The sequence below is a fragment of the Euprymna scolopes genome, chromosome 43 (assembly GCF_053919585.1).
Source record: "Euprymna scolopes isolate OS-2025 chromosome 43, ASM5391958v1, whole genome shotgun sequence".
NCBI lineage: Eukaryota > Metazoa > Mollusca > Cephalopoda > Sepiida > Sepiolidae > Euprymna > Euprymna scolopes.
In genome coordinates, this window is record NC_136524.1 from 61,667,569 (window position 1) to 61,739,657 (window position 72,089).

General features: G+C 36.0%; 1 protein-coding gene across 4 annotated transcripts; it reads left to right on the plus strand.

Moving 5' to 3' along the window:
• The first annotated feature begins 33,200 nt into the window (after positions 1–33,200).
• LOC145268364 (CCR4-NOT transcription complex subunit 7-like) lies at positions 33,201–59,466 on the plus strand. 4 transcript variants are annotated; one of them, XM_080123904.1, is made up of 7 exons: positions 33,201–33,304; positions 42,619–42,829; positions 44,570–44,763; positions 53,859–54,020; positions 55,680–55,857; positions 57,037–57,114; positions 58,250–59,466. In XM_080123904.1, exons 2-7 carry the CDS (start codon positions 42,713–42,715, stop codon positions 58,430–58,432), a joined length of 912 nt encoding a protein of 303 aa, XP_079980030.1. In that variant the 5' UTR covers positions 33,201–33,304; positions 42,619–42,712; the 3' UTR covers positions 58,433–59,466. The 4 variants fall into 4 exon arrangements, with proteins under 4 accessions (XP_079980030.1, XP_079980033.1, XP_079980032.1 ...); XM_080123907.1 differs by having other exon boundaries at positions 33,220–33,304; positions 42,665–42,829; positions 58,250–59,006; XM_080123906.1 differs by lacking the exon at positions 33,201–33,304 and adding an exon at positions 33,307–33,790.
• The last annotated feature ends 12,623 nt before the right edge of the window (positions 59,467–72,089 follow it).

Genomic DNA, 72,089 nt, shown 5'->3' on the forward strand with positions numbered 1-72,089 from the left:
GTGTGTGGCATATATATAATCCATTTGTCACAAGCATGTTAGCGTGTGTGTGGCATATATATAATACATGTGTCACAAGCATGTTAGCGTGTGTGTGGCATATATATAATCCATTTGTCACAAGCATGTTAGCGTGTGTGTGGATATATATAATACATTTGTCACAAGCATGTTAGCGTGTGTGTGGCATATATATAATACATTTGTCACAAGCATGTTAGCGTTTGTGATGCATATATATAATACATTTGTCACAAGCATGTTAGCGTGTGTGTGGCATATATGTAATACATTTGTCACAAGCATGTTAGCGTGTGTGTGGCGTATATAATACATTTGTCACAAGCATGTTAGCGTGTGTGTGGCGTATATATAATACATTTGTCACAAGCATGTTAGTGTGTGTGTGGCATATATATAATACATTTGTCACAAGCATGTTAGCGTGTGTGTGGATATATATAATACATTTGTCACAAGCATGTTAGCGTGTGTGTGGCGTATATATAATCCATTTGTCAAAAGCATGTTAGCGTGTGTGTGGATATATATAATACATTTGTCACAAGCATGGTAGCGTGTGTGTGGCATATATATAATACATTTGTCACAAGCATGTTAGCGTGTGTGTGGCATATATATAATACATTTGTCACAAGCATGTTAGCGTGTGCGTGGATATATATAATCCATTTGTCACAAGCATGTTAGCGTGTGTGTGGCATATATATAATACATTTGTCACAAGCATGTTAGCGTGTGTGTGGATATATATAATACATTTGTCACAAGCATGTTAGCGTGTGTGTGGCATATATATAATACATTTGTCACAAGCATGTTAGCGTATGTGTGGATATATATAATACTTTTCTCATAAGCATGTTAGCATGTGTGTGGCATATATATAATACATTTGTCACAAGCATGTTAGCGTGTGTGTGGATATATATAATACATTTGTCACAAGCATGTTAGCGTGTGTGTTGATATATATAATACATTTGTCACAAGCATGTTAGCGTGTGTGTGGCATATATATAATCCATTTGTCACAAGCATGTTAGCGTGTGTGTCGCATATATATAATACATTTGTCACAAGCATGTTAGCGTGTGTGTGGCATATATATAATCCATTTGTCACAAGCATGTTAGCGTGTGTGTTGCATATATATAATCCATTTGCCACAAGCATGTTAGCGTGTGTTTGGATATATATAATACATTTGTCACAAGCATGTTAGCGTGTGTGTGGATATATACAATACATTTGTCACTAGCATGTTAGCGTGTGTGTGGCATATATATAATCCATTTGTCACAAGCATGTTAGCGTGTGTTTGGATATATATAATACATTTGTCACAAGCATGTTAGCGTGTGTGTGGATATATATAATACATTTGTCACAAGCATGTTAGCGTGTGTGTGGCATATATATAATCCATTTGTCACAAGCATGTTAGCGTGTTTGTGGCATATATATAATACATTTGTCACAAGCATGTTAGCGTGTGTGTGGCATATAAATAATACATTTGTCACAAGCATGTTAGCGTGTGTGTGGCATATATATAATACATTTGTCACAAGCATGTTAGCGTGTGTGTGGATATATATAATACATTTGTCACAAGCATGTTAGCGTGTGTGTGGCATATATATAATCCATTTGTCACAAGCATGTTAGCGTGTGTGTGGATATATATAAAAGATTTGTCACAAGCATGTTAGCGTGTGTGTGGCATATATATAATACATTTGTCACAAGCATGTTAGCGTGTGTGTGGATATATATAATACATTTGTCACAAGCATGTTAGCGTATGTGTGGATATATATAATACATTTGTCACAAGCATGTTAGCGTGTGTGTGGATATATATAATACATTTGTCACAAGCATGTTAGCGTGTGTGTGGATATATATAATACATTTGTCACAAGCATGTTAGCGTGTGTGTTGCATATATATAATACATTTGTCACAAGCATGTTAGCGTGTGTGTGGATATATATAATACATTTGTCATAAGCATGTTAGCGTGTGTGTGGATATATATAATACATTTGTCACAAGCATGTTAGCGTGTGTGTGGCATATATATAATACATTTGTCACAAGCATGTTAGCGTATGTGTGGATATATATAATACATTTGTCACAAGCATGTTAGCGTGTGTGTGGCATATATATAATACATTTGTCACAAGCATGTTAGCGTGTGTGTGGATATATATAATACATTTGTCACAAGCATGTTAGCGTATGTGTGGATATATATAATACTTTTCTCACAAGCATGTTAGCGGGTGTGTGGCATATATATAATACATTTGTCACAAGCATGTTAGCGTGTGTGTGGCATATATATTATCCATTTGTCACAAGCATGTTAGCGTGTGTGTGGATATATATAATACATTTGTCACAAGCATGTTAGCGTGTGTGTGGCATATATATAATACATTTGTCACAAGCATGTTAACGTGTGTGTGGCATATATATAATACATTTGTCACAAGCATGTTAACGTGTGGGTGGCATATATATAATACATTTGTCACAAGCATGTTAGCGTGTGTGTGGCATATATATAATACATTTGTCACAAGCATGTTAGCGTGTGTGTGGATATATATAATACATTTGTCACAAGCATGTTAGCGTGTGTGTGGCATACATATAATCCATTTGTCACAAGCATGTTAGCGTGTGTGTGGATATATGTAATCCATTTGTCACAAGCATGTTAGCGTGTGTGTGGCATATATATAATACATTTGTCACAAGCATGTTAGCGTGTGTGTGGCATATATATAATACATTTGTCACAAGCATGTTAGCGTGTGTGTGGATATATATAATACATTTGTCACAAGCATGTTAGCGTGTGTGTGGCATATATATAATCCATTTGTCACAAGCATGTTAGCGTGTGTTTGGATATATATAATACATTTGTCACAAGCATGTTAGCGTGTGTGTGGCATATATATAATCCATTTGTCACAAGCATGTTAGCGTGTGTGTGGCATATATATAATACATTTGTCACAAGCATGTTAGCGTGTGTGTGGATATATATAATACATTTGTCACAAGCATGTTAGCGTGTGTGTGGCATATATATAATCCATTTGTCACAAGCATGTTAGCGTGTGTGTGGCATATATATAATACATTTGTCACAAGCATGTTAGCGTGTGTGTGGTATATATATAATACATTTGTCACAAGCATGTTAGCGTGTGTGTGGCATATATATAATACATTTGTCACAAGCATGTTAGCGTGTGTGTGGATATATATAATACATTTGTCACAAGCATGTTATCGTGTGTGTGGCATATATATAATACATTTGTCACAAGCATGTTAGCGTGTGTGTGGCATATATATAATACATTTGTCACAAGCATGTTAGCGTGTGTGTGGCATATATATAATACATTTGTCACAAGCATTTTAGCGTGTGTTTGGATATATATAATACATTTGTCACAAGCATGTTAGCGTGTGTGTGGCATATATATAATCCATTTGTCACAAGCATGTTAGCGTGTGTTTGGATATATATAATACATTTGTCACAAGCATGTTAGCGTGTGTGTGGCATATATATAATCCATTTGTCACAAGCATGTTAGCGTGTGTGTGGCATATATATAATACATTTGTCACAAGCATGTTAGCGTGTGTGTGGCATATAAATATTACATTTGTCACAAGCATGTTAGCGTGTGTGTGGCATATATATAATACATTTGTCACAAGCATGTTAGCGTGTGTGGCATATATATAATCCATTTGTCACAAGCATGTTAGCGTGTGTGTGGATATATATAATACATTTGTCACAAGCATGTAAGCGTGTGTGTGGCATATATATAATACATTTGTCACAAGCATGTTAGCGTGTGTGATGCATATATATAATACATTTGTCACAAGCATGTTAGCGTGTGTGTGTCATATATATAATACATTTGTCACAAGCATGTTAGCGTGTGTGTGGCATATATATAATACATGTGTCACAAGCATGTTAGCGTGTGTGTGGCATATATATAATCCATTTGTCACAAGCATGTTAGCGTGTGTGTGGATATATATAATACATTTGTCACAAGCATGTAAGCGTGTGTGTGGCATATATATAATACATTTGTCACAAGCATGTTAGCGTTTGTGATGCATATATATAATACATGTGTCACAAGCATGTTAGCGTGTGTGTGGCATATATATAATCCATTTGTCACAAGCATGTTAGCGTGTGTGTGGATATATATAATACATTTGTCACAAGCATGTTAGCGTGTGTGTGGCATATATATAATACATTTGTCACAAGAATGTTAGCGTGTGTGATGCATATATATAATACATTTGTCACAAGCATGTTAGCGTGTGTGTGGCATATATATAATACATTTGTCACAAGCATGTTAGCGTGTGTGTGGCATATATATAATACATTTGTCACAAGCATGTTAGCGTGTGTGTGGCATATATATAATCCATTTGTCACAAGCATGTTAGCGTGTGTGTGGATATATATAATACATTTGTCACAAGCATGTTAGCGTGTGTGTGGCATATATATAATACATTTGTCACAAGCATGTTAGCGTTTGTGATGCATATATATAATACATTTGTCACAAGCATGTTAGCGTGTGTGTGGCATATATGTAATACATTTGTCACAAGCATGTTAGCGTGTGTGTGGCGTATATAATACATTTGTCACAAGCATGTTAGCGTGTGTGTGGCGTATATATAATACATTTGTCACAAGCATGTAAGTGTGTGTGTGGCATATATATAATACATTTGTCACAAGCATGTTAGCGTGTGTGTGGATATATATAATACATTTGTCACAAGCATGTTAGCGTGTGTGTGGCGTATATATAATCCATTTGTCACAAGCATGTTAGCGTGTGTGTGGATATATATAATACATTTGTCACAAGCATGGTAGCATGTGTGTGGCATATATATAATACATTTGTCACAAGCATTTTAGTGTGTGTGTGGCATATATATAATACATTTGTCACAAGCATGTTAGCGTGTGTGTGGATATATATAATACATTTGTCACAAGCATGTTAGCGTGTGTGTGGCATATATATAATCCATTTGTCACAAGCATGTTAGCGTGTGTGTGGATATATATAATACATTTGTCACAAGCATGTTAGCGTGTGTGTGGCATATATATAATACATTTGTCACAAGCATGTTAGCGTATGTGTGGATATATATAATACTTTTCTCATAAGCATGTTAGCATGTGTGTGGCATATATATAATACATTTGTCACAAGCATGTTAGCGTGTGTGTGGATATATATAATACATTTGTCACAAGCATGTTAGCGTGTGTGTTGATATATATAATACATTTGTCACAAGCATGTTAGCGTGTGTGTGGCATATATATAATCCATTTGTCACAAGCATGTTAGCGTGTGTGTTGCATATATATAATACATTTGTCACAAGCATGTTAGCGTGTGTGTGGCATATATATAATCCATTTGTCACAAGCATGTTAGCGTGTGTGTTGCATATATATAATCCATTTGTCACAAGCATGTTAGCGTGTGTGTGGCATATATATAATCCATTTGCCACAAGCATGTTAGCGTGTGTTTGGATATATATAATACATTTGTCACAGGCATGTTAGCGTGTGTGTGGATATATACAATACATTTGTCACAAGCATGTTAGCGTTTGTGTGGCATATATATAATCCATTTGTCACAAGCATGTTAGCGTGTGTTTGGATATATATAATACATTTGTCACAAGCATGTTAGCGTGTGTGTGGATATATATAATACATTTGTCACAAGCATGTTAGCGTGTGTGTGGCATATATATAATCCATTTGTCACAAGCATGTTAGCGTGTTTGTGGCATATATATAATACATTTGTCACAAGCATGTTAGCGTGTGTGTGGCATATAAATAATACATTTGTCACAAGCATGTTAGCGTGTGTGTGGCATATATATAATACATTTGTCACAAGCATGTTAGCGTGTGTGTGGATATATATAATACATTTGTCACAAGCATGTTAGCGTGTGTGTGGCATATATATAATCCATTTGTCACAAGCATGTTAGCGTGTGTGTGGATATATATAAAAGATTTGTCACAAGCATGTTAGCGTGTGTGTGGCATATATATAATACATTTGTCACAAGCATGTTAGCGTGTGTGTGGATATATATAATACATTTGTCACAAGCATGTTAGCGTGTGTGTGGCATATATATAATACATTTCTCACAAGCATGTTAGCGTGTGTGTGGCATATATATAATACATTTGTCACAAGCATGTTAGCGTGTGTGTGGATATATATAATACATTTGTCACAAGCATGTTAGCGTGTGTGTGGCATATATATAATACATTTGTCACAAGCATGTTAGCGTGTGTGTGGATATATATAATACATTTGTCACAAGCATGTTAGCGTGTGTGCGGCATATATATATTACATTTGTCACAAGCATGTTAGCTTGTGTGTGGCATATATATAATACATTTGTCACAAGCATGTTAGCGTATGTGTGGATATATATAATACTTTTCTCACAAGCATGTTAGCGTGTGTGTGGCATATATATAATCCATTTGTCACAAGCATGTTAGCGTGTGTGTGGCATATATATAATCCATTTGTCACAAGCATGTTAGCGTGTGTGTGGCATATATATAATCCATTTGTCACAAGCATGTTAGCGTGTGTGTGGCATATATATAATCCATTTGCCACAAGCATGTTAGCGTGTGTTTGGATATATATAATACATTTGTCACAAGCATGTTAGCGTGTGTGTGGATATATATAATACATTTGTCACAAGCATGTTAGCGTGTGTGTGGCATATATATAATCCATTTGTCACAAGCATGTTAGCGTGTGTTTGGATATATATAATACATTTGTCACAAGCATGTTAGCGTGTGTGTGGCATATATATAATCCATTTGTCACAAGCATGTTAGCGTGTTTGTGGCATATATATAATACATTTGTCACAAGCATGTTAGCGTGTGTGTGGCATATAAATAATACATTTGTCACAAGCATGTTAGCGTGTGTGTGGCATATATATAATACATTTGTCACAAGCATGTTAGCGTGTGTGTGGATATATATAATACATTTGTCACAAGCATGTTAGCGTGTGTGTGGTATATATATAATGCATTTGTCACAAGCATGTTAGCGTGTGTGTGGCATATATATAATCCATTTGTCACAAGCATGTTAGCGTGTGTGTGGCATATATATAATCCATTTGTCACAAGCATGTTAGCGTGTGTGTGGCATATATATAATACATTTGTCACAAGCATGTTAGCGTGTGTGTGGCATATATATAATACATTTGTCACAAGCATGTTAGCGTGTGTGTGGCATATATATAATACATTTGTCACAAGCATGTTAGCGTGTGTGTGGCATATATATAATACATTTGTCACAAGCATGTTAGCGTGTCTGTTGCATATATATAATACATTTGTCACAAGCATGTTAGCGTGTGTGTGGATATATATAATACATTTGTCACAAGCATGTTAGCGTGTGTGTGGCATATATATAATACATTTGTCACAAGCATGTTAGCGTGTGTGTGGATATATATAATACATTTGTCACAAGCATGTTAGCGTGTGTGTGGCATATATATAATACATTTGTCACAAGCATGTTAGCGTGTGTGTGGCATATATATAATACATTTGTCACAAGCATGTTAGCGTGTGTGTGGATATATATAATACATTTGTCACAAGCATGTTAGCGTGTGTGTGGATATATATATAATACATTTGTCACAAGCATGTTAGCGTGTGTGTGGCATATATATAATACATTTGTCACAAGCATGTTAGCGTGTGTGTGGATATATATAATACATTTGTCACAAGCATGTTAGCGTGTGTGTGGCATATATATAATACATTTGTCACAAGCATGTTAGCGTATGTGTGGATATATATAATACTTTTCTCACAAGCATGTTAGCGTGTGTGTGGCATATATATAATACATTTGTCACAAGCATGTTAGCGTGTGTGTGGCATATATATAATCCATTTGTCACAAGCATGTTAGCGTGTGTGTGGATATATATAATACATTTGTCACAAGCATGTTAGCGTGTGTGTGGCATATATATAATCCATTTGTCACAAGCATGTTAGCGTGTGTGTGGCATATATATAATACATTTGTCACAAGCATGTTAGCGTGTTTGTGGCATATATATAATACATTTGTCACAAGCATGTTAGCGTGTGTGTGGCATATAAATAATACATTTGTCACAAGCATGTTAGCGTGTGTGTGGCATATATATAATACATTTGTCACAAGCATGTTAGCGTGTGTGTGGATATATATAATACATTTGTCACAAGCATGTTAGGGTGTGTGTGGCATATATATAATGCATTTGTCACAAGCATGTTAGCGTGTGTGTGGCATATATATAATCCATTTGTCACAAGCATGTTAGCGTGTGTGTGGCATATATATAATCCATTTGTCACAAGCATGTTAGCGTGTGTGTGGCATATATATAATACATTTGTCACAAGCATGTTAGCGTGTGTGTGGCATATATATAATACATTTGTCACAAGCATGTTAGCGTGTGTGTGGCATATATATATAACATTTGTCACAAGCATGTTAGCGTGTGTGTGGCATATATATAATACATTTGTCACAAGCATGTAAGCGTGTCTGTTGCATATATATAATACATTTGTCACAAGCATGTTAGCGTGTGTGTGGATATATATAATACATTTGTCACAAGCATGTTAGCGTGGGTTTGGCATATATATAATACATTTGTCACAAGCATGTTAGCGTGTGTGTGGATATATATAATACATTTGTCACAAGCATGTTAGCGTGTGTGTGGCATATATATAATACATTTGTCACAAGCATGTTAGCGTGTGTGTGGCATATATATAATACATTTGTCACAAGCATGTTAGCGTGTGTGTGGATATATATAATACATTTGTCACAAGCATGTTAGCGTGTGTGTGGATATATATATAATACATTTGTCACAAGCATGTTAGCGTGTGTGTGGCATATATATAATACATTTGTCACAAGCATGTTAGCGTGTGTGTGGATATATATAATACATTTGTCACAAGCATGTTAGCGTGTGTGTGGCATATATATAATACATTTGTCACAAGCATGTTAGCGTATGTGTGGATATATATAATACTTTTCTCACAAGCATGTTAGCGTGTGTGTGGCATATATATAATACATTTGTCACAAGCATGTTAGCGTGTGTGTGGCATATATATAATCCATTTGTCACAAGCATGTTTGCGTGTGTGTGGATATATATAATACATTTGTCACAAGCATGTTAGCGTGTGTGTGGCATATATATAATCCATTTGTCACAAGCATGTTAGCGTGTGTGTGGCATATATATAATACATTTGTCACAAGCATGTTAGCGTGTGTGTGGCATATATATAATACATTTGTCACAAGCATGTTAGCGTGTGTGTTGCATACATATAATACATTTGTCACAAGCATGTTAGCGTGTGTGTGGCATATATATAATACATTTGTCACAAGCATGTTAGCGTGTGTGTGGCATATATATAATACATTTGTCACAAGCATGTTAGCGTATGTGTGGATATATATAATACTTTTCTCACAAGCATGTTAGCATGTGTGTGGCATATATATAATACATTTGTCACAAGCATGTTAGCGTATGTGTGGCATATATATAATACATTTGTCACAAGCATGTTAGCGTGTGTGTGGCATATATATAATACATTTGTCACAAGCATGTTAGCGGGTGTGTGGATATATATAATACATGTGTCACAAGCATGTTAGCGTGTGTGTGGCATATATATAATCCATTTGTCACAAGCATGTTAGCGTGTGTTTGGATATATATAATACATTTGTCACAAGCATGTTAGCGTGTGTGTGGATATATATAATACATTTGTCACAAGCATGTTAGCGTGTGTGTGGCTTATATATAATCCATTTGTCACAAGCATGTTAGCGTGTGTTTGGATATATATAATATATTTGTCACAAGCATGTTAGCGTGTGTGTGGCATATATATAATCCATTTGTCACAAGCATGTTAGCGTGTTTGTGGCATATATATAATCCATTTGTCACAAGCATGTTAGCGTGTGTGTGGCATATAAATAATACATTTGTCGCAAGCATGTTAGCGTGTGTGTGGCATATATATAATACATTTGTCACAAGCATGTTAGCGTGTGTGTGGCATATATATAATCCATTTGTCACAAGCATGTTAGCGTGTGTGTGGATACATATAATACATTTGTCACAAGCATGTTAGCGTGTGTGTGGCATATATATAATACATTTGTCACAAGCATGTTAGCGTGTGTGTGGCATATATATAATACATTTGTCACAAGCATGTTAGCGTGTGTGTGTGGCATATATATAATACATTTGTCACAAGCATGTTAGCGTGTGTGTGTGGCATATATATAATACATTTGTCACAAGCATGTTAGCGTGTGTGTGGATATGTATAATACATTTGTCACAAGCATGTTACCGTGTGTGTGGCATATATATAATACGTTTGTCACAAGCATGTTAGCATGTGTGTTGATATATATAATACATTTGTCACAAGCATGTTAGCGTGTGTGTGGCATATATATAATCCATTTGTCACAAGCATGTTAGCGTGTGTGTGGATATATATAATACATTTGTCACAAGCATGTTAGCGTGTGTGTGGCATATATATAATACATTTGTCACAAGCATGTTAGCGTGTGTGTGGCATATATATAATACATTTGTCACAAGCATGTTAGCGTGTTTGTGGCATATATATAATACATTTGTCACAAGCATGTTAGCGTGTGTGTGGCATATATATAATACATTTGTCACAAGCATGTTAGCGTGTGTGTGGATATATATAATACATTTGTCACAAGCATGTTAGCGTGTGTGTGGCATATATATAATACGTTTGTCACAAGCATGTTAGCATGTGTGTGGATATATATAATACATTTGTCACAAGCATGTTAGCGTGTGTGTGGATATATATAATGCATTTGTCACAAGCATGTTAGCGTGTGTGTGGCATATATATAATACATTTGTCACAAGCATGTTAGCGTGTGTGTGGCATATATATAATACATTTGTCACAAGCATGTTAGCGTGTGTGTGGATATATATAATACTTTTCTCACAAGCATGTTAGCGTGTGTGTGGCATATATATAATACATTTGTCACAAGCATGTTAGCGTGTGTGTTGCATATATATAATACATTTGTCACAAGCATGTTAGCGTGTGTGTGGATATATATAATACATTTGTCACAAGCATGTTAGCGTGTGTGTGGATATATGTAATACATTTGTCACAAGCATGTTAGCGTGTGTGTGGATATATATATAATACATTTGTCACAAGCATGTTAGCGTGTGTGTGGATATATATAATACATTTGTCACAAGCATGTTAGCGTGTGTGTGGATATATGTAATACATTTGTCACAAGCATGTTAGCGTGTGTGTGGATATATATATAATACATTTGTCACAAGCATGTTAGCGTGTGTGTGGCATATATATAATACATTTGTCACAAGCATGTTAGCGTGTGTGATGATATATATATAATGCATTTGTCACAAGCATGTTAGCGTGTGTGTGGCATATATATAATACATTTGTCACAAGCATGTTAGCGTGTGTGTGGCATATATATAATACATTTGTCACAAGCATGTTAGCGTGTGTGTGGATATATATAATACATTTGTCACAAGCATGTTAGCGTGTGTGTGGATATATATATAATGCATTTGTCACAAGCATGTTAGCGTGTGTGTGGCATATATATAATACATTTGTCACAAGCATGTTAGCGTGTGTGTGGATATATGTAATCCATTTGTCACGAGCATGTTAGCGTGTGTGTGGCATATAAATAATACATTTGTCACAAGCATGTTAGCGTGTGTGTGGCATATATATAATACATTTGTCACAAGCATGTTAGCGTGTGTGTGGCATATATATAATCCATTTGTCACAAGCATGTTAGCGTGTGTGTGGATATATATAATACATTTGTCACAAGCATGTTAGCGTGTGTGTGGCATATATATAATACATTTGTCACAAGCATGTTAGCGTGTGTGTGGCATATATATAATACATTTGTCACAAGCATGTTAACGTGTGTGTGGATATATATAATACATTTGTCACAAGCATGTTAGCGTGTGTGTGGCATATATATAATACATTTGTCACAAGCATGTTAGCGTGTGTGTGGATATATATAATACATTTGTCACAAGCATGTTAGCGTGTGTGTGGATATATATAATACATTTGTCACAAGCATGTTAGCGTGTGTGTGGCATATATATAATACATTTGTCACAAGCATGTTAGCGTATGTGTGGATATATATAATACTTTTCTCACAAGCATGTTAGCGTGTGTGTTGCATATATATAATACATTTGTCACAAGCATGTTAGCGTGTGTGTGGCATATATATAATACATTTGTCACAAGCATGTTAGCGTGTGCGTGGCATATATATAATCCATTTGTCACAAGCATGTTAGCGTGTGTGTGGCATATATATAATACATTTGTCACAAGCATGTTAACGTGTGTGTGGCATATATATAATACATTTGTCACAAGCATGTTAGCGTGTGTGTGGATATATATAATACATTTGTCACAAGCATGTTAGCGTGTGTGTGGCATACATATAATCCATTTGTCACAAGCATGTTAGCGTGTGTGTGGCATATATATAATCCATTTGTCACTAGCATGTTAGCGTTGTGTGTGGATATATGTAATCCATTTGTCACAAGCATGTTAGCGTGTGTGTGGATATATGTAATACATTTGTCACAAGCATGTTAGCGTGTGTGTGGCATATATATAATACATTTGTCACAAGCATGTTAGCGTGTGTGTGGCATATATATAATACATTTGTCACAAGCATGTTAGCGTATGTGTGGATATATATATAATACTTTTCTCACAAGCATGTTAGCGTGTGTGTGGCATATATATAATACATTTGTCACAAGCATGTTAGCGTGTGTGTGGCATATATATAATCCATTTGTCACAAGCATGTTAGCGTGTGTGTGGATATATGTAATCCATTTGTCACAAGCATGTTAGCGTGTGTGTGGATATATGTAATACATTTGTCACAAGCATGTTAGCGTGTGTGTGGCATATATATAATACATTTGTCACAAGCATGTTAGCGTGTGTGTGGATATATATAATCCATTTGTCACAAGCATGTTAGCGTGTGTGTGGCATATATTTAATACATTTGTCACAAGCATGTTAGCGTGTGTGTGGCATATATATAATACATTTGTCACAAGCATGTTAGCGTGTGTATGGCATATATGTTTATATAAATAGCATCTGCTCTGTATGGATCACTGATCCGTATTTTATTAACACAACATCTATAAATCGAAATTACCTGAAACATTCTACATATCGAAGCGCAAAAGGGTAAAATTGTCTGAATTCAATAACCTTCAACCTCTCTTACAAGGACGCATGGCACAGTGGTTAGAGTACTAGGAAAAATCAATTGTAAAAGTGGTATTCTCCTGAAGGTTCAATTCTTAGTGTGAACAAGTGAAAAATACAATTGCGAATTAGTCAGGACCTCCAATCAGTCATGGCTGACGGAACGAGAGCACGCTACCCAGTGAAGTAAATAAATGGGTTCCATTCAAAATTCTGTCTAGATTTTCGAGTTCTCGTAAGTGTCCCTAATGATTCTCGAGTTGGACAAGATACACTTGCAGAAGGTCAGAGGTTATATCTAGTGAAACGTTGTGAAAATGACACTTAAGATGAGAACATCCTCTTCAGTTTTCCTTGAGCTTAGGGAATACCCAAAAAGTCACAGGGAGCAAGTTCTGGATGATAAGGAGGGTGAGGAAGTGTCTTGATACCCATCCTGGTCAAATAATCTGTGACAATGATGAAGCACTCTTGGGACAAACTTTGTGCAAATCTTCTGCATCTTCAATTCTTTGTAAATAATTGTGTGTACAGTTCCCACACTGACATCAAACTGTGCACTTATTGTCTCTATAGACACATGACAGTCCTTATCCATGAAATTCTTTATTTGGACAATCAACTCTGGTGTTCTGACTTCCTTACTCCTTCCACATTTCTCATCAGTCATTACTGACTCCCTACCTCTGTTGAATCTCTTATGCTTCAATTCATGCAAGAGTAATCAGAAGCATTCCATACATTTCTGTGGCATTTTTTTTCCAAGTTTAAAACATAATTTTATTACATATCATTCTTCTAAAGTGTCCTCACTTCCAGATTGCATTTTTGAAATTAACCAGCTGTGACAATCAGGCTTTAGTAGAGTGTATTCCAATTCCTGTTGTAGCTGTTCATTTGAACCTGAAATCATAAAAATTGGTCAGCCATCTTATAAGATGTATAGCAACAACATACTGAATTTTCAAGAGTCTACGACAATTCTAAATGTTTGTACAGAAAAAAAGTCTGGAAATTTATTGAAGGCACCTCGTGTTGTTTGTAAGTAGCAACTCTCACACAAACAAAAGCTGAAATCAGTAGTTTCTATCAAGGAATAACAGACGTAGGATATTTTTCCCCCGAAATTTCATGCATAATATAATAACCCCAAACACAACTTTCTACCTCTTTTTGCAATTTTTCCCTTTTCAGATTTGGTGCATGTACATATCAGCGCAAATCCAACATAACGCATGCACTTTATCACTGACAAAACAGAGCAGGGGCAAGTTAATAAATATCTTTGTCTCCAATGCCTACCCAATCTACACGCACTGCCAAATGCAAATTCATACGACGCCAGCCGAAACAAATAAATAACGTAAACCAACATCTTGTTAATCTTTCCTAGGCATGGTCCCAAATAATAGCCTCTTACGTCCAAGTGGTGATATGCCTTGTCAGGAGTGAACATGATTTAAAAATAAAAAAATAAATAAAATTTAAAAAAATAAATAAATAAAAAGAAAAAAGAAAGGAATAATACATAGACTTTTCAATACTGATAAAGCTCTTGGACTAAACAAAGCCAACTTTTTATGCATCATTTTTTGTTCTGGATGTTTATATTTAAAAACAAAAAAACTGTCGCAGCAGTATATACTAGTGGTTTAAGATTTTGAAAATGTTTGTTTTGTAACATCATTGCTGATTGGTTGCAGCAATCAATTTTCTTTTTGGCTTGCCCAATCAGAGGCCATCTTTCTAGCAAACTGAATATGTGACCGAGTTTATAAAGGGTTAAAACCACGGCAAATGTCTCTCTTTTTTCACGGATCTTGGACTGACAACAACTCACGTGGAACAGACCTGCCCATCCCAAACTCTCTCTTGGGACTCAACAGAACTCACCCAGCCTTCGGGCTTGGTGTTCGACTAAGATGTGAACACAAACAAGCCAATATGGCCATCTCCACACACGGACTGCAATGTGCCGCACACACAAACTTTTTCCTATGCTATATCCTTAGACTGTCTGTAATCATTTGTGATGCACGTTTTTATTACTAACTTCTAGGAGACAAATAATATATCATGGCTACGCACCTCTACTACATAGATAAGCATACATGAACTCTGTTTATTTCAACAGGTCTGTATAATCAACAATGTCTCTACACAGAACACTTTCAACGTTTAACCTGTTTCCTTATTCTTACTAACGAAACTAATCACTCAAACAAGACAGATGATAAGGGGAGGTTCTGTTATGACTTCTCCATTGCCTATGATCTCACTAAAATTGTTCATGAACCCACCCGTGTACCCGATACTACCGGTCAGTATGCAAGCCTTCTAGACCTTTTTCTCACAACTTCTACTGATCTATGTTTATGTTCTGTTCTATCTCCTCTAGAATCTTCTGACCACTCGGTTGTAGCAGTTAAGATAAAAATGAAATGCAATGTCTTCAGACGTACCTCTCCACCGTACAGTATATCAATACTCTACGGCTGACTGGGATAGCTTCCGTATATTTATATCTGATCTACCTCTGCATTCCATGTTTAAAAAGAATGTGTCCTCTATGGTATCAGACCTGATCAAATGGTTAATTGTAGGCATAGACCGATTCATAACATCCAAAAAATTCCAACAAAAACGTAACAGCCAGCCATAGTTCTCCCCAGAATGTGCTGCTGTCATCGCGTACAGAAATCACTTTTTCCATAGCTACCAACGTAATAGATGTACTGAGACTAAAGCTGCTTTCAGGACTGCCAGCAACCACTGTACAAGAGTAATAAAAAATGCAAGAGAGCTATATGCTCAGTCTGTTAAATCCAAAGTAGCTGAGCAGCAGCTTGGTTCTCATCAGTTTTGGCAAATAGCAAACAGGATCTTGAACAGAACCGTGTGTTCTATCCCAACTATCATCAATGGACCTGAGGTCATCTAGTCAGCATCAGACAAGGCTAGACTATTTGCCAAGAACTTTGCAGCTAATTTTAGCCTATGCAACGAAGGCCATTGACTCCCCGTATTTCCTCCTATAACAGACAACACGCTATGCAACATACAAATATCTGTGCGTGAGGTCGCCAAGCTAATCAAGAACCTTGATTCCAGTAAAGCAACTGACCCTGACGGTATTCCAATTATAGTGTTGAAAAAGCTTCAGAACTTACCCCCATACTTACAAAACTGTTTAAGCGTTGTCTTTAAGAGAATTGCTTCCCAACACCCTGGAAAACCTCATCAGTATACCCTGTATTTAAGAATTAAGGTAACAGATCATCTCCCTCTCAGTACAGACCAATAAGTCTCCTGTGTGTCATGAGTAAGTTGCTGGAATCCATATTAAATAAAGAAGTAGTCAACCACCTCAGCAGAAATAACCTTCTTAGTGACATGCAAAATGGTTTCCGTTCTGCTAGATCTACAGCAGATGTGCTAACGGTTATATCGTACAGGATTAGTGAATCTCTTGACAAAGGCTTCCTTTCTAGGGCAATTGCTCTTGACATATCAAAGGTCTTTGATAAGAGTTGGCATAAAGGACTACTCCACACGATTTCCAGCTACAGTATAACTGGAAATTTTTTCTCAATTATTAAATCATTTCTTTCTGATAGGCTCATAAGAGTAGTGGTTGATGGGCAGAAATCAGAAGCCCACAGTATTAATGCTGGTGTCCCTCAAAGGTCCATCCTGGGCCTAACTCTCTTCCTGATCTACATCAATGATCTCCCAAAACATACTTAAATCATTCGTTGACATCTATGCTGATGACACGACCATCTATGGCAACACATCAAAGGCTGTAAATGACAAAGTTCTCTCTGATTCTCTCTCCTCTGATCTTGAGCACGTGGTACAGTGGGGGAAGAGGTGGTTGGTTACTTTTAATGCATCTAAAACCAAGCTTCTATCTTTACATCATCAACGGTTTGATCCCCATCTGGCATCAATTAAAATGGATGGCTCTCGTCTTGGGGAGGCTCCATGTTTTGACAAGCTTCTGGGATTGACCTTTACTCCTGACCTGAAATGGAACACGTACATCAAATCTGTTGCCAAGGTTGCTGGAAAAATGGTGGGATCCTTCTACCGCTCCAGTAGATATCTCACTACTGATGCAATTCTTGATATATATAAAAGCCAAGTACATCAAAGGATGGAATACTGCTGCTATGTCTGGGCAGGAGCTGCTAAAAACAGCCTATCCTGCCTTGACAGAGTACAAAATAGATTTTGTGGCTTAGTAGGGGATGCCCTTTTCTCTTCCCTGCAACCTTTCTCCCACAGAAGGGACGTTGCGAGCCTGTCATTGCTTTATCGTTATTTCCATGGCAAGTGCTCGTCTGAGCTCCAATCTCTGATTCTCCCCTCTCCAATCTTTCACGAAAAACACTTATCTAGCTGAAACCACTGTCAATAATTTTCCCATCCCTCACGAGAAACACCCGTCTCGCTGAAACTACTGTCTATAATTTTCCCCACTCTTTATATGTGCCTAAATCAAAATGTAGATTCCCTGAACAAAGCTTCTTTCTTAGAAGTGCACGCATGTGGAACTCCCTTCCGTTTGCCTGTTTTCCACCTGACTACAACTTGGATGTCTTCAAGTCCAACATAAACAAATTCCCCCTTAAGTAAGATGCTTTATCAGATATCCAATACTAACAATTACTACGATATTTTCCCATTGATTACTGTACACTCAATAACCCTTATCCCCGAGTGGCCTCCGGGCCTTGATAAATGGTGACTACCATGTAAAAAAAAATAAATAAATAAATAAAAACAATAAAGCTGTTTTTAAATGTTAGAATGAAATTTCATGTCTTTCTACATGATATCCAAAAAGTCAGTGAAAAATCTTTGTCCTTTTACCGTTAATGATGTTTTTTTCTCTATTTCAGATATCTTACAGATAATATTTTGGAAATAAATTTTGGGTAAGTATAGCATTGAACAATGCACACACATGAATTCTTTCCTTTTCAATAAGCCTGTCTAATCTTTCATCTACAGTGATGATCATATTTATTGGCACGGTAAAATAAAAGTTAAATTTTGTCTAATAAATTCTAAAAAAGGGATTAAATTAAAGAAAATAACAAAGTATATTATGTATTTTTAACTGGCCTTTCCGATGCAGCAATCGGATTTTAGAAAAAATAAATAACAAAGGAACAACAAACATAATTGCAAAAAAACCCTTGTTCAAAATTATTGGCACGATTTATTTAATAATCAATTATATAGCCTTTGGCCTTGATTACCTTCCTCAGTCGCTTTTCATAGTTTACAACCAAGTTGTTGCACTCTTCAGTAGTAATTTTAGCCCACTCTTCCTGACAATAATCCTCCAATTGAATAAGATTCTTAGGCTTCCTTTGCATTACCCTCAATTTTAATGTTCTCCATAAATTTTCAATTGGATTAAGGTCTGGGCTTTGTGATGGCCACTCCAAAACATTAATATGATTGTCCTCAAGCCATTTCTTAGTCAGTTTAGCCGAATGCTTTGGGTCATTATCTTGCATGAACCACCAACGACGACCAAGTGAGAGCTCTTTAGCAGAGTCTTTCAGGTTTTCATCCAATATTTTAACATAATCTTCCTTTTTTATGCTACCTGTGACCTTAACAAGTCGCCCTGGTCCAGAGGCAGCAAAGGATCCCCAAAACATCAAACTGCCTCCACCGTGCTTCACTGTGGGTATGGTGTTCTTAGGCAGGAAAGCTTCGCCAGATTTTCTGTAAATATAAGACACTTTATTATGGCCAAATAACTCTATTTTCGTTTCGTCAGTCCATAGAACACGTTTCCAGAATGCAACATCTTTATCAATATGACGTTTTGCAAAGGCTAGCCTTGCTTTCAGGTGCATAGGCTTCAATAAGGGAGTTTTTCTCGGACGACAGTCTTTTAAACCAGCTCTCTTCAAAACTCTACCAACTGTATGTCGAGATACATTCACTCCAGAGGTGCTCTGTTCATCAACAATCTCCCCAACACAGATCCTTGGGTTTTGTTTTACTTGTCGAACAATTTTCCGTTCATCTCTTGGGGAAAGAATCCTTTTTCTCCCTCTACCCTCTAAACTCATAACGTGGCCTTGCGATTTGAACTTGTTTATTATGGCTCTAACAGTGGATTTGGGAAGGTTTAGCTTTTTTGAAATCTTATCATAGCCCTCCCCATTGGTATGGCATGCTACAACAAGCTTCCTGACGTCTTCGCTGTGTTTCTTAGTTTTAACCATGGCGATTGAAAATTATAATTTAGTCACTTATAATAGTTTAAATAAATCGCTATCTAAAAATTATCTGAAAAAAATTATTCACTGAATTAGCGTTAAACAAGCATAATATGGCTATAAAAAAGTTCAGAAAGCACGTAAACCAGAAATTGATTGATATTATACTGATACTAAAAGAAAAACAAAGCCGTGCCAATAATTTTGAACAAGGGTTTTTTGCAATTATGTTTGTTGTTCCTTTGTTATTTATTTTTTCTAAAATCCGATTGCTGCATCGGAAAGGCCAGTTAAAAATACATAATATACTTTGTTATTTTCTTTAATTTAATCCCTTTTTTAGAATTTATTAGACAAAATTTAACTTTTATTTTACCGTGCCAATAAATATGATCATCACTGTACGTCTCCACACAGGAACACTTTCCACGGCTAACTTTTTTTTCTATACAAGTCATACTAACGAAGTTAATCAATAAAGCTGTTTTTAAACGTTAGAATGAGACATTCAAAAACGTTCAATCAACAGAACTAACAGGCTAATCCAAAAGTAAGCACTTGAAAACCAAAATATCGAAGGAAGGAAATTCAAGATTGGGCCTACAAAACAATATCAATTTATTTATTTTCGGTATCAGATAAACAATTACATTTCTTTTTTAACATAAATATAGCATATTGCTTTCTTAAAATCACTTTCTCCTCACACAGATAATTAGTTTTCATTTGATCACAGTTCTGTAATGTTATAAGCATAAAAAAGTGCAAGTAGTGTCACATTTCGTTTAATACTAAATAGTTCCTTTTGGATTCTCAAATTATTGGATCTTAAAGGTGGAAGGGAGCAACACTCTTGCCTTGTCTCGCTGAACATAAAATTTAACTGCAGGTAAATCTTTAAAAAAATTGGACTGAAAATTATTTCATAACAACTTATTATTGCATAAGACCACTTTATTTAAGACACTAAGTTATAGCAAACCGCTATATGTGAACCGTTTTGTGAAGTATTGTGTTGGAATTTTGTGGTCGTTAACAAAATTCGACTTTAGTATAATAAAGTGGAAGAAATGGAAAAAGGTAGAAATAAAGGCATACAAGAAAGAGCAACAAATGGTTGTCCTGTTGTGATTCAATTCGGTTTTATTAACATAGAAAGGCTAGCTGCTTTTATGTCCCTAAGCAGAGTTAACAACGTTAACCAAGGTAACACAAATTAAAATAACACACACAATTGAAAATCATAGAAAGGTTGCAAAAAAGTCCTTGAAAAAATGTTGGAAACAACAAAAAGGAGAATTATCTTTTTTTTTCTTTACAAATCCTTTGCAAAGCTAAGACGATAGGGGATGGCTGGGGGGTAAATGAACAAGAAATAAAAAAGTTACATACATTAAAATTCCTTTTTTTTTGTTTAGTCCTTTTTTCTTTCTTTTTTTTTTTTTTTTTGATGAAATCTCTCTCAGGTCTTGTGCAAGAGTTTTCCTTTTCACTTCCTTCTCCGACAGTTTTCTTCTCAACTTCTCTTCCTCAAAATGGTTCTTCGGAATCTTCTAGAATTTTCCTTTCCAAAGGGTATTTAAACGAATGAATTCACCTTCGGTAAGCCTTCTTGCTATTTAATTGAAGGTCCCCTTTCGAAGGATAGTTTTCAAACACTGCTAACTCCACCCTTGGGTAAGGCCTTTAGCCTTTTAATTAAAGGGGAATGATACGTTGAAATTTCAACAAATTTCAACGGAGCACCTAACGTTGCGTCAGGTCAGCGAGGTAGTCGTTCTAGGTACTGATGAAATTGTAGTAACTGGAATTGGAGGAAGGGGACGGGAAATTGGAGGAAGACATACAAGATCCGGATAGCTAATCCTGACAGTGGCAACCTGCTGACCTCATCCCACCTCCACCCAGCTTCATAGTAAAAGAATTAAAAAGGAATAAAAATTCTCAAAATTGTTGCCACATCTGAACTGGTGCATCTACCACAAGTCTCTCCCTCTTGGATAGGGCCCAAAAAAAGTTTTCAATCTAATATATCCCACTTTGTCAACTAAGCTCCAGACCCTGTCCCATTGCCGCAGTGTTCGATCTCTGTGTCTGTTTTACAAATATTTTAACAGAATGTGCTGTGATAAACTCATTGTACTTGTGCCCCCTCGACTTACACATCCCTGACAGACCCGCTTAGCAACAAAATCACACTCCTTGACTGTTGAGGCCCTAAATGTCAGCTTTCGATTCTAAAAGTTTCTTTGAGGTACCTAATAATTTCTTCCCTAGAACAGCTTGACTTTGGAATTCCCTTCCTGCTACTTGCTTCCCTGACTGTACTGATATGCAGAAGTTTAAACGTAACATAAACCAACATCTTGTTAATCTTTCCTAGGCATGGTCCCAAATAATAGCCCCTTACATCCAAGTGGCGATATGCCTTGTTAGGGGTGAACGTGAGTAAAAATAAAAACAGTGTTTGGTTTTTCATATGGCTGTTACAAACAAATTCAGGACGCTAAGGGAGATAATTCCGTTTATAATATGCTAAAAAGGAGAAAACAAGGTAGGTAATACAAATACAAATAATACGGTTTTTTTTGGTTTTTTTATATTTTTTCATTTTTTTTTTTTTTTAATGTTGGGGTCGGGTATTTCTTTTGTCAACAAGATTATGGGTATTTTTTTTTTACTAACCAGACTGCTTTCCTTCATAAATCTGGACTTCCCATGTTAAAAACTGACTATATCTAATTTTTCCCTTGTGTTGAGGAAAGTAAATCAGGAAAATACCAGGCATTACCTCCTTCTTCCTGAAGGTAGACTTATTGTTTGTCATCTGAGAAACCTTCATTTGTAAGCTGGACTGTCTTCTACACAAAAACTGACCTTGTGTCTAACACTACATCCGTGGGTGAGGCAAGTAAATAGGGATTCATTAGCCTTTTTGTTAGGGTTCTCTGGAAGCTAAGTGACAGCAAGTCTCCCCATTTTTCCAGTGCTCTCCACCTCTTCTGATAACATTTGCAAATGAATTTGCATTATCGCAACAGCCGCCCACCATCGATCTCTCGCTAGCAGCAGCCATTGGTCTCCACTGGAATTTGGGTGGCAATAAGCCTCCCCAAGGTCCCAGTTCTCTTCACACTTGTCCAAGGAGATCTGGTCGGTGCTCTCTCCTCAGCCTTTCCATAACCCTTGATCCTTCTCAGCTATTTAACATCATTCTTTTGGGGGAGGGGGGGCAGTGATTGGGTAATGGGAGGGAATGGGATAGGGTGAGTATTATTATTATTATTATTATTCGGTAATGGTAGTAAACTGAATTTTCAAACGCCGGTGTGTGTGTGTGTGTGTGTGTGTGTGTGTGTGTGTGTGTGTGTGTGTGTGTGTGTGTGTGTGTGTGTGTGTGTGTGTGTGTGTGTGTGTGTGTGTGTGTGTGTGTGTGTGTGCATGAGAGCTCATGTGCGTGCATGAGTTAATGTTGTCAAAATAAGACACAAGATGCGAATAGCAATCCGAATAATAATACAAATTGAAAGATTTGTATACGATTAAGGAAAGGATTTTTGTTCAAAAACTTTTTCGTTTGAGAAACTCTTTTTAAAACAAGAAATGAAAAATTTTAAATGGTTTTAAAACAGTTGATATAAAACTGACTTTTGAATGCTTCCATTTGTCTTTGGATTCCTGTGTTGAAGCAAAAGTCGGTGACAAGGGTCACGTAATCTTCCACATTGTCAAGGGTCACTTCCTGTAAAGAAAAGAAAATATACATAAACGTATAAACTAATTTTATATAAATAATAAATTTTATATGGTTCGAATTTCAATGATTTGTATTACAAGTTTGAGCTGGCCTGCTTGCTTTTTTTTTTTTTTTTTTAACACCGCTTTCCACCCGGGCTGCCTACTGTTGTTTTGACCCCCCCACCCCACCCCGCTACTAGTACTTTTTTTTTAGTGAGGGGGTTCCTTACTATGGGCACCTCTGCTAATTTTATATAAAAAATAAATTTTATATGGTTCGAATTTCAATGATTTGTACTGTTTAAAAAATATTTATTTAATTCTTAATTAAATATTTATAATTTTGTGCTGGGGGATCTAAAAGTGGAAGCTTCTAGAAAAGATGTCCATTGTGTGTGTGTGTGTGTGTGTGTGTGTGTGTGTGTGTGTGTGTGTGTGTGTGTGTGTGTGTGTGTGTGTGTGTGTGTGTGTGTGTGTGTGTGCGTGAGAGCTCATGTGCGTGCATGAGTTAATGTTGTCAAAATAAGACACAAGATGCGAATAGCAATCCGAATAATAATACAAATTGAAAGATTTGTATACGATTAAGGAAAGGATTTTTGTTCAAAAACTTTTTCGTTTGAGAAACTCTTTTTAAAACAAGAAATGAAAAATTTTAAATGGTTTTAAAACAGTTGATATAAAACTGACTTTTGAATGCTTCCATTTGTCTTTGGATTCCTGTGTTGAAGCAAAAGTCGGTGCATGTGTGTGTGTGTGTGTGTGTGTGTGTGTGTGTGTGTGTGTGTGTGTGTGTGTGTGTGTGTGTGTGTGTGTGTGCGTGCGTGCATGTGTGTGTGTGTGTGTGTGCGTGCATGCACGCGTGCGCTCATATTAAACTAATGTGCATGTGTGTATGCATGGACACACTGAAAGAATAGATAAGAGTTCCTGGCTTAATAGATGTAGAACAGTTGAGGTACAAGGGTCAGTTCGTAGGGGAAGGCCAAGTAAAACATGACAGAAAGTAATAAAATGGACCTCAGTTTTAAATAAAGACTTGGCCAGAGATAGGTTAGTTTTAAAGTCAATTTCTTACAGCCATTCAATACATGTCAGCATATAAAACTGATGATTTGTGTACAATTGTTATCGCCCTAAATAAAACACTACTATAGCTTTATGTTAAAACTTTTATTGAAAAAAATCAATTCAGATAACTTGATTATGTAGTAAAAATGACATCTATTCAATGTAGCCGCCTTCAGCCTCAATCACCGCCTTGATACGGGTCCGGAACTGGGAGCATGCCTTTTCCACAAGTGCCAGCAGGAGCTTGGCGAATACTCATTGATTGGTGGCAATCTGGCTGGCTTTGGTGTTGTGGGAGGTCATGTTGGTGATGTTCTCAACGTATGACCAAATGAGATAGTCCAGTGGCTTCTGGTCGGGGAGGAGGGGGGACATTGAGAAGAGGATACAAAGTCGTAATACTCCTTCTGAAGCCAAGCCTGAGTCTCTTTTGACTTGTGGGCTGACACCGAGTCCTGCTGCCATACCCAGGGTCTGCCAGTGGCCACTTAATTGCACCAGAGGATCACCACACTCTTCAGCACATCCAGGCACACTTTGGTGTTAACTTTCAAGTCGACTTCGAAGATGTGAGGTGGCATGATGTGGTTCTCACTTGAAAGCACACCAAAGACCATTATTCTTGGCAATCCAGCAATGCATTTTGAGGGTGCTGGCAATGGCCCTGTTGTCATAACTTGGATCGGTAAAGAACATGAGTTGTACAGCGGTGCATCTTCGATCTCGTTCATTGAACATTGTGACACTTTCAAGACATGATAGACGGCTCCTATCGCTCTTGGGATTTGAACACAACTGGCCAACTTGTAGATGGTCTGCAACAAAAAAGGAAAACCAGTTTTCATCGAACGGAAATGGAATCATGTGGTCTTTTCTAGGGCGACACTTTTATCGTTCCACCCTGTAGTTGTTTGAAAACATGAACACGCATCTTGTCAGTCCTTCCATTTAACACACATAACACAAACAACACGACCTGACAGTGGAAGCATTGATAATGATTGAGCACTGTAGCAAACTTTGATTTCTCACATTAATCCTAAGCACTTGCTATTGCTATATTTTATTTTACCATGGAGTCACCACTTGTCAGGGCCTGAAAACCAGTCGAGGATAAGGTTTAATGAATATAAGGTAGTAGCTTAGTAATCATCAATGGTGTAGATTGGGTAGAGTTTGGATTATTTAAGGCGATGACTAAACAAGAACTTGTTTACATTGAACTTGAAGGCTACCATAATGTAATCAGCTTGGAAGCAGGCCAGTGGAACAGTGTTCCATAGGTGAGCAGTTCTGAGAAAGAAACTCACAACATCTCTTCTTTGGGAAAGAAGTTTCAGGTAAGACAAAAGGGCATCACCTACTAGGTTTTGAAGCCGATTTCGAACAAGGTTAAATAGGGTGTGCCGATTGTGATGTCTACGAATGATCTAAAAATGTGATTTGGGAGATCATTGATGAAGATCAAGAAGAGGGTTGGGCCCAGGATGGAACCCTGTGGAATGCTAACATTGATATTATGAGGGTTTTGCCCATCGACTACTACTTTTATAAGCTTATCAGAGAGAAAGGATTTAATAATTGAGAGGACAGCACCAGCTATTCCATACCTGGAGATCTTGTGAAGTAGACCTTTATGTCATACTCTATCAAAAGCCTTTGATATGTCAAGAGCTGTTGCTCTAGAAACGAAGCCTTTGTCAAGCGATTCACTAATCTTGTGTGATAGTACAGTTAGCACATCAGCTGTAGATCTAGCAGAATGGAAACCAAATTGTGTGATGCGACCGATCCAAAGGGTGGTTGGGCTCCCAAGGGAGGGAGCGAAAACTTAAAATTCACTATAAAAAAACGGATAAACATAACTCTTTATTAAATATGGTGCGGCTGGGTGACAGCAAAAATCCCTGCTGAGGAAGAATAACAAAATAATAAATAATTGTTTTATTCAAAGGAAACTTGTAGGGGACAAGTATAGATGGAGATGCACAAATACAGAAAAACAAATGGATATCCATCCTTGGTATTTTAACAATGGATCTTCATTTACTTTGATAATTATTTTTCTTGTTTTACATTTGAAAAGAAATTTTTATTATTTTGCCCCATTTTATTACAATGCTGTGTTTTGAATTTTTCATCTCTGGCAGTCTTTGTATCACCGGGGCATTCTCCGGCTGCTTCTGTAATCATGCCAGAAGATACGAATACAATGTTGTCAGAACTAGAGTCAGATTCTGAATAAGTACACAAAATTTATTTATGAACTGAAGAAAAAAAATTTCATGATTATAAAAATTGCACTTTTTTTCTTTTTTTTTTTTTACATGGGGTCACCGCTTATCAAGGCCCGGAGGCCACTCAGGGATAAGGGTTATTGCGTGTACAGTAATCAATGAGATAGTATTGTAGTAATCATTAGTATTGGAGATTTGATAGAGTGTCTTACTTAGGGGGGCGGTTTGTAAGGAATTTGTTTATGTTGGACTTGAAGACATCCAAGTTGTAACCAGGTGGGAAACAGGCAAACAGAAGAGAGTTCCACAGTCGTGCACTTCTGAGAAAGAAGTTCTGCTCATGGAATCTACGTTTGGATTTAGGCACAGATAAAGAGTGGGGAAAATTATAGACAGTAGTTTCAGCCAGACGGGTGTCTCTCGTGAGGGGGGGAGGAGAGATTGGAGCTCAGACGAGCACTTCCCATGGAAATAACGATAAAACAAGGATAGGCTCGCAACATCTCTTCTGTGGGAGAGAGGCTGCAGGGAAGAGAAAAGGGCATCCCCCACGAAGTCTATTTTGTACTCTGTCAAGGCAGTATAGGCTGTTTTAGCAGCTCCTGCCCAGACATAGCAGCAGTATTCCATCTTTTGATGTACTTGGCTTTTATATATATCAAGAATTGCATCAGTAGTGAGATATCTTCTGGAGCGGTAGAAGGATCCCACCATTTTTCCAGCAACCTTGGCAACAGATTTGATGTACGTGTTCCATTTCAGGTCAGGAGTAAAGGTCAATCCCAGAAGCTTGTCAAAACATGGAGCCTCCCCAAGACGAGAGCCATCCATTTTAATTGATGCCAGATGGGGATCAAACCGTTGATGATGTAAAGATAGAAGCTTGGTTTTAGATGCATTAAAAGTAACCAACCACCTCTTCCCCCACTGTACCACGTGCTCAAGATCAGAGGAGAGAGAATCAGAGAGAACTTTGTCATTTACAGCCTTTCATGTGTTGCCGTAGATGGTCATGTCATCAGCATAGATGTCAACAAATGATTTAAGTATGTGTTTTGGGAGATCATTGATGTAGATCAAGAAGAGAGTTGAGCCCAGGATGGACCTTTGAGGGACTCCAGAATTAATACTGTGGGCTTCTGATTTCAGCCCATCAACCACTACTCTTATGAGCCTATCAGAAAGAAATGATTTAATAATTGAGAAAACATTTCCAGTTATACTGTAGCTGGAAATCGTGTGAAGTAGTCCTTTATTCCAAGAATTCTGGCGAAAGGACAGACCCATCAAATTATCGCCCCATTAGCCTCCTCCCACTTTTTGCCAAAATATTTGAGACCATAATTAACCATGCTCTAGTCCATCATCTTACAGATGCTAAACTACTGACTGACAAACAATATGGATTTAGACAAGCCCGTTCCACAGCAGACATCCTAACTGTGATCTCTGAACGTATATACCATTCACTGGACAAAGCTGGGGAGGGCAGAGCGGTAGCTCTAGATATATCTAAGGCTTTTGACAGGGTATGGCATGAGGGTCTCCCTCAGTAAAATCAGATCATACGGTATCACTGGTAGAATACTTAACATAATTAAATCCTTCTTAGATAAGAGAAAAATCCAGGTTGTCCTCGACGGTCGTACATCTAAACAATATAATATAAATGCGGGGGTGCCCCAGGGTTCTATCCTTGGACCTCTATTCTTCCTGATATTCATAAATGACCTCCCCAACAACATTGCCTCTGAGATGGGTATATATGCTGATGACACTACACTCTATGGCAGGCACGACAGGAAGACGAATGAACACATTTCTAAAGAAATGGCAGAAACACTAGAGGAAGACCTCCAATCTGTAGTGGAATGGGGACAAAAGTGGTTGGTCGCGTTCAATGCTGCCAAGACTAAACTAGTTTCATTCAATAATTACAAGAAACCCTCTCTACCACCCATAGCAATGGCCAACAACTCTTTATCTGAGAGTCCATCTTTCAAACTCCTTGGCCTAACGTTCACAGGAAATATGAGTTGGAACAATTACATTGAAGGCATTGCCAGGGCCGCTGCAAGAAAGGTGGGCTCTCTCTACAGTGCTAGAAAACTACTAACACCCGAAAGTATCCTGTACCTCTATAAGGCCACCATTCGCCCATGTATGGAGTATTGCTGCCACATCTGGGCTGGTGCATCTGCTACTAGTCTCTCGCTCCTTGACAAGGTTCAAAAGAGAGTCGCAAACCTGATAGGCCCTGAACTGGCATCTAAGCTTCAGCCTCTGTCCCATCGACGAAATGTTGCATCCCTCTGCCTTTTCTACAAGTATTTTAGTGGTGAATGCTCTGACGAACTGCAATCACTTGTGCCCCCACGACGTGAGCACCCTCGACAAACCCGACAGGCTGCTAAATCCCACCCCCCACACTGTAGAGATCCCTAGATGTAAAAGATCTTTTTACTCCAATAGTTTCTTCCCCAGAACCGCTAGACTCTGGAATTCCATTCCAGGTCCCTGCTTCCCCAACAGTACTGACGTGCAGAAGTTCAAGTGTAACGTGAACCGACACCTTGCTGCCCAAATCCCTACATAGTACCCCAGTAATTGTTGCCCCTGATAGTAGCCCCCTACACCAAAGTGGCAATTTGCCTTGTTTGGGGTGAAAATGTAATAAAAAAAAAATTTAAAAAAAAAAAACCTTATCAAAGGCCTTTGATATGTCAAGAGCAATTGTCCTAGAAAGGAAGCCTTTGTCGAGAGATTCACTAATCCTATTAGATATAACCGTTAGCAGATCTGCTGTAGATCTAGCAGAACGGAAACCATTTTGCATGTCACTAAGATGGTTATTTCTGCTGAGGTGGTTGACTACTTCTTTATTTAATATGGATTCCAAGAACTTACTTATGACACACAGGAGACTTATTAGTCTGTACTGAGAGGGAGATGACTTTTCACCTGAATTTTTAAATACAGGGCATATTGATGAGGTTTTCCAGGGTGTTGGAAAGCACTTCTCCTTAAGGCAACGCTTAAACAGTTTTGTAAGTATGGGGTAAAGTTCTGGTTGGAGCTTTTTCAGCACTATAACTTGAATACCGTCAGGGCCAGTTGCTTTACTGGAATCAAGGTTCTTGATTAGTTTGGTGAACTCATGCACAGATATTTGTATGTTGCATAGCGTGTTGTCTGTCATAGGAGGAAATACAGGAAGTTGATAGCCTTTGTCGCATAGGGTAGAATTAGCTGCAAAGTTCTTGGCAAATAGTCTGGCCTTGTCTGATGCTGACGAGATGACCTCAGGTCCATTGATGATAGTTGGGATAGAAGCACGCTTCTGTTTAAGATCCTGTTTGCTATTTGCCAGAACTGGTGGGAACCAAGCTGCTGCTCAGCTACTTTGGATTTAACAGACTGAGAATATAGCTCTCTTGCATGTTTTGTTACTCTTTTACAGTGGTTGCTGGCAGTCCTGAAAGCAGCTTTAGTCTCAGTACATCTATTACGTTGGTAGCTATGGAAAAAGTGATTTCTGTGCATGATGACAGCAGCACATTCTGAGGAGAACCATTGGCTGGCTGTTAGATTGTTGTTGGAATTTTTTGGATGGTATGAGTCGGTCTATGCCTACAATTAACCATTCGGTCAGGTCTGATACTATAGAGGACACATCCTTTTTAAACATGGAATGCAGAGGTAGGTCAGATATGAATGTACGGAAGCTATCCCAGTCAACCATAGAGTATCGATATACAGTACGGTGGAGAGGTACGTCTGAAGGCTTATTGCATTTCATTTTTATCTTAATTGATACAACAGAGTGGTCAGCGGATCCCAGAGGAGGTAGAATGGAACATGAACATAGATCAGGGGAAATTGTGAGGAAAAGTTCTAGAAGGCTTGCATATTGACTGGGTGTATCGGGCACACGGGCGGGTTCATGAACAATCTGAGTGAGGTCATAGGCAATGGCAAAATCATGACAAAACCCCTCCTTGTCATCTGTTTTATTTGAGTGGGTCAGCCATTCCACATTATGGACATTGAAGTCACCGCAAATGTGAATGTTAGCCGAAGGATGAGCAGACAGGACGTGGTCAATTTTCTCAGATATGCTCTTAAAGATAGTAACCACACTGTTGTGGGGGCGATAGAGGGCAAATATAAATGCAGTGGTGTAAGCTAGTGCAACCCGAAAGCACATATAAGGTAAATTAGGGTCTTCTCTGGAGATATCCCTACCACATGGAAAGCCATCTTTGATGTAGGCACATATTCCATGCCCATGGCGATCTTGGGGGTCAGATTTTGATGTTAAGTTGGAGTATCTTTTAATTGTTGTAAATGTTGTAATTAGTTGAGTGTTTTTGTGAAAGTTTAGCAAGGGGAAACTATAGTTCAGTCAAGCACTTGCCATGAAAATAATGATAAAGCAAAGATAGGATCGCAACGTCTCTTCTGTGGGAAAGAGGTTGCAGGAAAGAGAAAAGGGCATCACCTACTAGGTTTTGAAGCCGGTTTTGAATTCTATCAAGGCTGGATAGAGCATGCCAAGCAACTCCTGCTCAGACGTGACAAGAGTACTCCATTTTAGGGTGTAACTGGCTCATACAGATAGAGGATGGCATTGGTAGTGAGATATCTACTGGAGTGTTGGAGTGATCAAACCATTTTTCCAGTGATCTTGGCAAAAGATTTGATGTATGTGTTCCATTTCAATGAAGATAGATACCTACACACCCATGCATGCACAGAAAAACTATAGATAATAGTGGCAGTAGATTTCGACTTACATATGAACACAAAGAAATATCACCTCCCAATTAAAGATTTTCCTGCTTAAACAAATCAGGGTTCTTATTTAGAATGACACCCATTAAAAAAAAATACAGAAAAATCATGGAACAAAGATGTCATATTCTAAAAATCAATTAAAATTATCAGTTAGTTTTTTTTAACGAAGAAAATCTAATTTTATGATGAAGCAAGAAGTAAGATTTTTATTGGCCATGTTGAATAAATAGCAGGGAGATAACTCAATTCGAACTAGCGGCATCAAAACTAGCCTTTTAATGGAGTATTAAAATCACTAAAATTGAAAAAAAATTTCTTAGTTAAAACAAAAACAAACTACTTGATCAATTTACATGATTTTTGGAATATGATGCCTTTGTGTCATGATGAATTCATACATTATAAAAAATTTTTTGTATTCTTTTTTAAATATTTATAATTCTAAAAAAGCACCCAAATAAAAAACAGTTGGCGGTCTACTCTTAGAATAGTTTGAGAGCATCTAACTAATCCTATGATTTTATTAGATTTATTTGTTTTGTGGGAGACAGGTTAAAGTTAGGGTTTTGGGAGACAGGTATTTTCCCTCGGTCCCCAAAGTCAGCTGTAGACGATTGTTAAGATGGCTTATTCCCTGCTGACTAAGGAAGTGGCTTTGGTGCTGTGTAGTTCTACAAAGTTCACCTTAGACATTATCTTCTCCATTTAGGAAAGGATTAGTTTATTGATAATTGCTGAGATACATTGTTTTGGTTCTGTGCAGTTCTAGGAGGTTCACCCTTTGCCTTTTCACTTGTTGAAAAGAGATTAGTTTATTGTTAATCGCCTATGACGCCCCAACCAGGAAACGCTGACAGGGCTATTCAGAATTTTTTACCGATCAGAATGCTCGTCCTCTAGGGCGCCGACTCTTCAGTTTCACTTTCCGGCGCTTGTGCAACAGCATTCTACCGTGGGAGAAACATAAATATCGCTGTTTTCCTTGTCATATATATATATATATATATATATATATATATATATATATATATATATATATATATATATATATATTTAAATCGTGCATATCCATTTTATTTGCTTGTAAATAAAAGTCATTTTGAAACCATTAGTTATATTCTAAATGAAGTTGCTCACAGTGTAAATGCGGTATTGTGGCGATTGGAGAAGTGAAAATAGTTGATATAACTGAACAAATGTTTGTACGAATGTATCGTGAATAGGTTCTAGTTAAAAGTAACATAAACAGAGAATGGCCAATGACCAGTCTCGTGACTTTTGTAAACACGCCACTCCTCTAGGATTTTAAGGCGCGATGCTTATACTGGTACAAAAAAAAAAATTGTTTTGCTTTATCTATAGTTATGTTATTGTTATGGTGTAAGGAAGAGAGGCGAAAGAGAGAGAGAGAGAAGGAGAGAAGAAAGCCGGAACTAGTAAAGAGTCGACCGGAAGTTCGACACGCACATACAACGCATGCGCCAAATAAATTTTTCTATAAAACTATGTAGGATACTCTCCAGGTACGACCGTTTGAATTTTTTTTTTAATTTATCATTCCTTGTTATTTTGTTGCCCGCTCTAAAGTTCAAACATAATTTTTTTTGGCCTCCAGATCACTTATCTTCTATACTCTCTTGAGACAGCTACACCGACGTATTTGTCGATACATAGACACGTTCATATTCACCCTTTATTATTGCCAATGTTTTATTTTTACTACTGAATTAGAGAAAAAGAGCGGAATCGTTTTATAAGTCGATTATTTCTTATTTCTGACATTTGCAACCAGAAGTGTGAATTTACATATAAGTAGACCTATACCAAAGAACCAATTTTAAAAATTGTTAGACTCATTCGAATTCGTAATTTTTTTATTTTTTTTTAAGTGGCAAACGACGAAGAAAAAGTTGTTCGAATGTAATGGTTTAAGTTCGTAATTAACTCGTATATCATAAAACTATAACACGCGCATAAATATAATTGACGAAACTAAGCTTAAATATTCGGTAAGTAACTTTTTTTTTTTTTTTTTTTTTTCGTTTTAGATTTAAGTCTCTTTATATTTGTAAGAGCCGCGCTTTTTTTTTTTTTTCTTGCCTGAAATTACCTAAAACTGTTATCAGCTCGGCTTTGAATTTATAATTGAAAGTTTATATTGCTTAAGTTTAAGCTTGCAATTCTTTGTCTTATCACCTCTTCCAAATTGTTCATGAAATAGTTCCAAAACTTAATTTTTAATTGTTTTGTTTTATTTTTTTGTGAGGGGGGGGGGTCTTTTGTACACGTATGTCTTAAAATTGTCTTTGAAAACTTTATTTTTAAACTTTTTTTTTTTTTTTTTTTCTTTTATCAACTTTATTAGACTGATTTCGAATCGGCAGTTTAAAAACTTCAAAATCAATCTCAAATTGATTCGCTTGGGAACTTTGAATGATACAGACTTTTTAACTAGATAAGTGAAAGGTATCTTTCTATATGGCAATTTTTGTCTTAACGCCAAGACTTTTCGGGGGCCTGCTTCGGCAAATTTTTACACCGGGCCCCAGCGTATTTTAAACACCTCAACCTCCCCATGTTCAGAACGGCTTTCGGAATAAACACCAACCTCGAAAGCCGTTCTTAACATGAGGTTGGGGGGGGTATTCCGAAAGCTTTATTTGGGGGTTTTTATACTATGTTAGGGCAGGTCGTAAAAAAAAAAATGCCCCTGTTTCCCTCGCATTAACTCTGCCCTCGTGGACCATGAAAGGCAAAGGCACTTATTGATCCGCGCTATTTTTTTAAATAGTATTTTCTTTAATTAAAAGTTGGGTGCTAGTGTACTTACTGATCCGCGCTATTTTCCAACTTTAATTAAAGTTTTTTTTTTTTTTTTTTTTAATACAATTGTAATTGTATTACTGTACACATAGATTCCAAAAAGTTGTCATAACAAATGTTATCAAAGGCAAGATAAGTTACTTTTCTACCTAACTGGATATTTTTCTTGTTTTTATTCAATATAACGTTTATTCAGCTCGAAAAACCATGTTTACCGATGTATTGGAAAATTCAAGATGGCGCCTCACTCTCTCTTTAACACGGTAAGTTTGGGAAAAGGTGTTATAAATAAAAAAAAAACCGGCGAATATGTCAACGTATGTCACGGTAACATATATTGAGCGAGTTCTAACAGTATTTTATCCAGTTTTTATTTATAACACCTTTTCCCAAACTTAACACGATAAGTCACACGCCATCTTGAATTTTCCAATACATCGGTAAATATTGTATGGTTTTCGAGCTGAATAAACATGTTACATTAAATAAAAACACGAAAAATATATCCAGTTTGGTAGAAAGTAACTGATCTTGCCTTTGATAACATATATCTTTTTTTTTTTTTTTTTTTTTTTAACTTTTAGAATTTGTGTAGTAATACAAACCCGGTTAAAGTATAGAATAGGTACAAAACACCCTCCCCATATTAAGAATGGCTTAAATACATTTCAGCACGGACCAATAAGTGCACTCACTAGTACCAAAGTTGATATTAAATTGTAAGGCTAAAGTACAGAATAGGTATAAAACACCCTCTCCTATGTTAAGAATGGCGTTCTAAATAACGTTATTTGAGCAGGCAGCGCGGATCAATAAGAGCACTGCAACTGCACCACTTACCAGTACCAAATCTTGGCCACTTTTTTACCCCTATTTTATGAAATTAAATATTTGCCATTTACGTCGTAGCCTTCTACATTAAAACTTAATTAAGTTGCTGAAAAAATTAAATTCTTTCAGGATGCCAATAAACGTCTACGGAAAAATGTCCTTTTGTCTTTAAGAAAACCTGTCTAAATTCAAGTTGTCACAAATAAATTTTGACTCTTTGGCTACCTACCCCATATGTTTTAAACATTTAACTTGCTCTTAAGTAAACTTTCAGGTTATTTATAAATATTTACGAACGGAATTCTTTTGGTTATGAGTTTAGCATTCCAAACCCAACATAAACATCTGGGAATTAACACCAACTCGAATCACGTGGTGTTATCCTTTTCACGTGTTATGGTTTTCGTAGGGATGTTGACTTGTTAACGGTAAAGTTGGTTTGGCGTTCCACAAATATTTTTCTCGGTTAAATTTACCCCCCCCTTATATTATTGCGGACTATTATTCTCATTAGTTGTGGTTTCACGACGTTTCGGCCAACTGTTCTTCTGGCCTTTGTCAGGTGGTAACCGTGACGGACAGGTACTTCGAATCTCCTAACTGCAATCTCAGCAATCACTGCCATCCGTAGTTGTTGGCTGTGATTGCTGAGAATGCAGTTAGGAGATTAGAAATTCCTGTCCGTCGCGGTTACCACCTGATGAAGGCCAGGAACAGTTGGAGGAAACGTCATGAAACCACAACTAATAAAGATGAGAATAGTCCGCAATAAATAAAAATTAATATAAATACTCATCTCAGTGAATTCCAATTAAAATATATACCCCCTTGTTTTAAATATGCTGTTATCTAGGTATACTGTACTATTATGGTACTTCTGCAGTTTAACTCCCTTTTTTTTTTTTTTTTTTTTTTTTTTTTTTTTTTTTTTTTTTGCCGAGTCTCACTCGGCAACGCCCGGCGAACGGCGAAAGCCGCCGGATTATACCAAGTGAGCAAAAAAGCGCGAGCGAGCAGACGACCAAAAATTGGGAGTTCAGAACCTCATGTTAAAAACGGCTTTCGGAATAAACGCCAACCTTGGAAGCCGTTCTTAACATGGGAGGTTGGAAATGTTTGCACTACGCTGGGTGGGGTAGGTTGTAAAAACTCTTAAAGGCCGTTTAAGCGTAAAAAAAAGCAAAAAGATTATCTTTGGTACTGGTAAGTGGTACTCGTGCACTTATTGATCCGTGCTGAAATAACGTTATTTAAAAAGCCATTCTTAACATGGGGAGGGTGTTTTGTACCTATTCTGTACTTTAACCTTATAATTGAATAAAAACTTTAATTAAACTGAATATGATTAAAAATAGCACTGATCAGTAAGTGCATTAGCATTTTTTTTTTCTCTAGTTAAACGATCCTGGAGATTTGTTTTACTATACAGATTCTGAAAAGTTGTCAAACAAATAACAAATCAAAGATACTTTTCTACTTAGCTGCATAATTTTTAGTGTTTTTATTTAATGTAAAATATTTACTGTTCGAAAAACGTAATGCTGAAGACTGCTGGCGAACAAAAGATTGCTATGTCTTTGAAGACTTGATAATCACTTCAAAATAATAAAACAAAATGGTGTTAAAAACCAAAGTAAATGTTAGTGACATTTATTGGTGGCGATTTCTAACCATTTTATTTTGAAGTGATTATAAAGTCTTCAAAGCCATAGCAGCAATCTTTTCTTGTTCGCTGGCAGCCTTTGACATTACTCATTTTTTGAACCGAATAAACATTTTACATTAAATAAAAACACTAAAAACTGTCCAATTAGGTAAAGTAATTTAATCTTTGCTTTAGTCTTTGATATACACACACACGCACACACTTAGGGCATTAGAACAAGTCTAAAGAGCAGAGTATATTTGAATGTAGTAGTAAATTCATTAATACAATTAAAACAGTGCTCATTGTAATGTAGATATATAAGCTCGCTAGGCATATATGCTAGAGCCTTTTTAATATTAAGTATGATTGGTAATTTAAAATTAAATTTCGGTTTCATAAGAATGGTTATAGGGAATTAGTCAATTTAGTTACGTTTTAAAGTGTAGGGTTAGGATTGGACGGATTAAACTTGTGCTTTTTCATTGGTTGATTAGCACTTGGCATATTCCGGCAGTTTACGCCGGCTATTGGTCAAACCAGAGCCTACATTTACGAAAATTCAGTGTACAAAAGTACCAGAACTTTATAAGGTGTCCCGTCCGTATCTTACTTCCTATCCAAGATGTCTAACACCTAAATTTACTTGGAACAAATGATTACGATACTTGATATGTATTAAATTTTCAAAACCTCTAAAACACAACTACATTACACGAGTAGATAAATTGGGTAATCTAGAACTTTTGGCTTTACAATGACGCTTATCAACAACTTAGTTGGTGCTTCTATATCATGACGAAAAAATATTACAAGTAAAACTAATGGTACCTTTTTTTTTTTTTTTTTTTTACACAAGAGATTCACTAATCCTGTGGGATATAACCTACATAATGTCGCAAATAGTAACATATCCAATAGGGACTGCCAAACAATTGAAGATTGCACCGCTAGCAGTATCAGAATTTTTGTAGGAATTTTTGACACCCCTAACACGAAACTGCAAATAAAATATAAAAATCTCGTAATTTCTGTTAAAAGTGGGTTATTTATTTTCTTTATGGATTATACTTCCAAAATAAACTATTACAGTTGTTTTAAAAGTAATAGAAATATATTTTTTTTTTTAAAACAGTAATGAATTTTCCGAACTCAATATTTTTCAATTTTTAAACTTTAAAAATCTATCAATTTTTCTATTGATTCTATTACGATATTTTCAGGGTCAATGTGAAATTTTATGTTCTTTCCAATAAACCGAATATAATATTTTAGACAAACGTTTTTTTTTTTTTTTTTAAATTCACGCCCCCCCCCCATTTGTGTAAGTGTCACACATTTTCAAGTTTCTCTTAAAAAGTAAATAATGTTTAATAGTTTTATATATCAAATTGAAGAGAAAAGGTCAATAAATAATATTCAAATTTAAAACAAAAAAAAAATCCCTTTTTTAGAAATTTACCTGTAAAGTCAGAAGTTTAAAACCTTTTTAAAAAAAAAAAAACATTGTTTTTTGTTTTTTTTTTGTTTTTTTTAATAAAACCTTGGTCCTTGCTCCTTTAATTGAAAAAAAAAAAAATTAGGGCTTGAATTACATTTTTCGAGGAGTTATAAGCTTGGAAAGATGGGGTGGAATTATTCACTATTTTCACGAAATTTCTGACACTGCTATTACACCGCATGTTTCCTTGACGTCAGATTTGGGTGTACTATACGAATTATGGAAAAGCAGAAGCGACTTAGTGATTTTTTTTTACGTTTATCTTCAAACTGCAATTAATAATTTGTTATAATTTTAGGTTTTAAGATTTATAGTTTAATGATTAATACTATAAACATTTGTATATGAAATACGGTTTTACTGAATGTTCTTTTGGTTACCTACGGGCTTCCATATTTTGTTCGGTAAAGACAAAATATGGGGGGGGGCTACAAAATGCTTAATATTGTGCAATATTTTCAAATTGGTTTTAATCTGGCGATAAAATAGCTGACAAGTGTCATAGTTATATTAAAACTTTATATTTAAAAATTTAAACAATTAAAATCTATGTCACCGAACATTTTGAAATAAGGGAATGTTAATCGTTTTAATCTTAAAATTAATGTTTACGAAGTTTGTTTCTTGGCAATTCAACTGATTATAGTATATTTTCGAAAAAACGCTACTTAAAAAAAATAAGTTTATCAATTTAATTGAAACTTTGAGGTAAATTTGTTCAATGTGTATTTAAATCTTAAAAATATTTACTTATTTGAACTCTTGTTTCCTAATAGAAATTTCGATAGATTTAAATATTGTTCGATTTTCGAAAAAAAAAAAAAAAAAAAAAAAAAAAAAAAAAAATGGGGGGGGTGACACGCACTAAAATATTTCCCCTCCTGTATTTTATGAAAACTGCATTTTTATATGTAATTTCATTCTAAAATGGATGTATCAAATTTCACAAATCTGACCATTAGTTGATTTTTGCTAGATTTATTAAATACGGGTATGTTTTCACGTTCGGAACGTCTACTACTACATGGGAACGTTATTTTAAAGCGGCAATTATGTAAACACCATTTTTGTCTCACAATTTCATTTTCGTACGCTGAAAAAAAATTTAAAATTATTACTGGTTTATTTTTCCCTTTTAAATGGTACAAAAGTTATACTGATAATTTATAATAAAGTTACATCGTGTTACATATAGGGTGGGGTAATTTTGTGGTGACTTTTGGCAGTCCCTAATCTCCAAAGATTATGAAAAATAAGGTAGAAAAACAAAACTTTTTTCCGATAAAGTTTAGATGAATAATAAATTGTCCGACATTTTGATTTACGTTGCTTACGTGACGTAAACAATAGAATTTAATTATCTACCCTGTCAACTTTTTTCTTTTCGTAGTAAGCATAATGATTTTGCTTTGATTCACAAATTTTTTTTTAACACTTAACTTTTGAGAAGTCTTCCCTTTATTTCATTTTGTAAGAAATTAAACCTGTAATAATTTAGAATTAACTGGCAGAAGAAATTGGCAACGAAAGGCAAACTTACTTGGTATGATAAAACTAATTCTTCTAGGCTGCAAAATCATTGCGTCGTTTTGCATCTCGGCTGAGTCTTGTAAGTGATGCTTCGTAGGAAGTGTTAAATCTCTACAGAGTAGAGATTAAAAGTTTTTTTTTTTTTTTTTTTTTTTACAAAGGCATCACATTATCAAGGCCAAGAGGCCACTCAAGGATAAGGGTTAAAGAGTGTACAGTAGAAATTGGACAATATAGTAATCATTAGTAATGACAATTTGGTAAATTTGATAACTTATATGGAACGGCTCATCAAGAACTTATTTACGTTAGACTTGAACACAACCATATTGTAGTCAGCCGGAAAGCAGGAAAACGGAAGACGATTTCCACAGGCGTGCAGTTCTAAGAAAGAAGCTTTGTTCATGGAGTTTAGGTTTAGGCACAGATAAAAAGTTGGGGGGAATTATTGATAGTGTTTACAGCTAGACGAGTGTTTCTTGTGAAAGTTTGGCGAGTTTGGTTTCTTTATAAAGGATCCTTTTATGATTCCCACAGTAGGCGGTTGGTTCTACCAAATGTTTATTTTAATATTAACATTATTAAAGGAGACGATACTATTTCAAGGAATGAAACCTACTTAGTTAGAATAGTTTTCAGGAGTAGAAAGGGCTCTAATCGCCCTTAAATTAATGAGTCCATGCATGAAAGCTGAAAACCCGTCCATTCTCTAAGAAAAATATATGCCTACTGACTTTGTCTTTTAACTACACGTGCGTGTGTGGATTAAAATTCCTTTCAACTGAGAAAAGCTGTAATAAAAGCATGGCCATACTTATGAACCAATGAAAGTTTGCATTTCAATTCCTGCAATTTCTAACACCTGCTAGACGAAAACATGACTTAGTCATAAAATATTCTCTTGAATAAAAGAAACAAACTAATAAAATTACATTTTTGGAATGTGGTGTCTGTAACGAGTAAGCACGAAGGCTTTTCTGTATTTTTACTTTTAATTGCTGCCATAAGTGCCAGTTTAAATAAGCATTAAAAGTTAAACTATAAAACTTGTCCAGATAGGTAGAAGAGTAACTTATCTTGCCTTTGGTAACATTTATTTGTTGCAGATGTTTTTCAGACATTGCAAGCCTGTCTGCTCTATCATTTTCCTGGAAAGTGCTTATCTGAGTTCTAGTCTATGCCCTCCCCTTTTTTTAATATAGGCATCAACACTTATCAAGGCCAAGAGGCCACTCGAAGATAAGGGTTAAAGAGTGTACAGTAGAAATTGGACAATATAGTAATCGTTAGTAAATGGAAATAAGGTAAAGCTATGACCACTTTCAACAATTTTTCCTATCTGTGCTTAAATCTAAATGCAGATTCCATGAACAAAGCTTCTTTCCCAGAACTGCCCGCCTGTGGAACATCGTTCCGCCGGCCTGCTTTCCTGCCGATTACAATGTGGTAGCCTTTAAATCCAGGGTAAACAAGGGTGCACTTGAAAAATCAGTATTTACCTTTGTCTTTCAACTATTTCTGCAGATTATTGATTGTACACAAAGCTTACCAGATTATAAAAATTGAAAAAAAAATTAATAAAAATTTGGAAGGGGGTTCAGTTTTTAGAGCCTATTTACAGCCTTGTGTTGGTTCCCTCAGCCTCCTCTTCCCTCATATTTTTTTTTTGCAACTCTTCACTTTGAGAAAAGTTCGGTCTGCCCCCCTCCCCTTCCCCATTATTATTAAAAAAAATTATTTATGACTTTGTTTAAAAAAATTTTTTAAGGTGCTTTAGCATTTAATGATTTGCAGTATTTTTTTAAATATTTTAAATTGTTAGGTGAAAGTGCAGAATAATTACTAAACACCCTCCCTTCCCCATGTGAAATAATATTTTTCTAAATATTTCAGTGAGGGTACCTGTTTCTGTACTTGTTTCCTGGGAAGAATCAGGGGGCTAATCACTTATTATAAAAATTTAACATTCTAGTTTAAGATAACATTTATGAAAATCTTAATCTACATAATTTCTCGGATAATAATCGTTAATCTTCAAAAGCAGTCAAAAAAAAAGATAAATATTTTTAAGGTGGGGGCTACTTATCGTTCAGGTGCACCATAAGTTCTTGCTGAGCCGTCCCATAATCAAATTCTACCCAATTTACACTATTAACAATTACTACACTACCACTTTATATTCATTAACCTTTATCCTTGAGTGTCCTCCAGGCCTTGATAAGCTATTTTCAAGTAAAAAAAAAAAGCCCAAAAACCACACCTTGCTGGTGACAGCAAATTGCGTTAAGAATCCTAGGATTATTTCAATATTTCACCAGCCATTATGTATAGCATCTTATCTCAAATACTCATTTTCAAGAAGTCAATCCTTTGTGCAGCTTGTAGAACTGAATTGAGCCAAATGGTTATAAAAACTAATAATTTGATTTAAAAAAAAAAAAAGTTTCAATAGAAACCATCTTAAAGCTAAAAACTGCAATATAATTTGTATAATTTTATTTTTCCAGGTAGACGCTTTCTTAAAAAAAATTTTTTTTACTTCCCCCCCCGTAGAAGGAACACGTCTATTCAACACTGGATAGTGATAGAAATGGTGCCAGTATGCCTTCGGTAGTACCGACTGGAGAATGGGGCATCCGAGATGTTTGGCAGAGCAATCTAGAGGATGAATTCAGGCATATCCGTCAAGTCGTACAACATTATCGATATGTTGCTATGGTAAGTAAACTGAAAACAAAGTAGCCAGTATTTCAGAAAAGTAGAAAGTGGTCCTTAGATTTTTGTTAGCTGCGTAACTTTTGCTTCCCTTGTCTTAGTTCTCATTCTGTGAGCAATGTTTCTGACAAGGAGGAAGAATTGCTGTTTTTAGTCTAAATCAAACACTTGGCTAGTTTGACTTTCAGGTAAAAAAAATTTTTTTTTTTTTTAATAGCTCTTTATATAGTGGCTTTATGTTGTCTGGAGGTATTAAAATTGTACTCAATATTTCTAGAAGACCTTCTTGATACTTTTGTAATTCATGGACTATGCTATAATTTTCTTTAGAAAGCCATTCTTGGCATTGATAGGTTATTTTTAGCTTAACAGTCTAATAATCCTGAACTTGGTCTTTTTTTACCTCGTTCACTGTACACTCACAGGACCATGTATGCTTCACGTGTTACTTACAATTTTGGGGCAGTCGTAAATATACTTGGCATTCATTAAGAACCAGGGTGAAACTAAAATAATTTGAATGGAAACTGAATTTATACCTCTGTGATACAAGTATTCCGACACTTAAGTTTAGCAATAATGGGAGAATCTAATCCTGCTGCACCATCTTAATAAATTTTCACAATCATTTTATTTTTAATGCAAAATATTTTCAGGGATTTTTTTAAAATTGTCTTCATCTGAGATACCTAAAGCTTCATCGATATCCATTCGGTCCTAAGCTTTGTTATTCAGTCCTGAATCTCTTTACATTTCTATATAAAAGCGTTCCATTATTTTCCAGCACGTAAAACTTTGGTTAAACTGAATAGGATGATTAAGTCTCTGTAAAGGGCAGTTATCTGCATGTTCGGCTAAAAATCAAAAACTATGAAATGCTTGCAGAATTTCAAGTTTTTACTTGAAGTAAAAACTTTTCATTTTTTAGTTGTTTCCAATATTCTCCATTATATAAAAGAGGTGTGAATGACTTGTATTGTTTTCAGAAGAGAGGTGAAACGGGTGTGGGAAGATTTTATTTATGGTCCTGAACATTGTTGGGTAACCTTTTAATATATAAAAGGCAAAATGTGTGTATGTCTCAAACTTTTCTCAGCCACATCTAAACGACTTGGAAAACTGAGCGTCAAGTATTTTTTGAATTGGTTTAAAAGAATTTCCAGTGTTGTGGAGCAGTGGATTAGTAGGTTGCCTTGTAAGCTTTAATTTTCACGTTTGAGTACATGTTTTGTTTTTGTTTTTTAACCAGGGTTGTTATTTTTAAATAACCATTTATTTCAATTTTTTTAGTTTTAAAAAAGAACATTTTACTTATTTCAAGGGTTATGTAATGTGATTTCTTTTAATCATTTTTGTAAGTTTTTTTTTGCTTAAAACAATTACTTTTTAAAGCTGAATTATTTTCATTGCAACACACCATAGTGAAAAATCTTTCTAGACTGAGTTTGCTTAAACTGGTTTTTACATACTTTTTCTATCGGATTACATTTTCCTGTTTTTATCCTTTTATTTTCAAGTTAGCTGTCCGAACTCAACTTTGTTTCCACTTGGGCTACGCCCAGTACCCATGCTAGTTAGAAATAAAAGTAAAACTTTTTTACGGATGTAGCATGTAGATTCAGAAAACGATTGAAGGTTTATTTCCAAAATGTAAAAAAAAATTTTATACAAAGTTATTTGGAACAGTATTTTTAGTGTTAAAAAAATATTGTACTTGTCTAACTTAAATTTTCTTTCTTCTAGGACACTGAATTTCCGGGTGTGGTTGCTCGGCCACTAGGAGATTTTCGAAGTACAGCTGATTATCAATATCAGCTCCTGCGCTGCAACGTGGACCTGCTTAAAATAATCCAAGTAGGAATTACGTTTTTAGATGATTTTGGTCAAACGGCTAGTCCTGTTTCAACCTGGCAGTTCAACTTTAAATTTAATCTCACGTTAGTATTAAACTTTTTATTTATTTTCAACTACAGTAACTGATAAAAATTTGTATCTACAAATTCTTGTGTTGGCTATCCAAAGGTCAAATCCTATCTGATTCATTATGGTCACTTAAACACTAATATTTTGAAAAGGTATGAACCCGGGTTTACCCTACCAGCTATAAATAAAAAATAACTTTATATCAGTTGTATTTCATATCATGCTCAGGATAAGCGATGATCAGATGCTGTATTTGCTCATGAGGAAATATGGTTCAACCTGACCAAGTTGCTAGCTCGTACAGATAGTAATGCTATGAATCTGCATCTTTTATGTGACCTGATGTTGCCAAAGTAGATCGTATTCTTAGTGATAATTTTCTCAACAAGCACTGATACACATAATATTGCTGTATGGCTGAGGCCTTACCCCTGCACAGAACTTCATGCAGGTCTTTAAAACGCACTGCCTCCTGTGCATTCATCTCTTCAGCCAAATCTCAAACTGTACTATGCGTTTTCTTCTGAAAAGACAGCTTCGTTGGTTTGACCAGGTTTTTCAATGACATGAGTTATTCTGCAGCTTGATAGCCCTACTAGCTTGATAGCCCTAATAGTTTGATAGCCCTAATAGTGCCTGCTGATTGGAGGAAGCATAAATATAATCTGAAAATTTGGGTTTAAACAATGAAGACTGACATGTCTGGGACCCATGTTTTTGATGTTCATTGTAGAAACTGGGAATGGCTGAAGACTGCTGATCCGTGAGACACAAACTGGTTTGGAGCGGTTCAATATGCTCTAGGTGAATACTGTTACAATTACGGCTTTTTCAACAAACAAAGCAGTGCCATTTAGTCATAAGGGGCTAATATTTGTGACCATATCTACAAGGACACTGTAGGCAGTTGGGTAGTGAGATTTGTTTTGCATTGCACTTAAACTTCTGCATTTCAGTGCAGTTAGGGAAACAGGCCTGAGAAGGAATTCCAAAGTTTAGCAGTTCAAGAGAAGAGTACAAGTCTTTATGGCATCTAGGGATCTCTATGTAGGGGTGGGATTTTGCTGCTTCCCTGTATTTGCATCAACAGTGCTTCAAGTTTATCTGAGTATTTTTTTTTCATTAAAATACTTGTAAAACAGGCAAAGATGCCACATTTTGGGTGATTGGGCAGAGGCTGGAATTAGATTAATCTGGGATCTATTAGGGTGGCAACTTTTTTAATCCAGTCTAAGAGACTAGCGACAGATGCACCAGCCCAGATGTGTCAACAATATGCCATGCATGGGCGAATAGTGACTTTATAGAGATATAGGACTCTGATGTGAGTAGCCTTTGAGCATGATAAAGCCACCTTCTTTGCAGAAGCCTTGGCAATACCCTCAATATATTTGTTCTAAATCATGTTGCCTGTGAATGTTAAGCCAAGGAGTTTGAACAACTTTCATTAGCCACTTTGATCAGTGGTTGAAGGTTTCATGTAATTCTTAAAGGAAGTAACTTTAGTATTGGCAGCATTGAATTTTTTTTTTTATTTTTTTTTTTTTTATTATAAACTTTTATTCCATTAGACTGGAAATCTTCCTCTAGAGTTTTTAACCAATATCTTAGATATGTGGTCATTTTTTCCCCCTTTGAGTTAGAGCATAGTCTCATCAGCAAATATATCTATCTTGGAGGCAATTTTCTCAGGTTGTTTATGAAATAAAGGCCCAAGGATTAACCTCTGTGGTACACCGGCATTTATAGTGTTTTGATGTACAATCAAGGATACTCGAATCTAAGGATTTAAGTTTTTTTAAATAGGCATCGCCACTTATCAAGGCCACTCGAGGATAAGGGTTAAAGAGTGTACAGTAGAAATTGGACAATATAGTAATCATTAGTAATGGAAATTCGGTAAATTTGATAAGTTGAACGGCTCATCAAGAACTTGTTTACATTAGACTTGAAGGCAACCATATTGTATGCAGCTGGAAAGTATAAAAACGGAAGACAATTGCATAGGCGTGCAGTTCTTAGAAGCTTTGCTTATGGAATCTACGCTTAGGTTTAGGCACAGATAAAGAGTGGGGGGAAACTAGCGATAGTGTTTTCTGCTAGACAGGTGTTTCTTTTGAAAGTTTGGTGAGGGGGGGGGGCATAGAATGGAGCTCATCACGTCTCTTCTGTGAGAAAGAGGTTGCAGGGAAGAGAAAAGGATCCCCCCCCCACACATACACACACGGCCACGAAGTCTGTTTTGAACTCAATCAAGGCAGGATAAGTGCTTTCTAGCAGCTCCTGCCCAGATCTGGTAACAGTACTCCGTCCTTGGACATACCTGACTCTTATATAGATAGAGAATTACATCAGCAGTGATCGATAGAAGGATCCCACCATTTTTCCAGCGGCCTTGGCAACGGATTTAATGTACGTGTTACATTTCAGATCAGGAGTAAAGGTCAAGCCCAGAAGCTTGTCAAAACATGAGGCCTCTCAAGACAAGAGCCATTCATTTCAATTGATGCCAGATGGGGATCAGTGCATTGATGTAAAGATAAAAGCTTGGTTTTAGATGCATTAAAAGTAACAAGCCACCTCTTTCCCCATTGTACCACTTGCTCAAGATCAGAGGAGAGAGAATCAGAACTTGGTCGTTTAGTCTTAGATGTGCTACCATAGATAGTGCCATCAGCATAGATGTCTACGAATGATGTAAGGATGTGATTTGGAAGATCATTAATGTAGATCAGGAAAAGATTGGATGGACCCCTGAGGGACTCCAGCATTAATACTAAGAGCTTCTGATTTCTACCAATCAACCACTACTCTTATGAATAGTCTAGTAATTTTTATTCCATTTTCACCCCAAACAAGGCCAGTGCCACTTCGATATAGGAGGCAACTTTCAGGGACATAAGTTGCAGGGATATGATGTAGGGAGTTGAGCAGCAACACATTACACTTAAACTTCCTACATGTCAGTAGTTGGGAGCAGGAACCTGACAGGGAGTTCCAGAGTCTAGCAGTTCTGGAGAAGAAACTAGAGTAGAAGGCTTTCTTACATCAAAGTATTTTTGTGTAGGTGTGGGATTTTGCTGTCTGACGGAGATTTATTTACGTTGAGGTGGTACAAGGGCTTGTAATTTGTCAGTGTCTACCATTAAAATATTGTAGAGGGATGCATCCTTTTGTCAGTGGACATAGGTTGAATACCATATGATTTAATTTTTGAGATCAAAGTGCCAAACCCTGTCAAAAGCTTTACATATATCTAGGGCTACTTCTCTAGCCTCTCCTGCCTTATCTAGTGCGTGGTATATACGCTTGGAGATTAGTTTGGATATTTGCAGCGGAAAAGGCTTGCCTAAATCCATACTGGTAATGGACTAATGCTTGATTAAGGATCCAAAGATTTGAGCAAGGAAAGAGGCTAATGAGGTGATTACTGAGTGGGTCAGCTCTCTGAAGTCTGAGGAAATTAAGATTAAAGGATTAAATTCCATCACGAGATCTTGTAGTAGTTGCAGGCAACTTTAATGTTCGCACAAATGTTAGAGATGCTAATAGGAGGCACATCGTTGGCCAGTTTGCCATCGTGGAATCGCTATTCAAATAAGAACGCCTACTTGACTTTGTGGCAACAAATCAGCTCACAATTTAAAGCACCCATTTCCAACATCCCAAATGCCATCTTGTGATATGGATCTCCATGACGGTGTAACAAAGAACCAAATTGATCACATTCTCATCAAATCTCATTGGGCATCGAGCATACTTGACTGTCGTGCATACCGCAGCGCAGAAACTGCCAATGGTTTCAAACATGTCATGGTGCGCGCAAAAACTAAGACAAATCAGAAAACTCCTTGACTATTGAAATGATATATCCCGGCTCAAATGTAAAGATACTCAAAACACCTTTCAAATTAATCCATCCAAACATTTTGATGGTCTTGAAGCACTTCAACCGACTGACACAAATGTCAAAGCAATTGTTCAAAAACAATGTTAAAAGTAGCACATCACTCTCGACACAAAAAAAACGCGCCAAAGATTGGATATCAGGCCGCACAATTGAGCTTACAAACCAAACAAAAGAAGCTTGATGCTCCAATGACTTCAGTCAGCTACGCTGCGAAACTTCCCATTCCATGAAAGTTAACCACAACACCTATTGGCAAAAAATTGCCGAAGAGTTGGAGCAAGCCTCATCAGTAGATGATACAAGGAAACTTTATCTTTTTGTGAGGAAAAAAAACTGCTTTTTATTTAAAAATGAATTATTACTCTAGCTTTTTTTTTTCCTATTTCCTAAATGTTTCTATTATCAGTTGTCAAAGAATTTTTTTTTTTTTTTTTTTTTTAATGTATCACCACTTATCAAGGTCAAGAGGCCACTCGAGGATAAGGGTTAATGAGTGTACAGCAGACAATTGGACAATAAAGTAATCGTTAGTGGAAATTCGATAAATTTGTTACTTGAAGACAATCATATTGTAGTCAGCTGGAAAGCAGGAAAACGGAAGACAATTCCATAGGCGTGCAGTTCTAAGAAAGAAGTTTTGTTCATGGAATCTACACTTAGGTTTAGGCATGGAATCTACATTTAGGTTTAGCGCAGATAAAGAATGGGGGAAATTGGTTTCTGCTAGACAGGTGTTTCTTGTGCAAGTTTGGCAAGGGAGACTATAGATTGGAGTTCGGTTGAGCACTTGCCATGACAATAACGATAAAGCAGACAAACTCGCAACCACTTTTCTGTGAGAAAGTGGTTGCGAAGTCTATATTGAACGCTATCAAGGCAGGATAAGTGCTTTCTAGCAGCTCCTGCCCAGATCTGGCAACAGTACTCCATCCTTGGACGTACCTGGCTCTTATATAGAGAATTGTATCAGCAGAGATCGATCTACTGCATCAATAGAAGGATCCCACCGTTTTTCCAGCGGCCTTGGCAACGGATTTAATGTACGTATTCCATTTCAGATCAGGAGTAAAGGTCAAGCCCAGAAGCTTGTTAAAACATAAGGCCTCCCCAAGACAAGAGCCATTCCTTTCAGTTGATACCAGATGGGGGATCAGAGCATTGATGTAAAGATAAAAGCTTGGTTTTAGATGCATTAAAAGTAACAAGCCACCTCTTTCCCCATTGTACCACTTGCTCAAGATCAGAGGAGAGAGAATTGGAGAAAACTTTGTTTACGGTCTTAGATGTGCTACCATAGTGTCATCAGCATAAATGGCTACGAATGATTTAAGGATGTGATTTGGAAGATTATTAATGTAGATAAAGAGAGTTGGACTCCTGAGGGACTCCAGTATTAATACTGTGAGCTTCTGATTTCTGCCCATCAACCACTACTCTTATGAACCTATTAGGAATGATTTAATAATTGAAGATATTTCCAGCTATACCATAGCTGGAGATCTTGTGAAGTAAACCTTTATGCCGTACCCTATCAAAGGCGGTTGATATATCAAGAACAATTGCCCTAGAAAGGTTGCCTCCGTTGAGATTCGCTAATCCTATGAGATATAACTGTAATCACATCTGCTGTAGATCTAGCGGAACAGAAACCATATTGTGTCACTAAGGTTATTTTTGCTGAAATGGTTGAGTACATCTCTAACAGATTCCAGCAACTTCCTCATGATGCACAGGAGACTGATTAGCCTGTACTGAAAATTCTTAAATATATGGCATACTGATGAGATTTTCCAGGGTGATGGAAGTAATTCTCCTTAAAACAACATTAAAGTTTTGTAAGTATGGACACTACTTCTGGTTGAAGTCGTCAGGGCCGGTTACTTTACTGGAATCAAGGTTTTTGATAGCTTGCCAACATCACAGACAGATATTTGTATATCACATAGCATGTTTTCTGATACAGGAGGAAATATTGGGGGTTGGTGGCCTTGGTTGCAAAGGGTAGAATTAGCTGCAAAGTTCTTGGCAAAGAGTTTGGCTTTTTCAGGTTCATTGATGATAGTTGGGATAGAGCACACTTTTGTTCAGGATTCTGTTTGCTATTTGCCAAAACTGGTGGGAACCAAGCCGCTGGTCAGCTACTTTGGACTTGACAGACTGAGCATACAACTCTTGTTCTTTATTACTTTTTTGCAGTAGTTGCTGGCAGTCCTGAAAGCAGCTTTAGTCTCATTACATCTATTATGTTGAAAGCAATGGAAAAGGGTGATTTCTGTGCACAATGGCAGCAGTACATTCTGAAGAAAACTATGGCTGGCTAATAGGTTTTTGCTGGAAGTTTTTCAAGGGTATGAAACGGTCTAGATCTACAATTAATCATTCCATCAGGCCTGATACTATAGAGGACGCATCCTTTTTAAACCTGGAACACAGAGGTAGATCTGATATAAATGTACAGAAGCTATCCCAGTCGGCTATAGAGTATCGATATACTGTACGATGGAGAGGTACATCTGAGGACATTACATTTCATTTTTATCTTAACTGATACAACAGTGATCAGAACATCCCAAGTGGAGATAGAATGGAAGCTGAACACTGTTCGGGGCAAGTTGTGAGAAAAAGATCTAGGAGACTTGCATACTGGCCATCAGTATCAGGCACCCGGGTGGGTTCATGAACAATCTGAATGAGGTCATAAGCAATGGAGAAATCATAACAGAACCTCCTCTTCATCATCAGTCTTGTTTGAGTGACTTCACCATTCCACATAGTGAACATTGGTCTCCAGACATGAATATTAGCTGAAGGATAAGCAGATAGGACGTGGTCAATTTTCTCGTATGCTTTTACAGATAGTAACTCCACTGTTGTGGGGGCGATAGAACAAATATAAACGCAGTAGTTTCAGCAAGTGCAACCCAGAAGCACATATAGGGTAAGTTAGGATATTCTCTGGAGATGTCTCTACTACATGGAAAGCCGTCTTTAATATAGGCACATATTCTATGCCCATGGTGATCCTGGGGGTCAGATTTGGAAGTTGAATTAGCGTATCCTTTAATTACAAACTCCTCTAGGGAAATAGTCTGTCCAATGCCAGTTTCGCTTAGAAATAATGTCTGGTTTAGTCTCTTGTAATTGGGTTTCAACCTCTGGAATGTTAGAACGTAGACCCCTGATGTTCGAGAAGGAGACATGGTAGTGGGGGGGGGGGTCTACGTTAGAAGTTGGAGATCCGGGTTTAATCATGTATTTTTACTTACAAAATAAATATACAATCCTAATTTTAAATTAAGTACAAGGTCATTAAGTGTGGGTTTGTTGGTCATTAACTGTCTCTCCTACTCTTACCGAGAATCATTGCAGTTAGGGTAATACCACATTTACTCCAGGAGACAATCCTACTTAAAATCACCAATTTTAAATTTATGTAACTACTATCAAGTGTGCGCTCTACTTTTGCTGGTCATGAAATATGCTTAAATATATTTTAATTCATTCAAATTACGCATTATTACAGAACAAATTCTCAATTAAATATTACATTATACCGAATATGTAATATTGATTTCAAAAGTTAAAAATATGGCTTGTAACATCAGTTAGAATCGAAACAAACATTTAGCATTCTAGCTGTATATACTGACATTTAATCTAACCCTATGTTAAGATTTACAGTTAAACAACTTCTAACTATGATCGATTTGAATTTGTGCAAAAGTAATAGAAATGTTGGCAAGTTGAAACAAACATTTTTGCACTTCAATTTGCCGACATTTTTCTGTACACATTATTCCTTCATCCAAACAAAGATTTTACTCATCATAAACCATCCTTAGTGTATGATTACTATTTCCTGTTAATTTCAGTGTTATGTAATTAGTGGTTTAAAAGTTTATTGATTAAACAAACACACATACATTATTTTTTTTATATAGAAAATTCATTTGAATAAGAGTAGGGGCAACAAAAAAAAATAGTAAACCCCTTAGTTGCCTACTATTTTCTATTTTTTATAGTACTGATAACAAGCAGGTTTTTTCTGTTTTAAATTAGAAATATAGGGATTGAGTGAATTATGTTTCAATATGAGTTAAATTTGGAGGCAATCTTTAAAATAAGAGTGAGCATAATCTTATAGAAATGGACTCCTTCCTTCAACTAAAAGCCTAACTTAACCTAACCCGATCTGACAAAACTAGAAACTGTGCTTATACTCGTATCCACCTTTTGTACAAATTCCAGTAAATGTAATCTTTTTCTATCATATCTGCTTTTGGGCTAGCATTTAAAGAATGCAATCTGATCCTGATTATAAAGATCTGTTCCACTCTTCAAAACTCTCAGATAAGCCATCCTCATCACCATTTTATCTACGACCTAGATTGCTAGGAACGCCATTGATCTCTTTCAAACATGGAAAGTTTATCTTAATTACATAAGACTTAGTTATTGATATTGGAGGCTTGGAATTAATGCAAGTCATCACGTCATTGCCATGTTCTCAAAACTGCTCAAGTTTATGATCCTTGGTGTGTTCGGGCATTTATGCTGCAAACATGTAACTGAGCAATTGGGCATGTCCACTATTCTTAAATTATCTCATTAAATCGTGTTTTGGGCCAATCATGATAGCACCTTAGTGTAAGAACCTCAATATAGAAACCTATTTTTACACAAGTCTGGAAAATTTATTTCTAACGAGTTCACGGAGCAAAGTTGAATCTGGATACTTTGTTTTTGGGGCCTGTGGTGCAGTGTCTAGAAGCAGTGAATTTCTATGGTTCCAGGTAAGCATTGTCTGAAGATGGTGGTTTCAATCCTACCCAAAGCAGGTCCAACTATTAGTTGGCCAAACCGTGAGACAACTATGGAATGCAATAATTACTAGGGATACAGTTGAGATTCAGCATTCCTATCCTGTGATGGTAAACCACCTGAAGGTCAGAAGAATAGTTAGCTGAAACGTGGTGAAACAACTATAAAGAGGATAAGTCTGCAAATAAAGTTCATTGCGGTAAAAGAAATGAATTTTAAACCCTAACCCTTGCTGGAAGGTCTTAACTATTAAAGATATTTTAATAGTTTAAATGTTTATATATCAATGATGCTTATAAATAAGAACATTCCCCAAATTCTAACTTTAAATATTTTTTTTTTCCATTTTGAACTTATTTTTTTATTTTATTTCTTCAGTGAAGACATGTATGCACAGGAGTCTATAGATCTGTTAACAAAATCGGGTATTCATTTTAAAAAACATGAGGACGAAGGAATTCTTGTGGATGACTTTGCAGAATTACTCATGACATCTGGAGTGGTTCTTACAGATCAAGTGAAGTGGCTGTCATTTCATAGGTAAGATTTTCTTTTCTCTTACAAGGGAGTTGCTGCTTATCAAGACCTGAAAGCCACTCAAGGATGCTTTGATGAAACCAGTAAATCCAACCCTAACCCTGCTGACATGATTTGACTTGGTTATAATGGTGGCAAGACTTGGTCACTCATAACAGATGACCTGAAACAAATCTACTTGCCTTCCCATGAGGGCAGGGTTAGACACAAAACTGGTTTTTAATGTGGTTAAAATTAATCTCCCAAAAGTATCAATGTGGATTTAGACATAAAAACTGCATCAGTCTAAGGATTTCTTTTGAATATACAGCTAAGATAAAGTATCTGAACAGATACTACACTTTGCTATTAGCTAAAAAGGTAATGGTCATTCAATAAGTGTGACTGCTATGCAATCTTAGCTGATTTTGTCATATCAGCTTACTGATGGCTAAACCAGTTCAATATTTAAAAGTATCTAATTGTTTTATAACTAAATTTTTCAGAATATTTTCAAATACTTTGTAAAATGAAGACTTTCATCTTTGATATACTCATGCAGTTCCTTTTCATACAATAGTACATAGATATGCAAGGGTGTTGCAAACCAACTTCAACATTAGAAAAACAAAATATAAACATGAAAAACAAGTTGCATATGCAAAGACCTGCCAGTTTTATTTAACAGTACACACTACATTATTTCTCAATGTAACCACCGCTAGTGGAGATGGCCATCTTAAGACTGGCGTTTTTTTTTTTACAAGGTGGTCACCACTTATCAAGGCCCGGAAGCCACTCGGGGATAAGGGTTATTGTAAGTACAGTACGTTAGTGTGGCATGAAAGGAGTCCCACACTCTGACGCCCTTTATAGCAGCATACTCCTTAAGTCAGCATTCCGAAAGTAGATCAATCTGTGGGAATGCTTGTTGGTCTTGGCTTTGATTTTGCTCCAGAAAAAATAAGCAAGGGATGTCCTTCAAATGAAGGACATTGAACAGCCAAGCTGGAATCATTTTTACCTTGTATGTAGAAACTGTTCTACTGAAAGATGTACAGGCATCTGGCGATTATCTTATCGGTCCCAGCTTTCACTATGCTCATCAGGATCTTTACTCTTTGAGTGTTGGATTTTGCTAACCCTATCCTCATTTTGGCTATTGTTGCATTTCCACAGATGTAACCTTAAGTCTCTGGGTATGTCTGAAACTTCCCAACTGAACATTTTTTTCACAAGGACTGCGTAGAATGTTATGAATAAAACTAAGATGAGGTTTTGGTATTTTTTAGCTGAGGATTCCGAATTTGTAATTTGACTACTATCTCCTCTTGCTTATTTTCATATTTCCATCGATGTAACCCAACTTTCAGGTGCATCTTTTCAAGCTCTTGTGATTTATATATGAAATCTTAAGCTGAAATCGTTATTTAATCTAAATTGATTGTTCTTGTTCCATCAACTATGACCTGGTTAAAGTGTTAAGGAACTGTCAATGTAGTTTAGAGTTTGACAAAGATTTCTGAATTGAAAAAGTCGGCATTATCCAAATTGTACAATTTAACCCTTGTCTTAAATTCTGAAACATTTTATAAAAAATATCACTTCTGAAAGTATAATTACTAAAATGATTGGTCATTAAAATATATATCTTTCTAATTTAAAAATTTTTTTTATTCTCAGTGGCTTTGATTTTGGTTACATGTTAAAAATACTGACTAATCGTAACCTACCAGCTGAGGAAGTGGACTTTTTCGAGCTGCTGTCTATTTACTTTCCAAACATTTATGATGTGAAATATTTGATGAAAAGCTGTAAGAATCTGAAAGGAGGATTACAAGAAGTTGCGGAACAGCTGGAAGTAAGTTTCTCAAGCAAAGATTTTCACATACTCTCACTATTAACAAATGTTTGCAATTTTACTTTGAAAAAATTTTAACTATACCTACTAGGCGTTTTTATTTTTGAAAGTTAAGCTTACTTAGTTGTTTAATTACTTCAACCAAATACTCATGTGATATTGTCTAAGAAACAATTTCTACCAAACTCCTTAAAAATATAGGGCATTTGGACCTATGGAAAAAAAAATGTGCATTTACTGCAGCTTATTTGGAAACCATTAATTTCTGAAGATTTTCAGTGGCGTATTCTGATTCCTAGCACAAAAATACACTTATATGGCAAATTTCATTGCTTCGTCTTGTGTTTTAACAAAGATATAGCATTTTTACTGAAAAAGTAGTGTAAAAAATGTGACAAAATGCATATGGTCTTAAAGAGGGAAAAATATCCAAATGTGTGAGGCACAAAAATAGTCATAATTTCCTTGATTTTAATAGGATTTAAAGATTCTTTCTTAGCTTCTCAAACTCTTTTTTTTTATGGATGCCATTATTGAAATATTTTAAGCAATTTCAATTTTTTGTGTATTGCTAGTTCTATATATTATATGATATAAAGAATTGGCTCTAAATACGAAATCTGCATAAATTAAAATGTTTAAGTGTATTTTATGGAGTGGCCTGGTAGTAAAACATGTTTTAATCTCTATTTCTAAAAGGATGTTACAAGATTTCAAAATTTTAATCTTGTAATGCAATGAGGATATGCTAAGAATTTTAAAGCCAACTTAGGTGACTTTCTATCCGATCATTTAAATGGATAAAGGGATCTGTTCAAAATGCCATGCAGTAAATTAAAAAGGTATTTTAGAAAATTAAAAAAATTAAAATTTAGAAAATTAAAAAAGTATGAAATATTTTATACCTTTTTAATTTTCTAAAATTTTTCAATTAAGCTAACGAATTGTGGTTTCTATTTAAAATTCGGATTAACTACAAATGCATTAATTTCAGACAACTGTCAGGTGCATACTTTTCTCCACCATAATCTGTCGGTTTATCACTTATAAAATTAAGAGGAAAAGGTCTTAGTTACAGAAAAATTATTAACCATTTAATAAAATATTTTTGGTTTCCTAAAAGTTTCAGATATATCACTAAAAAAAATTTTTTTTTTTTTTTTTTTTTTTATCAACCAGATTTGTAGAATTGGACCACAACATCAGGCTGGTAGTGACAGCTTATTGACCGGAGCAGCATTTTTCAAGATGAGAGAGGTAATTTTTTATAGCTATATATGCATCTTTGAAATACAATTGTGTAATGTCATAAAGACGGGTTTAGATCTGACAGATGTATACAAAACAGTAGCAATCGATGGTATGGCTATGTTGAAAAAGTGAATTCTAGTTTTTGGGTTAGATGTAAAAACAGTTGAGGCAGCAGGTTCAGTTCACTGAGGAAGACCACAAAACAGGAAATGATGATTGATTTGAGAAAGGGGTAATGGATCAATTTAAGTCCATTTCATAGCAGTATGTAAAATCAAAGTTAAAGCTAATATAATTAAATTTGAACTTCTGCATAGCAGGAACGGAATTCTGGAATCTAGCTCTTCTATGGAAGAAGCTATTAAGAGTAGAAAGCTTCTGGTGTTTAGGGACCTCAACAGTGAAAAGGTGTCTTCACTGCTAATCAGGTTTGTCGAGGGGGGGGGGGCTGAACTTGGTCGTTTTTATGCCTCGTTCACTGTGCACTCACGGGGACCATGCATGCTTCACTTATTATTGAAATCCTTTTGAGTGATTTATATACTTGTTTTCCTAGTTGTTGTTTCAAGTTGGCCAAAACATGGTGAGACAACTATGGAAGGCAGTAATTGATACACTTCAGACTTTGCATTCCTATCCCATTTTGATTTACCACCTGACAAAGGCCAGAGGAATAGTTGGCCGAAACGTGAAACAACTAGATAAGGATAACGGTCCATAAATAAAAATATAATGGAGGCTTCGTAATGAAATCTGCAGTAATTAAAAGATATTAAGCATATTTTGACCGGGCAATGTGGGGCAGCCTGCTAGTCGTTATAATAAAATTAACTTCAAAAACTCTAAACTAGGATATGCTTTTCATATAAAGATAATCTGACAAGATTGACATTAATATTTATGGATTGGCAAATTTTATTGTTCAATCTGGTTTTGACAATATTTTTGTTGAAAAAAAAGTAGTGTCAAAACACATTTTGTCTTAAATGGGAAAATATCCTGCCGTAGGAGGCACATAGTCATAACTTTATTTTTAGTCCGATTTAAAGATTCTTAATTATTTTTTTTTCTTTTATTTTTTTTTTTTTTTTTACATGTTTATTTTTTTTCATATGTATTTTACTGTTTTTCTCTTTTTCAGATGTTCTTTGAGGACAATATCGATGATGCTAAATATTTAGGCCACTTGTTTGGTTTGGGACCTCCCTACATCCAGAATGGATCAAGTTTTGAAAATAACCATGTTTATGTCGCCCAGAATTCAACTGTGCACAATTCCAACAATGGTGATGAACCTGGTTCAAACCAAACCAACTCCTTATAACAAAGCCAAATGCATCCAAGCATCATATTGTTTAGAAATGGAGACCTCAACATTTTTTTCTAATTTTTATTTTTTTTTTAAATCCTCAATTTTTTATTAAGCTGACATCTCGGTTAAGTGTTTGTCCATTGCATCTTGCTTAGATTGTAAATGTACATTGATTGTGCAAGTCTATCAACTAATAAGCCCCCTCAAAAATGCTGTTCTCTCTGCTTCCGAACAAAGACCTCATAAGTCTTTTACCAAAAACATAGTCACCATTGTCATAAGCAGCCATTGTAATTTGGTATGGGTGGGGGTCACATAGGGGCCACCATCTCTCCACAACAAGTTATAAAATGTTGGTACTTTTGGAAGATACTTATAACTTCCAAATTAGGGGCCATTTTTTTTTTTTTTTTTTTTTTCTTCTTGTTTTCCTCTCTTTTTTGAATGAAGGTTATAATTTTTTCAGTAACTTCCAAAAGCACATTTATTAATGGACATTTTATTTTTGTTCCTTTTTTCATTTTTTTTAACCATGATCCTCCCCCCCCCCTAAAAAACGGATTATTAAAACTCCATTTTAAAACTTTCTCTGTCATTCTTTAAGATTTGCTCGATGCAAATTTAGCCCTTTTACTTTCTTTATTTCTAATCTCCCTATTTCTGTATTATATTTTCATGTCTACATAATTTGAGATTAAATAGGACTTTGGACCAATTTTTTTTTTTTTCTTTTTCTCTCCCTGGTCTCTTTTTCTTGCTCTCCTATTCATAAATTAAAGTTTTTAAATGATGCGTGCTCGGACAAATTAGATTCATTCAAAATCATCTGATTCATGTCATTCTGAGATGATTTTTAACTTAAAAAAAAAATTTTTTTTAAAGGGACACAAAATCTCCTTTGGAATAAAAGTTAGGGTAAATGGCTGCTGTATGATGAGGAATTTTAACTTAAGTAGTTTTGTCTTCTTGGGCATTCCATTACTTTACAAGGAATTTTGTTTACTTCAAAATTTAAACTGGAAATATTTCTAGTGTTCCTGAAGAAATTTAAATGCCTATATATATATATATATATATATATATATATATATATATATATATATATAAAAAAAAAATTTTATTTTAATTTTTTTTTTTTTTTTTTTTTTTTTTAATCCATATTTTATTTACTTTGTGTATTGCATTTAAACTTAATAGCTTTATTTCTAGTCATTACTAAGAAATATTCCCATCTCGCAGAAATATTGTTTTTAATATAATTTTCAAGTTCTCAACTTCATATCTTCCAACCCTCCAAATTAGATCAAATAAAGTAGCGTTTATCTCCTAAGATCTTCCAACTTACATTCCTTAGTCACGTTAGAAATTAAGTGAAATTGAACCATCCATACTCCACCTGGATGTTAGTTGGAAGAACTTTACAAAAAGTGTACTATTTTTGAATTTGTATTATTCAAGCTACTATTCTCATCTTGAGTGTTATCATGTGGGTTTTCATTGAGCTAACCTCCGACTTCTTCACATTGTCAAGGATGAATCTGAAGAAGGTCTAACATTACATCAGCCAAAACTATGAACAAGTCACATCTGTAAAAAAAAAAAAAAAAAAATCCAAACCTTTGTGCATATATTTATTTTATTTATTTGCGGACTGTTATCCTCATCTTCATAGTTGTCATTTCATGTTTTGGCCAGCTATTCCTTTGGCCTTATTCAGGTGGTTAACTGCAATGAGATAAGAACTGCCTTCCATAGTTGTTGTCCGCAAAATAATAAAATAACTGTACAACTTATCTCAAAGGATTCCAATAAAAATTTAAAATATATAATTTGTGCATATATTTACATTTTTATGTTTCTGTTGCAATATTAGATGTGGAAAATAAAATTAAAAAAAAAAAATAAGTACGCCCGAAATTTGAATTTTTTTTTTTTCTACTGTCAGATTATAACTATTCACACCTTATCGCAAGTGTAATAGCATTTGGCCAGTCTTTTTTTTTTTTTTTTTTTTCTGAATTTTTGGTTCTTACTTAGAATACCACTTCAAAAAAAAAATAGATAAAATCATTGTACATTTTTTTTCTTTTTTTTATGGAACAGACGTATTCCAAAAATGGCATAATTTGATCAAGTTTTTTTAATTATCAAACTTATGACCAGCGAGACTGGAGCAGCTATGTGTTCAAATTTGAGTGACAACTCTATTCGATTACAGATTTTGTTTGTATTCAAAATAAGTCTTTATTTTCTAAATCGTAAATCTTTTTAACTACTTGATCAATTTTGTGATTTTTGGAATATGACTGTTCTGTAACGTATGAAGATATTTTGTATTTGTTTTAAGTGTAATTCTAAGAACTTTTTTTTTTTTTTTTTTTCTCACTCAACTTTGAAGTCTAGAATTTTGTGTCTTCATTTTTTTTTTTTTTTTTTTTTTAATGACATTGTAATCTTAAGTTTGGTATGATTGCTGCCAATTGAATGAATCCTCAAAAGTGAATCTCGTTTATGGAAGAGGTGCATATTTTTTCTCTCATATTTCTTTATACTTTAAGTAGAACTTATAACATTATTTAAAGGTCAAAATGTCTAAAATGTACAAATTCTAAGAATAACACATCGGCACCGGTTTAGTACCGTTTTGAGATTGAGCAGTTTTCTGGATGCATACTTCTGACAAAGCTTAAGTTTTTTTATCGACATTTTTCTTCTTGGTTCTTATTTAGGATTTGACTTGATATATTGTATTAAAAACACAAATCTTCATGATGTACATGCTCATCACTGAACAGATTTCATATTCCAAAAATCACGTGAATTGATCATTTTTGCAATTAAAAATTTTTAAGAGTAAATTATATCCATTACAAGGTTGATCTTGATAATTCAAATTGTCCCCCCCCCCCTCCCCGTTTATATAACAGGGCCACTCAAATAGCGTCTTGCTTGATAAAATTTGATCTTAAAAAAAAACAAAAAAACTACTTGATCAATTTACGTGACTTTTGGAATTTGACGTTTTCATTTCCGTGACGCGTACATACATCATAAAGCATAGTTTTTTATATTTCTTTCAATTTATAACAGCTGTTAATATTGATTGTAGATCTAATGATTCCATTCATGTTCAGTGTTTCATGGAGGTGTGCATTTTTTTTTATTTCATGCTGTAAGTAGTTAGAAATCTGTTCATTTTTAGGTTAACAACTCCTTTTCATTAACTTCGTTAGCTAGCAACACTCTGGCTCATCTTTTGCCGCCAGCGGCCCTCATTAGTTTTAAAGGAATTACCAAATATTCATTGTCATTAGTATCTTTCATTTGATGCCTGCCAACTTTTTCACTATTGAAAAATAAAAACCATTAAATCCTTCCGGTTTTATAATTTGAGATAATTTGTAACATTCACCTAATTTAAATTTTTTATTTATTTTGGTAAGGAAAATATAAAAAATATATTATTGGAAAACATTAGGTAGTTTTTTTTGTCTTTTATATTAGTACCTGCATTGAAACTTATTTTTGGAGAAAAAATTTCAAAAAGTAAAAAAAAAATATTTATTCCTTGTACTCTTAGGAAATTAAGTTGTATCTTCATTTTTAAGTTTTGATAAATGTTTTAGTTTTTACTTGTGCCAATGACAAGTCTTTTTTTTTTTTTTTTTTTTTTTTTTTTTGTAATAAAATAAAAATAAAAAGCATAAAAAAAAATATTTACACTCCCCCCCCCCATTGCTCATGTCAAAGTTTCTAGCCATTATTATAATAATCGTCCATATTGTACTCCCTGCCTCCCGATTTTAAGAAATAAAAATGACTTGAACAAAAAATCATTTTTATATAATATAAATTATATTTTCAACCATGAAATATACAGCAATGATCTTGCTGTATATATTTAAAAAAAAAAAAAAAAAAAAAGCTGACATTACATGGCAATTAAGGGGGGGTACTTCCCCCCCCCCACTTCCCTTATATTCCCCTTCTTACCTCATATCCTTATTTTTGTCTTTATTTTTATTTTTATTTTTTATTTTTTTTTAAGAATCTGTAAATAAACAGGTTTCATTGGCATAACTTCTTACTCCCCCCCTCATTTCTTTAACATGGACATGTGTATGTTTTCATCTTAAAGTTGTAATAAATTCACCATCATTACTTTTCTTTGCTTTTGTATTTCTTTAAAATTATTATGAACAGACTTTTAAATCTTGTTACTGATATTTTTCTAACAAGAAAATGTGGATACTTTGCTCTTAAAAACACAATTTATGGCTAAATACAGTCCCCCCACCCACTCCTTTGCCAAACTTTCCCAAGAAAACATTCCACTGGGTACAAGCACTGTGCTTTTTCCCCTCTGTACCTAAATCTAAATGCGGGAGTGCCTTAGAGGTCTATCCTTGGACCCCTAATATTTATAAATGACTTCCCTGACAAAATTGTCTGTGGAATGGGTATATATGCTGATGACACCACGCTCCATAACGGACATGACAGGAAAACAAATGGACACATATCTAAAGAAATGACAGAAACACTAGAGGATGACCTCCAATCTGTAGTGAAATGGGGACAAAAATGGATGGTCACATTCAATGCTGCTAAGACTAAACTTGTTTCTTTAAATAATTACAAGAAACCTACTCTACCACCAATAGCAATGGCCAATGGGTATTTATCTGAAAGTACATCTTTTAAACTCCTCAGCCTAACATTCCCAGGAAACAAGAGTTGGGACAATTACATTGAGAGTATTACCAGGACAGCTGCGAAGAAGGTAGGTTCTCTCTACCATGCTAGAAAACTACTAACGCCCAAAAGTATCGTGTACCTCTCTAAGACCACCATTCGCCCATGTACGGAGTGTCATATTTGGGCTGGTGCATCTGCCACTTGTCTCTCGCTCTTAGAGAAGGTTTAAGAGTCGCCAATCTGATAGGTCCTGAACTGTCTTCTAAACTTCAGCCTCTGTCCCATCAAAATGTTGGATCCCTCTGCCTGTTCTACGAGTACTTTAACGGTGAGTACTCCGAACTGCAAGCACTTGTACCTCCTCAACATAAATACCACCGACAAACCCAATAAGCAGCTAAATCCTACCCCTTCACAGTAAAAATCCCTAGATGTAAGAGACCCTTCTACTACAGTAGTTTCTTCCCCAGAACCGCTAGATTTTGGAATTCCCTTCTGGGTCCCTGTTTCCCCAACTGTACTGGCATGCGGAAGTTCAAGTGTAACGTGAACCAACATCTTGCTGCCCAACTCCCTGCATAGTACCCCTGATGTTTATGTCCCTGATAGTAGCCCCCTACATCTAAGTGGCAATGTGCCTTCTTTGGGGTGAAAATGTAAGAGAAAAAAATGCAGATTCTATACAGTTCCTTTCTCAGAACTGCCCACCTTTGAAACACTGTTCTGCTGGCATGCTTCCCTATTGCATACATCATAGTCGTCAAATCTAATGTGAATAAGTTTAAAATTCTACCCAATTTACACCATAAGTGATTAACCTTACCTTCATGAACCCTTAACCTCAAGTGCCCTTAGGCCTTAATAAATGGTGACTCCTAAGGGGGGGGGGGCTGCCTCTGGTTCTTGTTTGTTCTTCATCCCAAATAAAGTGTATTGTCACTTGTAACGTTATAGGGCTTTTCTTTGTTTTTTTTTTTTTTTATTCAATTTTCACCCCAAACAAGGCACAGTGCCATTTTGAAGCAGGGAGCTACTATCAGGGACTTAATTAATGGGGTCATTATGAAGGGAGATGAGTAGAAAGGTGTTTGTTAACATTACACTTGAACATCCTTGCATGTCATGTTGAAATGAATATTCTCACCAAAAATTAGCGGAAAAAAACCCCTGTAGAACTTTAGATTAAACTAACAGGGCTACATGGTGTTACCTGGGTCATATAAAGAAAATGAAAGTTGTTAGACTACACTTGGTAAACGATTTTTACTGTGCAATAATTTATATCAGTTTGGGGGTGGGAGGAATCGACTGGTGTTGGCCCAATGCTACAAATTTAGAATAGGGCCATGTGAACGCGGAGGGGAGAGGGGTAAGCAGTTACAAATTAAAAAAAAATATATATATTTGTGATTTATGTAAGTAATGATCAGGGCTGTGACAACAGAATATTCTTTTCATTCTTTTGACTCTCTGGTATATATCTGACAGTTAATCAAACCACTGACCACATCCATCTATATTAAAACATAAGATATTAACGGGTATATACTCGAGAGTCAAAACAATGACAAGAATATGCTGTTGTCACAGCCCTACTAATGATCATTAAATACATTTAATAGGAATCGGATTTTTAAATTCGCCCTCAGCTAAATCGATCACCAATTTTAAAAAATAAAAAAATCCTGTATTTTATTTTTTTTACCAAGTAAATAATGCAAAACAAAATATAAAAAAAACATCTTTTTAACACTGTTACAAAAGCTTACCGAAATAAACGTTTTAAAAAATGTTAAAAATTAATCTGCGATAAGGCGAATGCAAAAACTAATAATTATTATACAACCCTCTAACCGATTCGTCCACAGCGAGTCTTACCATGACGCTGCCGATTTATGCATGTAACATATTTGAGAGGTAAAGTGGTTTATGCATGTGCAGAGGCTGAAACCCTTTAGAAAGACGATTTTATGCTCCCCCCCCTCGTTTAGAAAGAAAAAATATTTTGTTCTAAATTTCATATACTTGAGTCCTTGTCCCTTAAGATAGTACTAGAATCATTCTTGTTGATTTTTATTTCAAAAGTTTTAGCGAGACTTACAGACACACGAATGGACATCTTTCCTTTATGTAATATCCTAGCAGGGATACTCAGTGTTGTCCGGGAGGATATTGAACCCAGTTTCATTACTATATGTCAATTCCATCGTGGGCAATGTCAATACCCCCACTCCTAGCAGAGTATATGGAGGGGAGGGGGAGTTTGGTAACGTTACTTTAATGTAACGATTTCAAAAAAAAAAAAAAAAAAAATGTAATTGCACTAAAAAAAAAAAAGTACCTCTCCACCAGATTCTTTGGTTGAAGGAATACAAAGAGAAGCTATTCTCAGGATATTGAACATTTTTTGATGACTATATATCAGTTCAGTTGCAAGGGTCTGTGAAAAAAATCTTTATAGACTGAGGTAGCATTAAGAAATTCTATTAAATGCTGCTCAGTCTACAAAGACTTCTTTTTACGGTCCCTTGCAACGGCCATGTTACTTTAGTCTGTAAACTTGCAAATTTTTGTCTTTCTATTTTCTTCAAAGATAGAGAAAAAACTTTAAAATATAACAAAATGAAAAATGACATACCTGAAGTAGAAGCAAGATAAATCTGTATGAGAGCTTTAAAAAAAAAAAAATTGAAAACTTTAAAAGCTTGCATTGAAAAAGAGAAAAATAAGAAACATGATTTTTTTTTTTTTTTACATAGGCATCACCACTTATCAAGGCCAAGAGGCCACTCGATGATAAGGGTTAAATAGTGTACAGTAGAAATTGGACAATATAGTAACCGTTAGTAATACTAGAATACTTTATACTAGAACAAAACTTTCAATATTAGAAAAGCCAGAATTAAAAAATAAAACGTTTAATTAAATATTTCGTTGTTTCATGGATTTAAAAAAAAAAAAAAAAATTTCATTACTTTAAAAAATACATTTTTAAAAGGAAAAGACAGGAATGCAATTCGATTTAAATTCAATAAAAAAAAACAAAAAAAAAACAGGATTTATGTATGTTTGAAACGGACAATCGAATGGAAGAACCTTGTTGTTTTCGGCTGATTCATTTCATCAACAAAGGCAGAAGGATAATGGTGTTGTTCACCTGAGACCTGTACGAGATGGTAGCCGTTGCAGCTCCTCTTGATGTCATATATAGGATGGTGATTGTCATTGCTCTGCTTGTCACGCCCTGTTTTCTATATTACCTCTCTTCCAGAATCCTGTAAACAGTTCATCGATTTAAGGTTCTCGGTAATCATCCTGCATGACTTGTTGAGCTCAACATCAACCTTTGCAGCAGTGCTTAGTTTTACACGGGTTCGGGGTTTAGATGCTGCTTGGGTTGCAAGGAACATGTCATCCGCAGAGATGAGCCTGCCAACGTTACGGAATATTGGTGTGCCATTTATTTATGTTGACAACGTGAGGGACAGAAGAACCTTATGCGAGGCCATTCTTTTGCACCTTCCATCTTGGTATTTCTTAAAATTAAATCAAACAGTAAAGTTTTAATGAAAATTTAAAAAAATATATACAAAAACAAAACTTGCTGACAAAAATAATAAACTTGAAAAAAAATTTTATATATCCGCTGCACACACATAAAAATGTTTTAACAGTTTTAATGAATTTAAAGAAAGAAATTAAAACTCATATCTTAAGGCACAATCAAGGCTAAAATTTAAGTCTATTGATCCACCCCCATTAAAAACTAACGATATATTCAAAAGCATAAATCATACTACATGAAAATGAATTTATTATCAAGAGAACAGACAGAAAAAAAAAAAGATCCCGTGTAGAATTATTTGTTTTTAAAGAAATTTTAAAAGCTTTTTTTACTTTCAACTTTCTGACAAAAAAAAAAAAATTTACTTTTTCAGATCCTTATAAAAAATATACAGTTAAAGGAAAAATAATTCAACATAACGTTTGCTGTATTATTCCTCTCCGTATCTAAAACAGTCTCAGTTAAAAAGAATTTTAAAAAATGGGTGCATTTTTAAATTAATTAAATACATGCTTAAAACATAAACTTCACTACAGTATTTTACCAGGAAAAGTACTTCCTTTTAATTGCACCTGTCCAAATAAAACAGTAAATGTATGCATGTGTGTGTAAAAAAAAAAAAAAAAAAAAAAAAAAAAAAAAAAAATTTAATCGGTTAAACTCTCACAATACTGGTCACATAACACTGAAATTAACACAAAACAGTGATCATATGCCAGAGATGGTTTATGAGTAAAATCTTTGTTTGGATGGCTGAATAACGTGTACAGAAATATGTCGCCAAGTTGAAATTCCAAATTTTCATTTCAACTTGCCGATATTATTTTTTTTTATTTTTATTTTTTTTTTTACACAGTGATCACCACTTATCAAGGCCCGGAAGCCACTCAGGGATAAGGGTTATTGCAAGTACATTAAGTTAGTGAGGAGATTTGCTGAAGTGTTTACTTAAGGGGGCGGTTCATTAGGAATTTGTTAACATTGGACTTGAAGACAAAAAGAAAGTCCACAATTGTAATTTTTTTCAAAAACTGCAAATATGTAACATTGCCCTACCACGAGATGCTAACGGAAACACGTCTGAATTTATTTAATTACTTGGATTTAGCAGGTGCCCGTTTTAATGAGTTAATGAGGTCAAGTTTGACTGCGGGATAGTATTTTCCCAAGATGTTATAGGAAAAAAACTAACCCACATGCGGCGAGCGACAAATGTTGAATATTTATCTTCCCGAAATCGAGCAAATTAAATAGACAGGCGAGCTTCGTTGTTAACTGTGAGATATTACGATTTATATGTGATATAAAAAGTTGTGAACTGACCAACCACTTCTCTGAAAAAAGCCTTTTGTAGACATACAGAAAAAGCGAACACACATACAAACATACATTTTCGCTTTTATATGTATAGATGGCAGCAGGTCATGTGACTTTTGTGAAACGGTTTTCTATTTACATAAAACTCGCTTAAACTCGATCAAATGCAACATATGCAATAAGTGGCGTCAGAAAAGGTGCGCGAATGCATCGGTGCTATGTGTAACAGATGTAGCTAATTTCATTGACAGCAAAACTTGCTAAAACATGATTCCTATGGAAAGGGAAGTAATTGCAGATGTCGAAAGAATCAATAAATTTGTCTACCAATGCAACACAGTAGATTCCAAGGGGGAAACTCACGCAACTATAAGATGATGCATAGCGGCCCCATCAAGAGTGTTCACAAAAGGAATTTTATAAATTGTAGGGATCTCATTGTATGCGAGAGTGGCAGCATATGGGGATTCTGAGAGGGTGCTAGCATAATGCCAGGTATTTTGTGCGCATATATCTTCTATACTCCTATAATTTTTTTCTTTTTTTTGTGTGTGTGTATCACTATTCATATTAAAAACCCTTTTTCTATTTATTTGTATTTATTTGCTTCCCCACGAAAACAAAATGTGACACAAGGTCGTTTTTAATGTGGAGTTAAATCAGCTCCCCAAAAAGAAGGCAAAAGGGGTACTCTGGTTGTGACCAAAAATGATAATAAGTGTCTCAGTATAGAGATTTATTTCCCCTCCATTGACCGAGACAAATTAAGTTTAATGTAGCATCAGAACAGATATTAAATGTTTTATTCACAAGAAAAAAGAAATACAATTGGGAAAATGAACAAAAAATTTAGGCACAAGACCAACTTAAAAAGAAAGGGGGGGGATGGTGAGTTTGGTTGGTCCATCTCGTCTCTGTTTTTAATTTAAAAGGATTTCTCTCTCAGCCAGCATCTTTTATCATAATTACCCTTTTAAATGTGTATTTGTGTGTGTGTGAGGGGGGGGCCTACTTAAACCCAATTTTAAAGCATTTTTTATTTATACAAAAATACAAAAAAGGTAACAATATTAATAAAAATTTCATTTGTTTTGAGGGTGTGGGGAAAGAAAAATAAAATAAAAATGTGGTTAGTAAGGTCTTCTTGAAGGTACTGGCTCAGGAACACCTGCCTCTCGGCGTCTCGATGACCCTTCAAGTCCGGCATTCCCAAGCCTCCCTTACATGGACGTTGAATACAGACATATCTGCTCACCCAGTGTCTTCCTTTGTCCCAAGGGAGCGAGGACAAGAGTTCCACAAGGGCTTCTAGGTGTTGTGCAGGCAGGGGAAGTATGGCTAGTCGATAAAGGATGAGAGAGAAAATGTATGTGGCATACGCCTCGGCTCTACCCTTTAAGGAAAGTTTCCTAGGAAGCCACAAGTTGGCCGCAGCCTTCACCTTTGACTGTACCTCCAACCAATTTTTGTCAAGCTGGAGACCCAGTCCAAACCACACACCGAGGATCCGAACTGGGCCATCCATCCATCCAGCTGAAGGGTGTCGGGAGGTTCACATTGCCACTCCAGGTGCCCAACTGCAGTCCGACAGACTTGCTGTGGTTTATCTTGGCCCCATGATTCTTTCATACCGTGCAAGTACCTCCGACATGACCTTGATTTCTCTGGAGCCTGACACAAAGACCATGACGTCATCGGCAAATGTGGATTCCTTGGTAGCTGATCCACCAGACAGAGCCAGGATGTAAAGCAGGGGGATGAACCGACTGAGAGATAACAAAGGGTTTTGAGCACTTTCTGTTGACTTGCATGACAGCTGTGGGCTGTCGATACATCATGTAGTTCCACTTGCAGAAGTCCGGTTTAAAACCAGCGGCCTCTAAGACAGATGCCAGAAAATGATGGTCGACCCTATCGAACGCTTTGAACTGATTTAAACTGATCAGTGTGGCTTCCATGTCGTCATCTATCCCTCCCTCTAGGATCGTGCAGATCAGGTGAAAATTGTTTTGAATCGATCTCCCCTTTACAGCGTAGCTCTGTTCCGGTTCAACCAACTCACTGATAACAACCTGCAGCCAAATTCTTCAACTCTATGTTTAGCAAAGTTATGGGCCTGCAACCGTCTAACTCTTCTGCGCCATGCCCATTACCTTTTCTCAGTAATGTGATCACTACCTTGGTGACTTTCCCCAGGATGGATCCCTGAGCAAACCAATGGTTGAACACATCCATCAGAAGAGGCAGAAACATAGGCGACAGCCTCAAATACAGTTCGTATGGCAGACCATTGAGTCCTCGCATTCTATCACAGCTGACCTGCTTCAGCACAGTAAAGACATCTCGCTCCGTCACTCGACCCTCGCAACTAGCTGCTCTAGCCACCTCTAGGGAGGGAGAGTCGGCCAAATAGTCACTAAACTCAAGGACTGGAAGATTGAGTTGCTGCTTAAAACACTCCCCGAAATGTTCTCAAAACCCCTTGCAGATCTCCCGAGTCGATTTCAGGGTGCATCCATCCGGATGTCTGACTTTTGCAATGTACTTGTTTGAGCCATGCCTAGAAATCTTGTGACACATGTCTGCGTCAGAGTTGACTGCTTTGTTGCCTATCTTTATATGCCTAGCTCTGACTACTTGGCCTTCATAATGTTCACTTGTCTCGTGCAGAAGGTACTGCTTAGCTAGTTCCTGACCAATCCTATCACCCTCCCCCATAGCCTGAGCTAGTTTCTGCTTCTTTGTCTTGGCCTTGTCTAGTGCGAGGCGCTGGGCATACTTGATGGAGAAGCTTCTAATCTTGGCTTTAAGACCTAGCCATCACTTACTCCCGGTAACCGCCCCCACTAATGTCTTTTTAATTAATTTATCTCAGAAGCCTTGTATCTCCAGAAGGGAGGTGTTTAACTTTCAGTACCCTGCTAACTTTTTCCTAGCTTCAGCCGGGCCATAACTAGTTTATGGTCCGACTGACCTAACCAAGTGAACATAGGACAAGATAAGAAATCTATTTCGCCTCTTCTAACTAGTATCCTGTCCAAATAGGTATTTGGATATTGGTCCACGTCCACATCTTTTGTGCCGGATGCTCGACCCAAAACCTGTCAACCAGACCACATCTAGCCATCAGATCAGCCAGGCTGGGCTTGCACCTCTCCAACCCGCTAGCTTCGCCTTCTACTTTGTCTATCTTGGGGTCTAAGATCGCGTTCCAACAATCTATGAACGCGTCGAGCTGATCGAAGAAGGAGACCCTCTTATGAGCGGTGCTGGGTGCATGGACCATGACCACCTGAAACGCAGAATCTTTTATGGCAACATCGGCCACAACCAGCCTGCCCATCGTATTCCTATGAACAATATTGACCGTTGTAGACAGAGTACATTTCACTAGCAAGGAGACTGCTTTTCCTCGTGGGCTGCCCCATGCCGAGAAGACAGAATTCTCGGTTCAGTGGCTGAGATACCACAGAAGAAACGAAATGCATCTCCTGGATGGCAGCAGCATCCACTCCTAGGGACATGCTGAAGGCGAGCCGCCTGGCCCGATAATCTCAAGCCCCTCGCATTCCAACTGACCAAATTTAAAGACATGGCACCTACTTTAAAGTGTGTTGCACTTGGCTCCGAAGTCAGTCGGCATAAAGACGGTGATGTTATGCATAATGCTCAAGGAGGTTAGGTTTTTCAGGTCCTGGCCTTCTCTCACAATGCCACCGACGTCTAGCAGGAAGGTCAATTTTAGGGCCAGATCAGCCAGGCTGGGCTTGCACCTCTCCAACCCGCTAGCTTCGCCTTCTACTTTGTCTATCTTGGGGTCTAAGATCGCGTTCCAACAATCTATGAACGCGTCGAGCTGATCGAAGAAGGAGACCCTCTTATGAGCGGTGCTGGGTGCATGGACCATGACCACCTGAAACGCAGAATCTTTTATGGCAACATCGGCCACAACCAGCCTGCCCATCGTATTCCTATGAACAATATTGACCGTTGTAGACAGAGTACATTTCACTAGCAAGGAGACTGCTTTTCCCCGTGGGCTGCCCCATGCCGAGAAGACAGAATTCTCGGTTCAGTGGCTGAGATACC

Excerpts from the sequence above, each read along its gene's own strand:
- LOC145268364 (XM_080123904.1), top strand. The coding sequence starts at position 42,713 with ATGCCTTCGGTAGTACCGACTGGAGAATGGGGCATCCGAGATGTTTGG. Across the intron at positions 44,764-53,858 it reads AACTTTAAATTTAATCTCAC|TGAAGACATGTATGCACAGG; the intron begins GTTAGTATTAAA and ends TTATTTCTTCAG. Across the intron at positions 54,021-55,679 it reads AAGTGGCTGTCATTTCATAG|TGGCTTTGATTTTGGTTACA; the intron begins GTAAGATTTTCT and ends TTTTATTCTCAG.